Source organism: Blennius ocellaris, assembly GCF_963422515.1.
Source record: "Blennius ocellaris genome assembly, chromosome: 18".
Classification (NCBI taxonomy): Eukaryota; Metazoa; Chordata; class Actinopteri; order Blenniiformes; family Blenniidae; genus Blennius; species Blennius ocellaris.
Genome location: NC_137667.1, coordinates 16230665 through 16296011, shown reverse-complemented (window position 1 = coordinate 16296011; position 65347 = coordinate 16230665). Strand labels below are relative to the sequence as shown.

Below are 65347 nucleotides of genomic sequence, written 5' to 3'. Positions count from 1 at the left end.
TGCTTGCCGATGTAATCATTGTTTTTATTTTATTCTTTCCTCTCTTGTGATCATGCCTATAAATCATCCTGCAATAAAACATCTGTATCAATAGTGATCCTTCACTCACGCAGCATTTTAAAATAAACACATTAGCCACATGCTGTCGCTTGATGTCCTGTTTCTACGAATGCATTGGAACCAGACAGTCACACCCACCCCTGTTGCTTCACAGTGACTGAATGTAACCTGCGCCACTCTGGTTTTACTTGGCTCACCTTTCTGCAGATGTATTTAGACGTTGTGACCTATATGATACACAGTTTGACTCATTTTGAGCCCCTGTCATTTGAGCCCCAGTTTAGGTTTGCTGAAGGTTATGGAGCGTGACTGTTTTATGTAATTGCTCAGTAACTAAGATAACTTGGGGTCGCCCACTTGTCGGCTTTTACTCGGTCAGCAAAATATTCACCTTATCAAAGCTTTAATTGGAAAATCCCTGATTGCTTATGACGATATGGTTGCTAAACCATAAATAACACTTTTGTTCAGTGTCATTATTTGTAAAAGAAACCATAAAACCACATAATCAGTGGGCACACCTATTGATAGACGGATACCCTGATAGTGTAAAGGTCAATAGTGTGTGGTGTTGGCTTGTGATTATAAAAAAAAATCAGATTTTGAACAGAAACAGTAAAATGTCATGACGTGAGGGGAAAAAAATGCAGAAGTGCTATTAGTGCAGAACATGTCGGTACACATTAGATAACATGCTTAGAATAATAAGATTATCGGTGCATAAAATATGCCCAAAGAAGTTGCATGTTGTGGTGGATCAAAGTATAACTACAAAGTTAATTGTTAATTTGTAACGTAAGATATATTATGAAACTGTCTTTTTTTTTTTTTTCATAAAACATCTTAAATCCAGATGAAGTGACTGAAGCTACTACATTAGTGGTGTAAATGCCCCTTGTCTCCATATTAAGTGGGAAACTAAAACATAGGAAAAAGTCTGATGTTTCAATAACACAAGATAAATACATGTTGACGTTGGAAGTGAGCTAGACACTCAGTGATCATGTTTTCCCTTGCAAATGTCTGGTAGGACAGTGCATGCAACTATGGCAGAGCAGATCTTATTGCACATTGAAAAAATGTAAACAAATGTTTTTGCAGATGCCCACATGTGTAGCCCACACAACACATTTTCTTGGTATTGGTAAATCTCTTTATTTAAATTTTTTTACGAATTAATGTATTATTATTATTATTATTATTATTATTATTATTATTATTATTATTATTATTATTATTATTATGATTATGATTATGATTATGATTATGATTATTATCATCATTATTATGTTTATTAATAATAATAATAATATTAATAACAATAATAATAATAATGTATATTTACAGTCTGAAAAGTAACAGGAAAAAGCTTATCCAGCCTATTCTGTCTAATCTATCAACATTAATAAACTATTCTTTATATGCACATTCAATCTTTTGCACTATGTGTTCTTGGTAGCAATGCTTCTTCTCTCTCGGCTTTCTTCATCTCTCACACTCGATTCAAAGCTTATCTGGAGGGAAAGAAAAAACACTGGGGTGTAACTGAAGTGACTCATTTTATGGAAGCTTTAAATTTTTGTTATTGAGTTTTGGGCCGGTGTCACATGGGTCATGAAGAAAAAAAGGTCAAAGTGATTTTCGTTCTGCCGTGGTTCCTCCCTTCAGTCAGTTATAGCTGTTAAGTTCTTTGTTCACTGTCACTGTTGGTTTGATTATGCGTTTAGATGTATGGGTGTGTTTGTGTGTATCTAGTCTCACTGTCCTTGGATGATCCAGAAACCTGTCTCGCATGTGTCCCGCCTTGAGCCACAGTCAACCAGGATCACTCTCAAGCCCTGTCACCCTGCATTGTGTATAGAAGTATAGCAAATGGCTGGGTGGAAGTGTTTCAATCGAAAAATCAATCAGAGAATACAAATTACCATACCTTCATAGTGATAATAATGGTGGATGGCCGTATATTTTATACAAATTGAGTCACAAACAAAGAAACTAACAAAGAAATCCCAAATAAATGTTCAGCTGTTCGAATGAAGTAAATCAAGTAAAGTACCCTCATCACTCTCATGAACTCGTGAAAAGCATTTCCACAGATTTTATCTCCATGCATATTTGCTCATCTGAAATTTGAAGCAGTTCCTACAGTGTCGTGTTTCACATTTAACAGGGCTGCAAAGTGACCGAACGAGCTCGAGAGGAAACGCAGACGTCATGCCAGTGATCTCCCACCTGCCAAAGTCTCTTCACATTAGTAGGTCAAATGCTCCAGCTACCGCTGCCAAAACTTTTAGTACAAAACATGCTGTGACGAGTTAACAACCCAGTGTTGACACATCCACTAGGTCCTCTTACGTTTTATTTGAGCATCATGGGGTGTGGAGCCGATCCCAGCTGACTATGCATATAATTATTGTACAGTTAAACCGGTAGCCATTCCATCAAGGCTTACACCCTAAGAGACAGACAATCACACACATGCACACTCTCCCTCACACCGGCCAGTGGATTCACTGCGAATGATTAAAGCTGCTACATCCACGGACGGCTGCGAACAGCATCCTAATCAACCGCTGTTATCTGGACCTTATGTAATCCAATTAAACCCCAATCTGATTGAAACTGCATCATGAAAACATTTCTATCTGATTGAACTACATAATCGAATCAGAGGAGGCGGTGAAACACGGCTCCTGATCTAATCGAAGGTCATGTGAGCAGCACATTGTATTGCTTTCCACTGACATGTCGGTTTCACCATGTGAGGCTTCACACACAAGGTTTTGTGGCGAATCCCGACTAGTAAATGCAGGTTAATTTAAGATGGTTTCCAATAGTCACCTATTTAGTTAAGTTCGTGAGATTCTCACAGCATGGCGCGAACAAATCCATCTTCAAAAGTGATTGAGAATGTATTGAATGACGTTCTCTGAGATTACTCTTTTCTACACATGCACATATTTCATAGTTTGGCTTCAAGATTTTTATTTAGTATTCTCATGAACCTGATTCTGAAGGTCACTGTTCCCCACTTGTCTTGTAATGACCTAACTAATAACCTTCGGTGTGGTTAAACTATGGAGTCGTCTCAATTTCATATAACTTTTTAAAAGATATTGCATTAAAACGTTGACCATGTTGATAACTATCGTTCTTGCAGATGGTCAATGATTTGATAACTAGCTGAACTATCGAGTTCATCTATTTTTATGTAAAAAGTAACGTTATATTTAGCAGCCAATGTTTCACATGCAACTTTTCTTCCTGAATCAACAGTTCAAACCCAAGACAAAATCCCTTATCGATGTAAATCTACGATGTTAGTGGGCAAAAACATATCATAAATATCAAACCGTCTGGCTCTGACCATATTGGTAAAATAGCCAGTGACCTGATTATGTATCATTCCTTTATTCCTGCTAAAGTAAATTGATCAAGCGTTTCGCCCGCTGAGTTAAGAAGTTCAAACGTTTTCATTTGACTGCACCGAAGATGAAAGCTCTCCTCGACTGAATTTTATTAAAAGCCCCCAAAAAAATCATTTTCAAGAGGGATGAACAGATGCAGCAGCTTCACACACTCAGTAAAACAGTGGAAAAATGGATTAGACCGCAAAGAAAACGTTCATTAGATACTGGCGCACTGAAATGAGAGCCATTATAACTTGACTGAATGTTTGTCATCACAGAAAAAAAACCCATTTATTATAATATCAATTAAAACATTTTTAAATGATCTCTCTCTCTCTCTCTCTTCTCTCTCTCTCTCTCTCTCTCTCTCTCAGAGTCATGCATGTCATGCTGACTGCAAACTTCCAGTCCTTGCTAGAGAGATAGACAAAAATGCAGATAGTTGACTTTTTAATATAGATAATAATCTGGAAAAACAAGCTTTTAAAAGGTTGTTGTTTTTTTTTAATCGAGCGCTATCGTTCTCCTTTTGATCATGTTCTATGTACTCAAGCTTTTGGTGACTCAAGCACAGAAGGTCTCCCACAACAGGAACGACAACTGACCCAGTGCCGAGGTCACATGCTTCCTGTGGACTGTGGAGGTCTGCAGTGAGGGGCTCTTGGTTAAATCTGGATCTGCCGTCTCTGCATCGCTTTCTGTGTCCTTGGCCTTCACCTGCACACTCTTTTTGGGGTACGTGTCCCCGTGTGTCTCTCACATGCTGGTGGGATCACTGTCTGTCCACAATCAATTCAACTCAACTTTATCTATATAGCACCACATTAAACACAGTCACTTCTCGGTGCTTTTAACAGAGAGATACACAACAAATCACACGATCAAGCGTGAGCGACTGTGGAAAGGAAAACCTCTGTCTCACAGGAAGAAACCTTTGCAGAAACCAGACTCAGAGGTGGAGGATTTTCTGCCGGCCGGTTGGGGTGAGAGGATAGAGAGGAAGGGATAGGACAGACGGACAGATTGTTGTAAGAAACAGACCCTGGTTCAGGTATTGTGTATTGCCACACGATTTCTCCATGAAAACAAAGTCCCTCCCCCAGCCCGCTTGGACCTGTAGTCAATAATCGTCACTTCTTCACATAATAACCCACACATGATACAAACATTTCTGTTTATTTATATCTGATCATCACAACGCTTCTCTACAGAAAACCTGCGACGCCCTGTCTGTTGGCCTGGTATGTATGTGTCGGCTCAGGAGAGCCGGAACACAGAGAATGTCAGTGGGAGTATCACAAAAAACAAAGCGTATAGTACAATGGCGTATATAACGCCAGGGTGTTTCCAGACACTCAGGTTGTCAACGGTGAAAATGCAATGAATAAAACACCTTGTGCTGGGCCCGCCGAGTGATGTGGAAAGTGCCGGGGAATGTTTCTTCAGAGCCGTCAGTAAAGCTGTGAGCGATCCAGGTGAACGCCACAAAGCAATTAGATGCTGTATGAATCTAATGAGACACTGAGGACTTTTATTAGGACAGAATGTAAATCTGAGGCCTGCAACAGGAGCAAATAATACAAGTGTCACTCGCCAGCCCGTTAAGGGAATGCAGAGAGTACAACTTCAGAGCTTTGCAGAAGAGTACTCGTTGCAAATTCCCTCTTATTGATTATTGATGTCATGTTGCCATTCAGTCAGGTCCTTGTTTCGGTACCTGAAAATATTTACAATGAAGGAATTAAAGACACTTCCTGCACCCACAACTACTGCAGGACTGTTAGGTTTATCACCTTGATCACCTCCCTGCACTAAATAATTCATATTTGTTAAATTATTTTTGGATTTTCTCATACTGTTATTTGAATTGTCTATTATATATTTTTTTCCAGGCATAGAATTAAATCTGGTTGTGTTTGGGTCCATCTGCTCTGACCATTAAATGCATTTGCGTATCTTAACCACTCCACAGGGTAGCCTCTCAAATATTTCAAGATAAAACTATTAAATAATATCTGCTTGATTGCAATGAAGCAGTAAAACTGTTATTCTCTTTTGTCACTGAGAAAGTTCATGTGATGTCTTTTGTTGAAAACATCTCAGAGTTATTTAGATGGAACTTATTAATAAATTGGCTCACCGGTTTTTATTGGATGTTATCCAAACGCTGATGATTATTTATACTTCTTGATCACTCTTTGTCCTTTTAATTTGTCTTGTTTTAAAAGAGCGGCTCCGGTAAACAAACTACAGTGACCCCTCTGTGTTGTCATCAGGATTGACAGGACTTCAAGATAATATCGCAATGGTTTTCCCCTCCAGTGAAAGAAGTAAATACTCAAAAGATCCTAATGTCTTGTCCATTCACACTTGTGAGGAACTAGGAATCAGAGGTAGTTCAATATCTTTCCAGCAGGTGGCAGTACAAGGCTGTAGCTGATGATGTGAGACCTCTTCAGCCCAGGACGCTTCACCTGTCTATTTCTATTAAATTCAATTCAAAGCAGGGTTACAGGGGCCTGGGGCCGATCAATCACTGGACAAACACAGAGAGACAGACAAGCGCCTGTCTGCAGGGTTCTTTTTTCAACCTTTTATTTATAGGTTTTTGATACACAGATAAAATAACAATTAAAGGATATGGAAAAATACCAACAAAAAAAAGACAGTATTCAATAAAAATCTGTTAAAACAAGGAAAGACAAGAGCAACAAGTATTTTAATATTTAAAACTGGACCAGCAGAGTGTGTGAAAAAATCTACATAACAAACGTTGGTTAATCAGCAGTTTTACATAATTGTTGACAGTTTTCACATCTTGTCAAAGGCCTCGCAGCTCAGGGAGACATTGAACTAGATTGTTTCCATGTTCTCCGACTTGATCATTTCTGCAAGCTGCTTCTTAAAAAAAAAAATTCACAGTTTCACTCCTCCAGTGTGGTAAATTATTCATTTTTGTATTGTATTACTTATGATTCGGTGAGATATCACAGACAAAATGAAAATATCAGACCACAATTGATTGAGTTTGAGACAAAAACATGAGGTGAATCAAGGTGTCCTCATCTGATTTGCATTTTAAAGAAGTTGGTTGAATAGAGAGGTAAACAGAGAGTAATGTGATACACGAGTATTGTCGACTGTGGTGGTTTTTAAATTGAATATGTTGGTAGCTTGAATTGACTTGTAGGTTTCTCAGTCCTAATTCTTGTCTTGATTATCTTCTGAGGCTTAAATTCTGTATGCAGGCTGAACTAAAGCTCCAGGACTTGTAGAAAAGTCTCTTGAAGTCCGTGGATTAGTTTTTCAATTTGTACAATTCTATGGAGGCAGGCTCTGAATAGAAGCGTGGAATGTTTTTTCAAGTGAAATCTCCTGAAAAATGTGTTTCAAATGGTTTGGATTTTTCCTCCAGGGTGAGGAATGGGGGGGGGGGGGGGGGGGTGCCATTAATATAAAGGTCACCAAAGGTTACAATGTCCTTTCACCTCCATAGGGAGACAGAGAGGCAGATCAGTATATTATTGAAGTAGGGACGGCGAGTGACATTTTTAACTTTGCCTTACAATGTACAGCTTTAGTGGCGGTTTCCTCCAACTGCAGTATAAATGTGTTAATAAAACCTGTGTCGGTGCTCCTTCCTGTAACTTCTCCCACCAACATTGTCAAACTGTTGGCCGGACAACATTTTAAACATCTTTACTGTCCCCACCAGGGCGTCTTCCTCACAGTCCTCCTCCGTTGTAAACCTCAGTGAGCCCCCCCCCCCTCCCAAACTGAGCTCATTGGAGCAACATTAGTTGAACATCAATTAGCTATTAGAGTGAGTGTTGTTAAAAAAAAAAAAAAGATCTGTTTGCTATCATGATCTCTTGTACTTTTCCAGGATCAATAGGCTTTTTTTTTTTTCTTTCCCCCAATCGAGCTGTAATAAATATTTGACACACTTGTTCATACTACTCATTGTGTAATGACGCTGACGCACAGCAGGGGGGTGAAGTCCATGCGATGCAAGATAATCTGGGACATTAGTCAGTAGATCAGGGAGCTTATAATGGTTCACTTTTTAAATTGTGTTCTCTGCACTGTTATAAAATGCTTTGATGTGCTCTTTGCCGAGGAATGCAGTAAACATTCATCGACAGCAATGAGATGAGATCATGGAAACTTTTCCTGCATATTTCACATTTCATTAAACCACGGAGCTTTCCATGTACATGCCCACTCAAATAACCCCCCCCCCCCCCAAAAAAAAAGAAACCCAGCTTAAGTTGTAATAAAGTTAAACTTTTATTGCAAACCAAACATGGTCACATAAATCTTAAACAATTTTACAATTTACAGAACATTTAACATGACTTGTTACATATCCATACTTAGGCATACCTTTAGTTTGCTTTGTTTTTGTTCAATATACATTAAAACTAGTACACATGACTTCAAATATACAAACAAACTTAAATACCGTCAAACTGCAGTACAGCAATATTAAAATGGAATGTTCAGTTGTCAATGCGGAGGGCACGTCTGCGGACCGCCGTGACGTTACGATGAGGAGAATGGAAGACTGCTCGAGGGGGGGATGCAGCTGACAAGCAGGAACTATGGAAACACTTCTCAACACACCTCTCACACTCTCTCTCTCGCAGCAGTGCTCTCTACTTTCATCTCTCTATCAGCAATTTTGTTTTATGTGCAAATGAAGGTGTAAAACATCATCCGAGTACGTCTCGCATGTTAAAATGTCAAGTGTACTGATTTAGTGCTACATAGTTTCTCTCTGGTGTCGTAAAAACAAACGGACAACAACAAAAAAACAACACACAAGAAAAAAAAAAGTCAGTGACACGGACGAACCCAAATGATGCGAGGTCTAATGGAGAGAAAGGAAAATAAAGGCACCGTTGAGAGAAATAAAACGTCCCCCCCTCTGTAACATTCGGCATCGTATGACTCCCTTTTCAGAGGCCCAGATGAACGGAAAGAAACTAAAGCGCCACAACGAATGCCGTCTCCGTGCCGCTCGTTCAGACCCGACGTCCCGACAGGCGGCAGAAGGAATCCCACCAGGGAAAAAGGTTTCGCTACAGGAATGAAATCAGAAATCCCTCTCGGGGCCGGAGCAGGACTTTCCAGTCTTCCTCTTTCAGAGAATTATGTGTGTGCTTGTCAGTTGTTATTTGAAGGATGGGGGGGTGGGGGGGGCTTTTAAGCTGCCTGAGCTATGTGCAAAAGTTCTCCACTATCAAGTAACGGATGGACTATTGAAGGCTGGGAGGGAATCTAGGTAGAGTAAGGTGATCAGAGTAAGACGAAGCATTGCAACCCCAACTGGTCGGTTGATCGTGGCGGACATCCTCTTGTAGCAGGTTGCTTTTAAACGCATTCAAGAGTTGGAGAGGATACGGCAAAGTACACGTGTTTAATCGTTGTCGTAGGTGCAGAACCGGTGCAGGGTTTGGTTGGAGAGGCTCCGTCGTTCGGAGAGGACGCGCGGTGGGGGTTTGGGGGGTCACGATGCAAGTCCGTGTGGGACATGGCACATTTCATGTCAAGTCTCTTGGGGGGCGTCCCGTGTTAAATCCTATAGGTAGGAATCCATGGACGGGGCATAAGAGAAGCCCACGAAGGCCTCGGCCGCCTCTTTGATGCTGGCCGTGACGAGGGCGCTGTCCGGGGAACAGCCGATGGAGCTGGGTACCGGCTCGTCTGTGAACTCTGGATCAAAGTGCCGCAGGTCGTTGGGTCCCGTCTGCAGCGAGAAAGGTACGGTTAGGTCACATTTACTGACATTTGGAAACAAGTGGAAATGTTTTGGATGTGTGGTGATTTGAGTTCCCCGCTCTTAAATCCAACTAGATCAATGGGAAACCTTGACTGTGAATAAAAGTATTCCAAAAGTAATTTACCACGTTGGGGTTGAATGGAGGGGTGATCTTCTTGGCGTTGAGGTCATCCCAGTTGATCGGGGAGAAGAATATGTGGTTCTTTATTTCAATCTGAAAAGACAAACATCACCATTAATTCAATTATACATTTTAAAATTCACAGCGAACGAACGGGCGACAACACAAACGGACACTTACAAAGTCGTCGGCGCAGCCCAGTCTCTTGGTCCGGTCTTTCTGCAGCAGACCCTCCAGCAGATGTCTGGCTGCGTTGGAAATGTTGGGTTTCAGCTGCAGCGGCTTGTTCAGGATGTTGTCGTACATCTCTGCCGTGTTGCGACTGTAGAACGGAGGCTGGCGAGGGATGGAGAGGGGGGGAAAAAATCAATTAGCATCTTGGCAACCATGCATACACACTGCTGAGGTGGAAGTCGATCTGTAATACTTCTAGTGAACCACTGAGCTTAACAGAAAAGTATGCGACTGAGAAATACAAAGCTTTTCTTGGGAAGGAGGTACAATTGTGATCTAATTTAAAATATTTTTTTGCTACTCACCAGGCCATACAGCATTTCATAAAGAACAGCTCCTAAACACCACCAGTCCACTGTCCTGTCATACGGTTGCTTGTGTAGCACCTCAGGAGCCAAATACTGCAGAAAGAAGAGTGAACGTGGTCAGTCACAATCGCTGAATATTGCAAAAAAGAGAAACACGAGGTCGGCGGGTCATGTGTCGCCGCAGGTTTCCTCCTTACCTCTGGCGTACCGCAGAAGGTGGACGTGGTCCCGTTCGGTTCGATGTTTTCCTTACACAGGCCAAAATCTGTGAGAATGATGTGTCCCTGCGAGTCCAGCAGGATGTTCTCTGGCTTCAGGTCTCTGTAGACAATGTTGAGCGAGTGGAGGTATCCCAGTGCGCTGGCAATCTCCGCAGCGTAGAACCTGGCTCTGGGTTCGAGGAAGCAACGCTCTCTCTGCAAGTGGTAGAACAACTGGAAAACAAAAGAGAGGAAATGTTGCTTTAATGAGTGAAGACGCAGCTATGTTTGATGTGACACATTTAAATTAGGTTCTGAACTGCCTGCCCTGTATATCCTGAGTCTAATAGTAGTAAGCGGATAGATGTGTAAAAGAAGAAAAAAAAACAGGCAGAAAAAAGACAAACAGAGAGACAGAAAGGAAAGCAGAAGGGTGGACGCAAAGAGGCAGGAAGGCAAGAGTCTGAAAAGTTTGAAAGGGAAAAGACGGATGAAACAAGGGCCAAAGGTGGAGTGAGGCAGCAGCAGGATGGAGTAGAAAAAGGAAGGGAAGAAAAGAGAAAGAGAGACAGAGAGTGAATGCCGCCTGCTTCCTGGCGGAGTCCATATTTAATCAGCTTTGTCTTTGCTCGTCCAACAATCACCGGAAATTAGCTCGATTAGACACACAGCGAGTCTGAATGCTGCGCTAATTTTGGCCCACAGTTTCTCCTGCTCTGTCAACCCACCCTATGATTTCCTGACAGGTATTTCCTTTGGTGAAAAAAAAAAAAGAGAGAGAGCTTCTATTCTGCTTCTCATGACAGGATATCCCCTCTGTCTGTCTCCGTCTCTGCTTCATCTCTGTTTCTGACTCTGACACAATATAGTTCCTTTAAAAACTTTGCTGGTTTTATGGTGCATCAATTTCTTGCCTTTTCATTCCTCAAACTTTTCCCCATTAACATAATTCATCTAAAGCTCCTTCTTAAAATAGCCCAACATCTTCTTTTCTACTCCATGTGCAGGCGGAGGAGCCTGTGGCCTCTCTCATCTCTCTCATCCAGTTCAGCCAGCAGCTCACCTCTCCTCCATTGATGTAGTCCAGGATGAAGTACAGTTTGTCTGCCGTTTGGAAGGAGTAGTGCAGGCCCACCAGGAACGGGTGCTTGACATTCTTTAGGAGCACATTCCTCTCCGACATGATGTGTTTCTCCTGTTTCAAAAAGAGGAGAGCAGAGGTTACAGACACTGACATACCTGGCGCGGTATGTGAACTTCTATCTGTCGCTTTCGCCTGACGGGCATGTCTCGAGGAACGCTTACCTCCTTCTTTTTCAGAATTGCCTTCTTCTGTAAGACTTTGACCGCGTAGAACTGGTCATCTGTGCGATGGCGTGCAAGCAGGACCTTCCCGAAGCTGCCTTTGCCGATCACCTTGAGGAAGTGAAAGTCACTGGGCTTGGCTGAAGGGTTGGACGACGGGCCGAGGTTTATCTGCTGGGATGGACTGGGCTGTCGGGACGGAAACAAAAAAAAAAACATTCGAGGTCAGAGACATACGTGTGGCAGACGTGCAAACAAAATGGATGTTCAGGCTGCATGTGTGCAAAGCAGAAGGTATAAACAAAGGAAGAGGCAAAACAATACGCTGTTTAGATCAGGTAATACTCACAGGAGGGGAAGGGTTCGTGTTCATGAGCTCGGCATCCTGAGGGGGATTCAAGTTCAGGATAGACTGAACTTCAGGACTGCAAGGCAGAAAAAAAGAAACTGCGTTCAGACCGGCCATGAAGCATGAATGCATCCTCAGTTTCTGTGGCATGAATCAGCTGATGTGCGAGTCACAAAAAAGTTCATTCCAGAGATGCTAACAAAGTCTGACGTTCTCTCAATGTTTCATCCCCCCGGTGACTGCAGAACAATAACATTAGTCAGACGGTACTCACTGTTTGCAGGCGTAGGAGTTTGTGGCGAGCCGCTGAATGAAGTCGTTCAGACCCATCTTCCTTTGTTTCATAAAAGCTGGAAAACAAAACGTGAAAGAAAAGAGGGGGAAAAAAAATTAGACATTCTGAAATAAAGAAAACACTCATCTGTTGAAAACACACGTATGCTCCATACCGGTTATTAATGCCACTATCCCTCGAGACTTTGAGTAAGTGAGGACAGGCGTCCCCGTTTCCGTTTTGATTGTCATGTCGAGTTCAGCTGTTGCTCCGCTCTCGAAAGCCAAAATACAACTACTTAGTTTTTTGGCTGCTGTTTTATAAGAGGCGAGGGGGAGGAAGGAGGTGCCCGGTGTACGCTCACACCCCCCTGGTGGGCGGGATCCTCTGCAAACATTAAGTTACGGCAAATAGAGCGTGAGAGGGAGATTGATCCCGATCGCAGCCAATAAGAGGCCGTTGCGCCCTCCGTGCGTCACAGCCTCACCTCAAGCGTGCCTCCGTCAGGACTGGAGGAAAAACTAGGAACACTTTTTTTTTTTTTTTTTAAACCTAAATCAAACAACAGGACAGCCTGTAATATATGCACATGTTTGTGCAATGCGAGTGGAAAGATCGCACTGCAGGTTCTGCGCCATGCAAACTGAAACTAAAGAAGCCTCGTGTCCACTGAGCTGCATTTTTATTCAATGGAAAGTTTCTATGGACACATGGACACACTTTTGGTATCGGGAGTTCGGAGTGTGCAGAGGGACTCCATGTGAAGCCGAAACTGCAACATCGAGCTCAGTGATAATTGGTGCCCCAGTGCGCACAGTCTCCGTCTCCGACCCCTCGAAGATCGTAACTGGGCCCTGAACAAATAATTTGATAGCCTCTTCACTCAGACTATCAGCTTCTCATTTTGGCTGCCCCTCAATTAAAACGGCAGGGAGTGACGCAGGGAACCCTGAATACACAAAAGAGAAGAGGGCGAGCCTGAGCCGAGGGAGGCCAGATGCCAAGAAACGCCGCTGGTAGTGGAAAAGTACAGAGAGAAACTCCTGAATGCACCAAGTTCAAGCGACTACAAGAGACCGGCTGATCAGGCCGATAATAAACTGCAAAAAAAATAAAAAATAAATCTTGAACATGGACTGATGTGGAGGGGAAATTACACTTTTTCTTTTACGCAACGTTAGGAGCGCAGGACGAGTTGTTACGCACACGGTCACAGTCGGGCACGGTTACATAAGGCACCTGGTTCAAGTTTACATACAAGCCATCGGTGCAAATGAGAGCTTGTGAGAAGATATCATCTTTTTGGGAGGGCCAAGATCTTCTGGAAAGGACAGACATCGCCGTGCGTAAAAATGAGAATAAAAGACCCGTAAATCCAAAATGATACTTTGTCATTTACTGACAAAAGTCTGTGAAATATAGTCTGTGAAAAACGATTGCAGAGCACAAAACAGTCGATAAATTGCCGCATGAGTCCTGTGTTTTTATAATGTGGGGGAAATCTGTAATATTACTATTTCCATTGCTTCAAGTTCATTGAAGAGCAGCAGAATCCAAAACAAGCCTTGTGAGGTCGGGAGGATTTTAACTGCCACCAAAGCTACCGGAGATCAACAGGTTACAAAAGACAGTTCCCAAGGTTTCTCTGGCAGTTTAGTCACTATTAACCTCCAACCACTGAGCCATGTTCATTTATCACCATTATAAATCCAGGTCACGGGCTTAAAGTGTGAATGGAGTATGTCTGCCAGTTCACACAGAAACTGGGCCAGGACCTATAACGTCCTCCTTTCACGTAGGAAATACACATTTTGGGAAAAATCCACGAGCAACCTGCAGATTAGTATGAACAGGTTGTGTTTTTTTTTTTTTTTTTTTCAGTCTAAGTTAATTGATCGTGTCCGTGAGAATAAGCAGCCTTACTTACATGTCAGAGTGCTCGTTTTGTCTTTCATAGGGAGGCTTTAAATCGCAGGTCACAACACGGAGAAACGTCTTAAGGCTCCTTGGTAGTGAAGGTAACCAAACTATACTACATTCCTCCTACTGAGGAGCTTCTTCCAGATTTTTTTGTTCTTCCTTCGCAGGGCGGAGACGCCCCGCCTCTCGTTTCCTTCCACAGCGTGACGTTCCAGTCTCCGCTGCGCGAGGCTTCCTGTGGGCGGGGCTCACATGCTGCGTTCAAGTGCACTTCGTCAAGCTCATCCTTCACAGTCCAGCCACTGTTGTTGTTGTTGTGAACTAAAAACTTCTATTGAGCTTCCACGTGGAATGAATGCTGCTTTCTTTAGGAGTCGACACGGACGGACATCTGCCTCCATCGCACACATCCACTGCCTCTTTTCACTGTCACACCAGGGGTGTCAAACATCAGGCCTCACGGCCAAAACCAGGCCGACAAAAGCATCCATTCTGGCTCGACAAACTACCAAGCAAAGTTTCAAAGAAAACACAGATTCCTTTTTCAAATTTCTTCTTAAGAGTACACAACACTGAGGCCCGAGCTGACATATCAGTGACGCTGCCATAAAGCTAACAAACTACCTTTAGTCTCAAAAAACAATCAGCAATACGTCATCAGTAAACGGTTTTTGTCAGGGCTCGTCACATCATGTGATCTGATCACTTGAAACGCATGTTAAGGTGTAAACAGGCCCAAAGCCATGCTGTCAGAGTGACTGTGTAAATCAAGCATAGTGCAACAGCTTTAGGACATTTTTTTGACATTTCACTGTATTTATTTATGTATTTATATGCTCAGAAAATCTGTTTAATGTTGCTCAGTGTATTACAATTGTCACTGATTCCATAAGAATTTCTATGCACCCAGGTATTTTCTCTGAATCTGTATTTTTTTATTTTTTTTGTTCTCGTTGTGAGATAATAATGAGAGAAAGTAGAAAAAGTGGAAGATTTAAAATTAGAATAAAGATTAGATGTGGGTGGAATTTACTGCGAGGAAAATTAGATAAATCAGGTGGATCACGTCGGACGATATTATAGATTACTTCAGATCAATCTCTTATACAACGAACTACACAACTCAACAAGCGAGAGTTGTGAGTCGCATGACAGTCCTGTTATGTAACAAAGTTTTGTCGTTCATATCTGCTGTTTTTGTTGCGATTGTTTATTTTTGGATACAAATTCTGCTTGAAAACATTCAAGCCTGAACTGAGTCAACCTGCTTTTCATTGTTTGTTCATTCTGAGAGCAATGGACTGTTTTTAGAATGTCTTGGTCATGCATTGGCAGTCATATGACTGTAAAACAGCTGCACCGTTCATCCACGGTTTGATCAGGGTGTTTGATTTGAATTTGCCAATGGGAAACAGTGACTCTGCCTCTTCACATTCCTCATCCAATGTGTCTTAGCGACCTAGGGAACTGAATCTGCAACCTCCTGAGCATAAATTCAAAGGTGAGCGAGGGACACGAGTGTAAGAAATGAATTCTTTCGTCACTCAGCTACAAGAAATGCAAATATATTTCAACAGGAAGCAGGACGACGGTTTGCGTGATTGACTCTGCAGCATCTTAAATATAGCCTCAACTTTACACTCTCGGTTCTCCCCTAACTCAGGTCAGATCTATTATTAATCTGTCCTATGGAAGCCACCTGATGCACACACACACTGCGCCAGAGGGCAAAACTAAGGACACACACACGTGCACACACACAAGCTGGAGGGCAAAAGAGTCATGCAGAAAAACATATAGGCCACACGCACGCACGCACGCACACACACACGCACGCACGCATGCACACACACACACACCTACTTACAGAGAGTGTGAGAAAGGACACATCAGTTACCTCCTCAACTCCCTCATGGTTCCCTCCAACACTCCCCTTCCTCAATGCACCACCTGGAACGCAGTGCTGTGTTCACTTCTCCTTAAGATGACACGGGTTGCTGTGTTTTCATGACACCGCTCAGCAGGCATTTAAGCTCTAACGTCTTTAGCTGACATCACAGCATATAGCCACCCACGAGGGACACCAACTTATGTCTCATTTCAGAATGTGAAAGCATCACATGCTGGATAGTGAACGCTCGCACCGACACAGAATAGTGAGAACTCAAGGCACGCGTAAGCCGGCAGAGGAACGGCGGTGACCTTGAAAATCAGTAAGTGAAATGTCAGGTAAGCTGCGGTAAAGATGGTGAAGAAGACTCCACCTTACCTCCACTCAGGTCCGAGCTCCGCTCTTGAGCCTGCATCTGCTGGCCATAGCCGGGAGTTGAATGAAACGAGAGCTCGGTGGTGAGAGGAGATCAGATGAGAGGGAAAAAATAGAGAAGGGGGGGAAGTGATGCTAACAAAAGGTTCTCTCAGTGTTTTTCCTATCTGGCCCAGTTTACACGCTGGAGGCCGAGGCCCTGCAAAAGAGGAGGCTCCACAATGCTCCGGCTTTGTGTTTCGTTCCCTCGCCAAATGTGTGTGTTGGGCACTCGTATGTTATGTAACCCGCTGGTGGCGCTGTCATTGACGCCAAAGAAAGCACTGACTCACACTCACGCTCTCTGTGGGCCATTTTGTGGAAGGGCAGGAAAAGGGGGTGACTTGGTTATAAAGTTGCAGTACGAGCACCACAAACACAACTTGTCATCACACCTCTGCCATCAGATGGATTTTATCTTGTAAAATCTGCTCTCCTGTTCTCAAGCTCGTTCCATCTTGTGTCATATGTCCAGTCTTTTGCTTGAGGAAGATGAGGTTTGTGGCTACGGATGATCTGGTGGTGAATGTGAATGGGCTCCGCTGGTGAACTGAACGACACTGTTACATAAAGGCCTTTGCTATTCACAGACGACAACAAGGCTTCATTTTGTCAAAGCCTATGGTGGGTTGTTGGCCAATTGGGCAGCTCAACCTGAGCCTACTTACCACTTAATCTTCTTCTTTCAATAGTCACGTGACTGCTGGTGTGGTTTGTCGCTGCAGTGTTGAATTAAACTGTCGGATTTTGACATTTGCAAAGTTTGATGTTTATCAGAGCCTTAAATTGAGAGAAGTTATGCAATATGTCTTATTGGCAAATTCTGAATCAGATCAGTTGTAAAATGTTTGTTGGGTTTACTTTATGAACAACTCACATGGAAAAGCATTTTAGTCGTTTGTCTTATTTCAAGTGTCGACTTACCTGCAGTATATCATTGTGACACAGCGCTGTGTGGTTCAGTCAACACTCGTCAACAATAAGGTCGGCTGAAGTGACATCAGTTCGTTGAAACTCATGTAATGGTGCAAACATGTTATTTTGGCCTATTTGAGATCATTTTAAGCATCACTTTGTCATCACTCCTGCAAGGGGTTGCAATTTTCAGTCGCCATGCATAACTTGTGTTACTTCATAATGAAAAGATAATTATTAACAATGCAGGTTAAAAAAAAACAACTAACTTTAACAGTCTCTCGTATAGCATTGCAGTAAATGATTGTTTTGTCATAACAGCCAGGATTTTTCCAACATTGTCAAAGCAATTGACGATCCTGTTCGACGTATGAGCATGAACCTGTTTGCACAGATGGATGTGTGCGTGTTGGTTCATGTCCATGTGTAGGTGTGTGTGTGTGTGTGTGTGTGTGTGTGTTTGTCCTATTGAGCCGTGGAAGGCAGGATAACACAGGACGGTGATGAGTCACATACAGTTTGGGTAAAAAGTGAATAGCTATTGAAAGGACCTCTCATAATTAGGTTGTACTTTTGCTAACAAAAGAGTGAAGTCTGAGAAAAAAACACACAGAAACCCAGGACAAGTAATCATATGTCCTAAAATCCTGTTGGCGTCTCATCATCAACAACCCCATAATTCAGGCTGGAAACACCGATTCACTGCAGTGCTGCTGATTGACGAGCAAACTAATTCTTTTAATAAGGATTTCTTCAGCAAATACTCATTACATAACACAACACTGTACTTTTTTTTTTTTCATTTTAAAAGGACAGAATTATTTTTAATCTGTGAAATTAGCCGGTCAAAACTCTTCTCCCCATAATTATTAATCACCGAGTCCTTCAAACGCTCGTCGCCGCTTTCTGCTGCCTCTCGTGTCACAAACAACCCCGCATCTCCGCATATGACTCACACGCGACACTCTTCAACTTAGAAGTGCTCCCGAAGCCACTAATTGCTGAACGTGTACCGACGGGGTGTAGCAGCGTGACGGCGGAGGCCGCAGGAAGGGGCTGTCATCAGCCGGGCTAATTGCTCGGATTTCTCTCCACACACAGAAAACTCCCATTAACAGGCAGACTACTGCCAGTGGAAAACATCCAGGCACTGGGTACCTGCAGATCTGAGGAAAAAGTGTTCACACTTCAGCGGCACACAAAACTCCGGCGGTGTGCTGAGCCACAAAAAAAAAAGGCACTTAAACAGTTTTCCGAATTTGATGCGTCATTATACTTTACACAACTTTTAATGGCTCACTCAGCCTGGATCTCAATAGACGACATAAAGCATGCTTAGAAGTTATGATATTGCTGTCGTAAATATTAAATAGAAATAAGACGGGCTCATTAGTCACATCTTTAGGATTCGGTTTTGCGTAGAGGAAACAAAATAGAAGCATATATTCTGTCCACCTGACTCTTTTTCTCGGCCTGGAAGTTCATCGCCCAGCAAACACAGACAGAGTCACAGACACACAGTACTCACACCTGCAGACAATGTTAGAGTCACTACTGGACTTCAAATGCATATTTTTGGGAGTGTAGGAGGATCCAGAAATAAATGGTGAAAGCGAGAAGCATGCCGAACCGAAGAGCGTGAACTTCAACTCTCTGAAAGGTAAAACTGTTAGATTTCAAAGTGATGTTAAGACTTACGGGGGCAAGTGTGCCTTATCTTTTGCTCATTTAAGAACATTCTGTACACTTTACTGTTTCAACCAACGTGTCGTTGCTGCTGACTCATCAGAAAACAACAACAGCAGAACAAAGTACCATGACTTAGAAGCGTGAAACGTTGATTCATTCTCACCTGCTAATTATCACTCACAGCTGAAAACAATCTGAAGTCGTTCAAGAGATAATAATGCGGCACACACACACGCACGCACGCACGCACGCACGCACGCACACACACACACACACACACACACACACACACACACACACACACACACACACACACACACACACACACACACACACACACACAGTTAAGGGCAGATGTCTCGGCACGACAGAATTGTAACAATAACAAACAGGACAAATCAGCTTCTGGTCAAAACGTGACACACACACGTCCAGATGGTCTACCTCGGTATTAATTACAATCTTTGGCACAAATATGAGGCACGATGGATAAATGAACTCCAATTGTCACGCACTGTCATGTTGGCAATGACCCAAGCTGGATTTTCTCCAAGTCACACACACCAGTTGAAGGTAACAGGTACACCATCATTCAGGCATCTGCTATAGCGAAGCTGCAAACAGACAAACAAACAAAAAAAATGTTGTGTTTTGTGTCTCATGATCGGTCCCAAGAGTCATGTGTTTAACTACTGTTTTCCAGTCTCCACAAAATAAATAGCAATTGTGGTGTTTTTGGACAACTGTCATTACCCGTGGGGGTTTGGCGGTTTAGAGGTTGGTTCAGAGGACCAACCAGTGAGCTGAGGTCGTGTTATGAATTCATGGTTTCAACCGACATCCAACAACAAACAAGAGTAAAACACATTTATTTGTATTATTTTTTTAAAAAAGGATCTTTTTATATGAACTAAACTGCAGACAATAATGAGAAATGAATTGAGGCTGCCAGAGAGGGATGGCGGAGATGCAGCATAAAAGCAGATGGAAAAGAAGAAGGCGGGAGGAAGTGGAAGAATACAAAACAACAGGCTTCAGCTGCTGGTTACTTACAGTTGTCGCCAGGGCAACAGTAGCTGTCTGGGTCTGACTCATTGTGGTAGTACAGGTCCATCGCCTGAGGGGGAAATATGGCAACACTTTGAGTAAAAACAATAACAGTTTGGTAGAATATAGAATACAAATGTGTGAAAATAGCTTTTAATTAATGCCTGAGGTGTTTTATTGTATAGATGACAGTAATCATCGTCAGTAGACTTATTACACAATATGATTATTATTATGATGCACATTATCTACAGTGATGTTGTATGTTGATGCCGTACAGCTGCCATGCAGACAGGCAGCTCATTTAATTAAAATTCATATTACAAAGACCAGATATCAGATCAAAGCTGTTATGCAACATTTTATTGTTTTATGAAACCCCACAAAACCCATTTAGACCATTTCCTTGATATACATATGAAACAAGATTGTTTTTCACATAATGACTCAGGAAGACCATTACACGGTGGTGTAGTGGTTAGCGCTCTTCCCTCACAGAGAGAAATCCATGGTTTGAGTCCAGGAGGAGACTTTTCAGTGCAGGGTTACACAACTTCACAATCCCTCTCTATGACCAAAGAACTATTACCTGCTCTAATAGAAAAAGGAAAAACAACTGTTCAGACATTTCTTTCAAATAATGTCTTTTCTGGTAACTGGGACAGTGTGAATGAGGTGTGACTCGTTGAACTGCAAACGTCCCTAAAAACGGCTGATTCTGACACCAACTGGTTTGTGACCCAATTCCATTGAGTTCCTCTTGGCATGTTTTATTGCAGCGGGGTTTCCAGGGTGAGATGACACTGAATCACTTGGTATCCTGCACTGAAAGTGGTGATAAACTTCTGCCCAGACAACGTTTTTTTGGGGCCAATTACAATCTGGGCTAAGACTTTTGTTGGATCTCATCGAGTAGATTACTGTGTGCTCTTTTTATTTTTCCTCTTTTCACTCTGAAGCAAGTTGTACTTGTCGGTGTATTTCTGAGGCAGGCGAGGGAGTATTGTATTTATGTTGCACGTTTTTCTCACGGTACTTTGCTCTCACAGTCCGAAAATGTGAATAAAAGGTTAATTATTGACTCTATATAACTCTTAAGTGTGAATGCGTATGACTCTGTCTCTTTGTGTTTGACCTTTAATTGTATGAAGATGTGGTGGATAATGAATGTTTGAGGGTTGATTACCAAACAAACCCTTTTATATTTATGTGTTGAAGGCAAAACGTTTCCAACAATAAATACACAAATGCGCTAATATAGTGGCGCCATTTATTGTCCTTGTCACATGCCGTGAAGCCATAATTGGCATTTGCCACATGAGCAGCAGCATTTACATTTCAAAACGTTGCTGTGGAACTGCATTGACAAGCCAGACTTTAGTTTTCTGTGATGTTGCTCGTCAGTCATCAACTTTTCAAAGAGGATCATTCAAAAACAAAAAAAACAGTCTTGACCTAGTTTGCGATCACGTCCTGCAGCTCCGGAGAACTTGTTGCTTTTCTCCATCTTATTCTCACGGGTGTTTTCTCCTGAGATGGAGACAAGCTGAGGCATGTATGCGTGTGTGCACCCAAACTCGTTGCAATCCCATCAGTGTGTTTACTCGCTCAGCGGTGAAGCTTTCAGCAGTCGGTTCTCTTATAGCCATTTCATCTTCATCGAAATTTAAAATTTTAATAGTCCCTTTTGTTTCTCTTCTCACACACGCAAACAAACATATATACTGTGTATATATATATATATATATATATATATATATATATATATACGGGATGGTTGGATGTTTATTCATACCCCCTTTCTACTGTCAACATCTCCCCACCATCAAGAACCACTTTACCATTCATGCCCTCTTCATGTTTTCTCTTTGCATTTACTTCACAAGTAACTGTCTTCTCGCTTTCCCTTCCCATGCCCTTCCTCTGTCTTTCCTCTCGTTGTTTATTGATTCACTCGGTGTCTGATGGAGTTGTATCCATAGCGATGGTGAAATCTTGAGTTTCTGTTCATTAATATTTCATGGTGAATTTATTTCTTCAAAAGAAGAGTGAAAGTTTGCCTCTTTGAAACAGCGGTGGAGAGAAAGAGGGTGGATTGGTGTTTTTTTTTCCCAGCAAGGGTCAAGGAGAGGTAGATGTCTGTATAAGTTGTCTGTGAGTCATGGGATGGAGCAAACAAATAAGTTTGATCTGTGTTTGCAATTACATTTTTGCATATTTCTTTTAAGTACTTTTTAGGATCACATTTCCATTACTACTACATTCATTGTGTTTTATGCAACAAGTGTTTAAAAATCAGCGTAATAAATACAAATAATTATTTGGGGATTTTTGTAAAGCTTTGATCTGTGGGAACATGGACAAGAATGCACACATCTACTTGAAAGCTGCTTGGCAAACTCAGCTCTGCACAATTTAGAAGGGAAAATAAACAAACTTCTTCTTGCTGGTAGTATTCCACAAAACAGAAACTTTCTTTTCCAGCTTGTTAGACTCATAGGTTTTCATCAAGGATGGGTGAATTATGCCACTTTCAATGGGATGAAAGAGACGAATCTTTTCAAGCCCTCAGTGAAAAGTCAGTCCTGTCATGTCCTGTATCAGCATTTTAAACTGCAGTGAAGAGAGTCAACTCACCTATACATAAACTGTAAAGCCCTGAAACTTAATGTGCGGTTAAACAACCACCACTGGGGGAGTGGAGTCAGGGAAGTGCACAGGGAAATTATAAAATAATATAAGTGTTTATTCCCAGTCATGCTCATCCAGTAAGAACACAAAGTAATTTAAGTAATTTAATGGCAGTGGATTGAACTTGCCTGTGTGCGTTGACGTGGCTGCCAGGTATCCTCCAAGGTGTAAGTGATGTAGGGTCCGCTGCAGATGGAGCACTCCAGCATGACCGGGCTGGCCAGGAGAGGTGAGGCATGGACCCCCCAGGACTGACAGCAACCGTGGTGGACGTCAGACTCCGCCTCCTTCTCCTTGCCTGTATTGTCCCCATTATGGCGAGCCAGCATCTTCCACTTTCTGACCTGTCAGGTGAGGATGAATCAAAGTATTATTATTATTATTATTATTATTATTATTATTATTATTATTATTATTATTATTGATGACCAAAGTAATTTCTTTGTGAGTGTGGTATTATTATATATTGATTGGATATTTGATGAAGCAATGCTATATAAACTTAGTTGCAATTAAAGGGACACAAACACTGTAAAAACAAGTCAACAGTCACACAATGATCATGAGAGTATGAGGGCACCTTTATGATAATAAATAGACAACAGTCAAAAGATTCAGTTACATCAGCACTTCAGTCATAAAATATTTCAACGTCACATTTGTTCCACATAGAAGGCAAGACTCGTCTCGGTAAATCTTTTCTCATGTGACAGCTGCACACACAGAAACTCTTCAGGGAACATTTTCTTCCACAGCCCGAGAGAAAACGTTCTCTATACCAATTTAGCATGTGGCTGACAACATTGACAGAATGCATACTGGTTAGAGAAAGCACACACACACACACACACACACACACACACACACACACACACACACACACACACACACACACACACACACACACACACACACACACACACACACACACACACACACACACACACACACACACACACACACACACACACACACACACGCACACAGGAACACAAAATGACAAGTGAGGGGAAAAATGTAAGCTACATGGCACACTGGAAGGTAAGGTCAAGGGGCATTATTTCTGGGAGAGGCCAAATTGCACGGATGGACGTGTCAGTGACCCAGAATGACTGTTATGTGAGGTAAATGGTGTCCTTGGTACACAGAGCAGCCAGGTTCAGAGGCTGCAGCCATTTGAAATGAGTCTTATCAAGGCCTCTATCAGCAGCTGCTGCTCTGCCCGGTGTGTGTGTGTGTGTGTGTGTGTGTGTGTGTGTGTGTGTGTGTGTGTGTGTGTGTGTGTGTGTGTGTGTGTGTGTGTGTGTGTGTGTGTGTGTGTGTGTGTGTGTGTGTGTGTGTGCGCACACTCACACTAACTGTGGGGGCGACATGGCTCAATTTGTAGAGCGGCCGTCTCCCAGTCGGAAGGTTGCATATTTGCTTCCCATTTCCACATACCAAAGTGTCCTTGAGCAAGACACTGAATCCCAAACTGCTCCCAGAGGAGTGACAGCACCTTGCGGGGCTGCAGCCTCCATTGGATGGACAAAGTGCTTTTGCATAACAGCTTGTCCCGTCGGTGTGTGAATGTGATTAATGAAGTCCTTTGGGGGGGTTATCTAATTGGACTCCATTCAACATACATATGAGTCATTGTTCTTAAAGGCTTAAATGCTTCTTAAATGCTTCTGACACATATTTCTGTAAGATGATAAATATGCAGCTAAGCCCTTCAGCCACATAACTTTGTCTCATATGAAGGTATTTGAAACTTGTCAACTGATCTCATTCAGAAGTCATAAGTCAAGTCTCGTATTTATGTAACATCGTGACCTTCTTCTTTTATGGGAACAGATCTATGTATATATTGAAATAACTAAATTATTCTTATGAATATATAATTTCTCTTCATCTCCAACATAAATACATTTCCAATAGGAAGTTTGTGTTAGAAAGAGGTTATAATATCCAGGAGTATTTGTGGTTGTACTTCATGTTTCTTTTTCATCGGTTTCACCATCAGCATGTGTTCAGATCCATAAACTGCTTAGTATGTAACTTTTACATTTCATGGTCATTACTCAGCTCTGCTCCAGAGACGCCATCGTGCAGTTCTTCAGAGGGGATGGAAATATGTGTGCAGGAAGGCCATGGCATACACAGATATGCCATTTAAATGTATATATTTTTGCCATTTTCCAAGCTGCCCTTCCTTTTGAACTCTTTCCCTGCCCTTTGACCTCATTTTGTTTCAACCCATTAAGACAACATCCCACATGTTGCATAAGGCGCCTCCTGCAAAACCTGCTCTCTCAGCTCACAGACTCCGGAAGGAATTTATTCCAGAGAGATTCTGGCATGGAGACCAGGATGTATGTATCAGCCACATAAATCAAGAAATGAAAACATGACAAGAATCTTATAGGCATAGCACTTCCCTTGAGCCTCTTCCTTACTAACCTACTTAACTGGATATGCGCAGGTTGTCTTTGTCAAAGAAAAACACGTTAGTCACTCACATTGTTATGAACAAAACCTTTGAAACCTGCTCATAAAATGCAGTGTTGCATGATTAACACCAGCACCCGACACTCTGTCCATTCCACAGTAACATTGAGCCAATTGGCTATGGTACACAGTGGCGTACTGTGTGGTCTATAACCCACCGCTGGTCTTCCTCCCTGGTCCCCCCTTCACGCTTCGCCCTGCGTATCCATTCCTGTCCTCCACCAGCTCCCCTCAGCACATTACCTCTAACAGGCCCAGAGCGCATGCAAGCAGAGATACAGAGACAAAGCTAAATATGTTTGAAAGACAAAAAGATAAACGGAGAATGGGACCGTAAGGAAGTCTTACATAAGCTATTTCATTCTCTGTCAGAGATAAGACTTCCTCATTAATGCCAAGGTCGCTGCTCTGTCTTTTCTCCACCCCCCCCCCCCCCCCCCCCCCCCCCCCCACCCCCCCGTCTTTGTTACGAGATCACAAACAGAGGTCTTATAATGAGTGGGGATGGAGGGAATTCTGATCCAAATGGTAAAGCAGGAGAGAACCATGACTCAGGCTGTACACGAGGAATATCATCAGCAAGTTTACAGTTCATCTCGGAGGATTTGGAGCCTTGATGAGGTTAGGAGACTCAATGTGAAAAACAAGTAAAAGTATCTTGGAAATATTACAGGATGTCTCCTTCTTATGAGATGGTGTGACTTATTTTCTGTATTTTTACCGACATTTTAAGGAAACTTTGTTGTCGTCTTGGCTTGGTTGGTTTTGAGACGTTTTTGCCATAAAGAATTAACTGACGCCATCACCCTACTGTATTGTCATTTCCAGTGTTCTTTTTCTTCTGTTTTGAATGTTGCTGTTGATAAAGGTACAAGCAAGTTTATCCAAAGCCACGGCTGCTGTCTGTGTTATGGTTTACATTCATTGTCAAGATGTTAATTCTTTTATCTTAATTTGTTGAGTATTTCACTGACAATGACTTCAAAGCCTTGACTTCTTACCTACCGGTAATTCCGTGTCTACACAACAACATTTGAAGTGAAAATGCATAGGTTTATTGTGCATTTTCTAAAAGTTGCATTTCCCTCTGTTTCCAACGAGACGGAGCATTTTCCACAAAGTTCCACCTTGGTAGTAGTTCCCAAACAGTTGTTTTCTGCGGCCCCGAGCAACGTTGTCATGTAAACAGTCCCTAAGCTTTATGTAACATGGCCCTCCATGCACTTCAATATTTAAGCTTTCTTTTTTTTTAAATATGTGTTTCTCCAAAGCTGAATTAACAACATCCAAATCACTGCAGATATTAAACAAGGGCTTTATTGTTGTTTCTTGTTTTGACATCAAACAATCCTTCTTGTCTTCCTGAGAAAAAAAACCCCATTTGTTCATCAGTTTGATTAGAAAAAAGGCGAAAAAGAGATTCACCGGTGTAAACAGCAAAATATGGTATTTCATCTAATTTCAAGATGCTGTAAAGTCTCGTTTCCTTTTACGTCTAATGAAGAAGACTTCTCTGAATGGACTCGTAAACAAGACATAGCTCGCAGCCTGTGAGTCTGTACGTATTCACAAGCCGGTGCTTTGACCTCAAAGCGAACGTCAGCATGCTCTGCAGTGAGTCAGGCTGAAAACAGCTTCGCTTTACAGCAGCTGTTAAGACACTCAGATCCACTAATGTTATCCTCACAGGGGTGTTTAAAAAAAAAATGCAATTATGAGATACTGACGGGATCAAAACTCTGTTGCCAAGCATGTCAATGGTTATTAGACGGATGTGAATGGGAGGTGGGAAAACCTTTTTCGAAATAGATTATTATAACACAGTATATGCTTGTGGGACATAGATTCTATAGGGAAAAGAGAGCGAGTCAATCTTAAGCCCTTTTGTGCCAAAAGACTCAGACCCTCATTTCACAGAGCTGCTGGGCCGGCGCTGAGTGTGTTAATGGAAGAAACAAAAACTTGCATTGCGTAGTCAGGGTGAGTCTCAGCAGTTCTGGCAGTCGCTCTGGAACATCAAGATGGAAGACGGGATTAGCCGGCTTCTCAGGGTAGATTAGAACAACAGTAATTCCCAAATTCCCTCACAATGAGACCGGCAAGGGAGCATGTTTCTCTCTGGGTCAAGGTCAGTGGAGAGATTAAATGTAGGGAAGAAGAGAGAGGGAGGAAGAGGCGCTGATGCAGATGAGGATCTCTCAGATGTAGGGCATTTAATCCACATGAGTGTATGAAGTGACACAGCACTTATCTCAGTTATGCAACTGTGCACAACCCTCAGCTTGACAAACATTTACCACAAGCCCCCCCCCCCCTCCTCATGCTGCAATCTTTCATCGCACCGTATTCAGAGTTTGATAGCATTAGAAAAAAAAGACATAACATTTTAAAACGTCTTAACATGCAGATACGCACTGCTTGTCTCTCCGTGTTCCCTTGAACTGCTTTTCTATCTGCAGTATATCAAACCTGACACGGATTATTGAGGTTTCCTCATGAAACTAACAAACTGCTTTTTACTTTCCCCTTCTTCAGCTTTCCTCCAGCTCATTATAGATTTGTGTGAAACACTGCATAGCTCATCCAACCGCTCTCTGCTCAGCAATCGCTTGCAACAAACCCAGGAAACTGCAGCCAAGGTATGAAGTGCTTCCACTTATTTATTTCCTTCTTGGCTCAGACAAACCCTCCCTGTATAATGCTGCAGCAGCAATGGAAAGACACGCATTGTGCCATGTTGGGTTATAGATACTGTGAGCGGAGAGGAGAGGTCGTGCAAGGGAAGATTATTGAAGTTTATTGAAGTGCAACCGCATTCTCCTCCTGCCAAAGCACTTGGCTATTGAACAAAACAGAAGTAAACGATTAGCAGTTTTCAAGCGTTAACTTTATGCTAAACAGTGGCATCCTCGAACGCCTTGCAGGCCCCGGGAGAGTTCGCGCATTTAAGCGGTGTTAAAATAGCTCAGAGTATAAAGATATTAGCCAAAACAATAGGGGGTGGGATAATGGCTCGAAAGATGTGGATACAAAGCAAAATGTTTTCAACTGTCAACAGCTGATTCCGTCAAGTTCTGCCAGGAGAGAAACCTGGAGCTGGAAAGCAGCCAAATCGGATTCGACTCTTCATCATGCTAAAGCTTCGCTGGCACATTTGTTTAACTGAAAAGGGTCTTACACTTTAGCATCGATACAGTCGGAATGTAAATTATGCTGAGGTCGTTAACGGGACAGACAGAAAGTTGTGAGTCAATTGACTGGATCCTTTGAGGAACACAGACAGAGGTTTGGAATGAGAGGCATTTTACCCAGTATTGGTACAGTAGGTCGAACAAGTCAACAACTCGGAAAGGATTTTGACTCCCAAGCCTCTCGTTGTTACTCTGTTCGTCAAATATAATTGGGCCGGGAGGCTTGTTCCTCTTAATTCCTTCTTATTTCCAAGGCAAGATAAAAAATACTGAGAGGAAAAAGCAATTTGTGGCAAATGCAAACAACGCTGGCGTTCATTGGATTTTCTTTGTAAACTCATTGGTGGATGAAGAGAAAACCAAGTACTTGTCAGGAAGGATGACCTGGAAATAGCAGTTACATCATGCTAAATTGATACAATCAGTCTCTCAGTCTGGTGTTGTTTAGAAGATAATTAAATGTAATTCTTGATATCGGTTAAATCAGCAGAAACTCAAGATTTTTCCATCCGGCCCTCACGGATTGAAGCAGCTCTAGGCCGGAGGTCACGTCCTCGCCTTGGTAACGTCAGCAGAGTGCCAGTGAAAGGGCACCAGTACAGCTGGCCTATCTTTGAATATGACACACAAGTCATTAACCATTAGCTCCCTCGAGAAGTGAACCGTCGCAGGTCAGCCACTTCTTGGAACGCGGCAGACCACGTCTTCGATAAGGGAACACCAAAGTCAAAGTCTGGAGTTCAAAGTCCAACAGAGACCCATTCTCACAACATATGAAAAAAAAAAAGAGGAATCAATGCACCATGTAAATGACACACCACTTTATTCTGAGAAGAAGATTTCAGGAGTTGGTGTGAGAAAATAAAAAGACGTCATTTCTAATGTCAGTTTCCCAATATGTCACTCAAGATATATTTGAATTTGGGATTTTTTTTGGTCAGGATTTCCCCTTCCACTCCAGCCCATTATTATCGCCCCCTCCAAGACTCATTCACTGACTCAGACACAACACATTAGTATTCTTGAAACAGAGCTCTTAGCCTGCAGGGCCGTGTCACTACTGAGGGTGTACAGAAAAAGATGGATTTGTCAGACTTTGCTTTCTTTCTTCATTCTCTGTGGAGAACCACTTTACAGGGGCAGTTACCATATGTAATCCTTATTCCTTCAACTAATATTCCACAATGAAATTCAGGAATAAATAATTCTATATATTTTGCTCCCTTGCATCAACATACTAACATACTGTATATCTTCAATGAGTGACCTTTAAAGGGTTAAAATGACTGATGACACAGCTATGTAATTTTTAATGAGGACAAAGGTGAAGTATGATCAAACAAGCTCGAACAAATCATTGCCAGGCCGTGTTTATATCTCTGACAAATGAGCAAAAGTTTTTTTTTGTACATCTGAACAATTTAGCATAGATTCTGTTTTCTTCCATTAAACTGAGATCGCAGTGATCATCGCCCACATTTCATAGGAATGCATTGGCTTCTCGCATCTCTTTGAGTTTTGTCACCTTTCGTCTTCTCCGCTTCACCTCCTTCCTTCCTTCCTTCCTCTGCTCTGTCTCCTCAGTCTTTTTTCTGCATGAATGGGTTTCAGACAGCAAACGCAAATGGAACCAAAGCAGGTCAGGTGAAGCCGGTGTTGAATACGGTGACTGATTAACCCTCTCACCTTATCCATTAGCAGAGCAGGCTATAAAGAAATGACCGCAAACTAATGCTTAGATAATACCTCTGGACTTATGTAACAAGTGGTGTTAATTATTAAAAGCAAGCTAATTGACAACATATTCATTCGATTCAGCCATACAGCTTCTCTACTGCTTTATACGCTTGTATAAAGCATTAGAGAAGGGTTGAGGTTTGTGGTAAACGTACAGGTTACCAGTCTATCACAAAGTAAATACAGAACCAGAATCAAACTCACAGTCATAATTTTGAATCACCAAGTTTGACCCCCAAATGCATTTGTATGGACTTTGAGAGGAAACTCCTCACAGAAAGGCTCCACGCCAGGAATATTCTTGCAGTGAGAGTGCAACCAGGGCTGTCAGACACATTTAGTTCAAGAGCCACATAAAGTACAAATATGGTACTTTTTTCCAGTTACTCAAATTTCTGACAGGTTCTTCTTTTATATTGTGCTATTTTGTGTTATCGTTGATAATAGCTTGATGACAGTATCTTCATGGTATTCTGAAGCTCTGAATTAAAAAATAATCAATAGTCAGAAAAGACATTTATGATTTGTTTTTTTAAAATGTAGGTCTTTAGTTTACAAATAGATAAAATCTGTTTTTTTGTTGGGTTTTTTTCTTGTCTGAGAATCGGACCACAAAGTGAAAATCTGAATCACTGTATCATATATAAAGAGTGATCCATCCCCTTCATCAAATGTTTCCATAATAGTGAAGGATCGCACGGTGATTTATTCTCTATTATCAAAATGTCTTGTCTTTTCATGTATTTAATACACGAGAGTTGTATTTTATCAGGAAATGAGTAGCGAAGCAGTCCAGCTGAGGAGGCAGTGAAGGTTTTGAAAGCCCACATCTTTGGAAAAGTACTGACATTTTCTACTTTTATGAGATAACGTGTTAGTCAGCAAGTTCATTTCCTTTGCCTTTTGATTAAGTCTTCATCAAGAACAGTACGGGCCTGATTAAAAAGATTATTGAAACGGCTGTGTTCGCATTGCGTGTGTGTGTGTGTGTGTGTGTGTGTGGTGTGTGTGTGTGTGTGTGTGTGTGTGTGTGTGTGTGTGTGTGTGTGTGTGTACAGTACAGGATGTCCTCTTCACAGGGATTTATATGCTTTTGATTTCTGTCCATGGCCTGACCTCATCTTCTACCTTCTAATAAAACTGTCATCTCAGCTCTTCTCATCTCTTTCTATCACTGCAGTATTTCTGCGTTTATGTCCGCATGCTGCCTCCATGAATTCCTCATTTGCCCTCTACAATAGCCCACAGGCTATAATGTTTACCCCTTTAAAAGGATCTAAAATAAAATGTAGATTTTAAACACTTCCCCCTTCTCATTCCTCTGATTCAGATCGGTCCTCTCCCCCTCCGTTCTTCCCTGCGCCCTATAACTCACAGCAAAGTGCAGAGTCATAAATCTGGTACACTGATGATAAAATCCGCACCATAAAGCTTGGTCTACATTTATATTTAGCTCTCATAGACTCATCGAATGTAGCAGTGGAGTGATGGCTATGCAGAGCGCTGGGTCAAGGCTAAGCTAAGTCACCCACATTTTTAATGGTACTGATGCCTTGCAATTAAAAAAAAAAAAAGTTGCTGTGATGGATTTTTAATGAGGAGAAGAAGGAGGTGGGCAATCTGTCAGGGAGGACTTTCTTGAAATGTGAACACCATTTAAATGTAAGATGACTTACTAACATTTTTTGTTTTATTAGTTTTTTGGGGGACCTCAAAGTTTAGAAATAGTGCCTCATTCAACAAAAAACACTGGAAGAGTATTCTTCAGCCAAGTACATAATAGTGTGTAATCCTATGTATAATTACAGAAGTAGCAGTGACAAAAGTTAGGCTCACACCAGTTTACAGTGAAATGCTGTAATTCAACATTATAAAACGCAAAAGGTGGTATAGAATAGGAGCAATATGCGTCAAGCCACGACGAACGTCTCATGAGAATTCCCTTCTGTCGATGTGAACCCAACAGTAATCTGACACAGTTGTCATCTGGTGTCTTAAGTCGCCGTCTTTGAAATGTGACAGCAGCCTCTCAGCGCCGTCGCCCCACTTTCTTAAGCCCCAAGTCTGAGACAGTTGACTTGACAGTGCCTGATGCAGCTCACTTTGATGGGCTGATGAATTTCATGGGCAGGCTTTGCTCATTTGCATTAGAGTCAGGTCGTGGGTGGCCCTCTGCAGAGCGGAGCAGTGAGTCTGGCATGTGACCGCAGTGTTTCTAGGAGTGCGCCGCTTGTTGAACGGGCGTCACACTCGGCAAGTATTTGGCGAATCAACGCTAAGGGGGCCTGAGTTGCGAGTTATTTGGACGGAATGTACAGAAAGATGCCGCGTAGTTCCTCGGAACGAGCACAGTTCAGTTTTTTACAGTGTCAAACATTTAACAAACAGCGGATGTCTTTGCTGACATTATTCGATCTCATCTGCTTCCACTGACACAAGTGAGTTAGATGGATCTGTTGTATTTAAATGAGGGACGGAAGGACCTGCAAGGAAGTCAAAATTCAGACTAAGGGAGTGAAGCGACGGACAATAATGTGCTCCTGTTTTCCATCTTTACCCACCTCAGCGTGGTTTCTCAGCGAACACACTGAAATGCAAACGGAGACAGAGTGTGGCTTTGTCTCGCTGAGATGGTGATGAGTCATTCCCTCCTGACGCCCATGGGAGAAGCACAAAGACTCACGAGCGGGGAACAAACTGATTGGTACAGTGATTGATAAGCGGTGGGTACGGCCATTGTGAATTGGAGTTGCATAACCAAGGTCGACCTGCAGTAGCGTTAGCAAATTTGGAAAAGTGTGTGTGTGTGTGTGTGTGTGTGGGGGGGGGGGGGGTCTTTTTTTATTGTTTATACTTTAGCATTATAATGTTTGTACTTCCACCTAAATCCAAGTCTTGTGCACTAATTTGAACACATGCTCATGGTGTGCAACAAGTTTCTGCAACAACAGGTGTGTTGAAGCATGATGGGAAAAACAAAGGGCACCAGAACAATGTCTGGATTCCTTTGAGTTTTTTTTTATTTACTCCTCTGACTTCTTTCAAACGACACTACTGGGCCTGTGAAGGAGTCAAGCGATGCCTGGCAGTGTGTTTGTGGATGCACTTCCACCTGCAGGCCACAGGGGGAGTTTTATGGCGGCAGGACAGAAGTTGAGTGGGTTATATGTCAAATGATGAAATCAGTTATAGTCATGTCACGAATGTTTACAATCACCTCAGTCAAGTTTGCTTATATGTTTACAGTCTCCGCCATTATTTCTGTTGTTTCTCCAATAATTCCTCAGGATGCTAAAAAAAAATAGTCAAACTAAAGAAATGGACAAAAGAACAAAAAAAGACAATTGATAGAAAACCGACAGCTCCCAGATATTATTAAAACAAACAACATCTTATCTAATTCAAGGTTGGAGCAGGTCACTGGAGCCAATCACCTCAAATCACCTCAAATGCTCGTACTTAAACAGTGCAATATGAGAAAAAAGCCACAGAAGCCCAGGGAGAACATGTAGTCTCCACACACAAAGGCCTTTAAGCCCATCACAAATATGTAAGAACTTAATTTTCAGTTGCCATTTCTCAAAGTTATAATCCGTAGCTTGTTGGACTTTGATCAACATCATGTTCCTGTAACATGAAAACTTTCTTCATGTGCGATGACTGAGTGACACATGGTCACAAGCACCAGGCTGTGTCTTACCTTACACCCCTTGCTTTTCTCATGATTGGCGGTCTGTGCGGTGGCCGGACACGGCGAGCACGGCTCCTGGTGGTAGTACTGGGCGCAGTGCAGCCCTGTGTAGTGGCAGCAGCCATACGGGGAGGGGAAGTGTGTGTACCACAGCTCGTCAGCCAGTGGACACTTGGAACAAGGGTAGACGAGGCCCTTCCCCTGGGCTTTCTCCACGCTCACCTTGGGGTTCCTCATCCATCTTCTAACCTGCAGCAGAAAGAAGACACGCACTTGTTTGATTTGCTCCTCGCCTTCTTCCTGGTCTATTCACGTGCTTTCACTCACACAGGTGCTCCACAGGCACAGTATACACACACACACACACACACACACACACACACACACACACACACACACACACACACACACACACACACACACACACACACACACACACACACACACACACACACACACACACACACACACACTGCCAGCCTTGCCAGCTGCGACTTTTGATCAAAGAGGGTAGGTTCATCACGTCATCCCCGACTACATGTCAGCTGAAGTGGGACACACACACACACACACACACACACACACACACACACGCGCACACACGCACGCACGCACGCACACAAATGCTCTTCAAAGAGGCACAGATTGCATCGCTGCTTTGCCACATGGGAACACTCGCAGGAGGCACATATAGGCAACGTGTGCTCACATGCTGCATAGGGATGACGCAAAGTAGAATTTTGATGGCTCCTTTAAGTGTGATGAAGACCAAAATCAAAGTCTTGTTGCCAATGCTCGTCTGCATTTGTTCCACTCGCTTGACTTCCTTTCATTTATGTAAAACCTGACGCAAACTCAGGAAGGCGACCCACAGAGGTGAAGATCAATTGACATAAGTGCAGCTATGATGATTTATTGCAAGTTAAAATATTTTGATTCGCCGTCGATGGCGGATGTACGCATTAGGCCGCCATATGGCATCGTCGGTGAACGTGGGCTTGGTCTCTGACCGTGTTGCATCACCAACACTGGCACGGGTTGGTGCATGCAAGCACAAAATGTACAACACTCCTGCAGTGACTAAGACTTTCCAGACCAGAAAGCTTTGTAACACCCAGGGTGTGATGGTGTGTGTCCGTGTGTGTGTATAAAATATAGTCTCCTGGGAGGCGGAAGCCAATTGGAGAAACGGCAACATTTTCATGAGGATCCCTGTGAAATCATCCTGCTGCGGGAGTTGAACATTGAGCAAACACACACACCACAGGGCGAGAGCCTGTGTGACTGAGCAGCCTAAGGTCCAGGCAGCTGTGGCACACACACACACACACACACACACACACACACACACACACACACACACACACACACACACACACACACACACACACACACACACACACACACACACACACACACACACACACACACACACACACACACACACACACACTGAATGCTTAAGTCGGAGGGTAGCCAGACAGCGTGTCAAGGCATGTCGGCTCTAAAGGAAAACAGACTTGGAAAAACACTCCAGCAGGTCGACACAAAAACAAGCAAGTCGCAGCAGGACTGGCACAGAAAGTCGGATGACACGCACCTGAGAAAATGATTGTGCAAGATGAGCCTCTTCACACCAAACTAAACAGAGTGAACCCGTGATTGACGTTACATCTTATTAGATGATTTCGCCTTTATTTGCTTTGTTTGTCATCAGATTCAAAGCGGTGTGAAAAATGCCCCGGCATGATCTCGTGGATCAAACAGACTGATAGCAGGCCTCTTGTTAGCGCGTCATGTTGACAAGTGAACTGATGATAGGTGTCATCAAAACCCATCGGATTCACCTCAGGGACCAAAAACACAGGCAGCTCACAGCAACATCACAATGTCTCATCTGATCTTTAGTGTTTTAAAAAAAAAAGTTTGATGTTATTTGTCATTTTCGGTTGAAATGTCCAGTATTTATCCAAAGTGTTATTGACGTTATATTGCCTCCTATCATTTCCCTTCCTCATTTGTACATTTGTATGATACAGAGCTCCGTCTGGACTCACCCTGTCCTCATTATGTGATTAGGCCTACTTAGACACAAATAGGGAGACAAATAAACCATGAACAGCAGCAGGCATTCATTTTGATTTGGGGCTGCTGCACGTGCTGATGCATATCTTGACACTAGTGTGTGTGGTGGTGTGCATGTGCTGTTGGTTTATCTTTTTGTTTTGGTTTTGCTTTGCCTTGTTTCGAATCCTTTCTCAATGATCCATCCACTGTAGATGGATGGATAGAAGAATACAAAATATCGACATCAATTAATGAATGCATAGATAGATAGATAGATAGATGGATAGATGGATAGATAGATAGATAGATAGATAGATAGATAGATAGATAGATAGATAGATAGCCAGACAGGTTTTTCCATGTCCAGGTTTTCTCATAGCAGCAGACGCTCCCTGTGGGAGTACATGTGTGTTTTTGCGTGGGTGTTAACACAACACAATCTGTCCACATTCGCGGAGCGACTCATCAGCGATCCACACCATACTGCGCACCATATGAGACCAAAGCAGACACGAGAACATACATTTTAGGTGACCCACTCGGTGAGGCGAAAATAAAATGGAACAATGGCACGGCGAGACTGAAGATCGACGCAAAACAAGCCAAAACAAAAAAATAAAAAAATAAAAAATAGGGAGCAACTGGTCCGTTGTGGCCAGTCTGTTTAAAATCCTGGGATATGGTTTCACCTCAAGGCTCCAAATTTGTCAACATGGAGTAAAGAACCCTCACTTTATTATTTTCATGATGTTATTATGTTGTTTGAGAGATGTGAAGAAAATAATTATGCTGTATTCCCAGAGCCATACAGTGATTCTTGAATGAACGCATGAATCCGCTTCTCATCCCCAAGCTGGAAGTTATGTTAGTTATTCCTTTCCTGTTATGGCCTGGAGCCACATTATTCTGTCTTCTCCTTTGATCTCATGTAAATCAGCTGCAAATTATTCACATTTAAGCGGGCAGAAGTTGAGCGGTTTGTCAAACTTGGCATGTTTTAGTCAGATTGCAGCTCATATTGAAGCTCACCACTCTGACAACCGTCAGTAGGTTTTCTTTCTATTAATTTACATACAGAAACCTTGAGCACAGTTATTGTCAGCATGTCGTCAACATATAGCAGTTGCATGTTCTTGGTGTCGCTTGGAAAGGATTGTTTACCTCAATTCAGGGTCACAAGGGTTTAACAATGAATGAATAATCTGCCAATGAATTTCTCAGTCGCTCATCAATGGGGTTTCAGAAAATGGGGAATGAAAATGTCTGGCAATTGTCCACCAACGTTATACAACCAATGTTTACACATCTCTGCACTTCGAGAGCATGAAATTCAAGAAAATCCCACCCCTCCAAAAGAAAACAAAATCTCTCTATAAGTGACCCTCTGCACTTATTAACGCAGAGTCTTCCAAATCTATTTGTAGGAGCAGTTGTGAGACGCTAACCCGAAACCTTGCTGCGGGTCATTGAGGTTTCCATCACTTTAAAGAATATCCCTGAGGAGCAGAGGTTTTTTTTGGTGTTTTTAGCTGTATTTGTTGTACCTACTGACAAGCAATTAATGGATTGATAAATGATAAATAGACTTGATTCAGACATTATCAGTTTACAGTGTAAATATTTCACTAAATTTTTGATCTCATGAATGCAAAGTTGCTATACATCTGTGATAATCGCTCAATAAATGTTGTTATGCTAACACTATTGCTTGTGTGTTTAATTTTTTTCCACTTCCTGGGACCTTATTTTTATGGTACGTCACAAAAATGGCACAGTTTCTGCTGCGGATTATGGCATGATAACAAATCAATCATGAGACAAAGAAAGTCAAATTCAAGTTGTGATAATAAAAGTCAAAGCTATTAGTCACCACTTATGAGTCCCTATGAGGTGTTATTGAAAAGTAGCACATAACCCACAAGACACAATTTTGTTGTCCATTAGGTCTCTGGACTGTACTTTTGGAAAAGTAGTTCCACAAAACCTTTAAAGCAAATCATGACCATTATATGTGCACTGAGGCTTGTGACAACGCCGCACCATAAAGCAGGATATGCAAAGAGGATCCTAACCAGGGGACCGAATCAGTGGTGTCATTATTGTTGTATAAACAGACTCTTATGAGTTCTTTAATGTCGGAGTGTCTGGGATTCTACTAATGTGTGGGAAAAATGTCTCCTCCTCACACAAAACAGATACGCAATGAGTGAAATCTTGTGCTTCATCAGAGCAGCTGAGCTTTCAGAGTGACATCATCTCTGGCACACACACACACACACACACACACACACACACACACACACACACACACACACACACACACACACTCACGTGTGTGTGTGTTGTTGGGGGGGTGGGCACACAGTCAAAGTGCAGCATCCCAAAATGTGGGCGTCATCCCAACTCACCTTTCGCTTGACGAACTGGAAGGCAGAGCACTTCTTAAAGGAGAAGGCAGTCTTCTCTCCCCCTCCTCCAACTCCTCCACCTCCACCACCTCCTCCTCCACCTCCTCCTCCACCACCTCCTCCTCCGTTCATCAGCTTCATGGCCGACACCGGCACTCCGGTAGCCTCCGTAGATCCCAGGGTGACGGACAGGCTGGCATGGAGTGAGGGAGACAGAGGAGAGGCAGAGTTGATATCTGAGGCGTGAGGCGAGAGCTGTGGGGGCTTGTGTGGCGATGAGTGCGGGACAGAGAACGGGAGCGATGCCTGCGTGTTGTGGGGAAGAGGCGGCAACAAGAGGATGCAGGAGGAGGAGGAGGAGGTGGTGAAGGCAGATGGACCAAAACGTGAGGCAAGATGCTGTGATAACAATGTCATTGATGGAAGACGAACGAGTTAAGGTAGATGTAAAAATAGGATGTGGGCAAACGAGACAGACATGAGATGCATTGAAAAAGATGAACTGAGAGAAAAGAGGAGGAGGAGGATGGCACGAGCTCCTGTTGCTGTGAGGAGGACGCAGGTTTGTTTACAGCTCGGCACCCTCAGCCCATGCCATGTGTCTGAAGTTTATACATGCGTGTCTATGTGCCTTGAACATGCCAAGTGCATCACTGGAAGTAAGTGCAACTTTGCGTCAGATAAGACATGCAGGCTGCAGACACATACCTCTGCCTTCACGCTGTCGTGTCGGCTGGTTCCCACTGATCTTGCTGCAGTACGTTTGTATCTGAGGACTCCTCCAAAGCTTGATCGCACTCCTCAGTTACAGGTGTCCCTTCTCTTTCAAATAAGCCTGCATTCCCCCCAAACACAGGATGGAGAGAGGAGGAGGAGGAGGAGGAGGAGGAGGAGGAGGAGGAGGGAGAGTCTGTGATGATGCTGTGATTCAGTCGGAGCGTGTCACTGCGTGATCAGTGCCAGTGAGTGAGTGTTGGAGGTGCACTGTGGGCGAGGAGGACTCAGTGAGTGTGGGTATGAGAGCATGGGGAAGAGTGTGCGATGTGTCCAGCTGCAGCCCCCCTGCCTCACACTGGCACTACTTTATCAATGAAGGGCTCTGCAGTGAGCAGATGCTGCCTTCCCTCCCCTTCTCTCTCTCTCTCTTCCCATCTCTCTCTCTCTCTCTCTCACTCTCTCTCTTCTTCATCTCAACTCTTCCCTCCCCCTTCTCCTCTGCTCACTCAGTTTTCTGCTGCAGTCGATGATGACTCCTCCCCCCTTTTCTCTCTCTCTCCCTCCTTTCATCCACCTCACCTCACCTCTCTCCATGTTTTTCCTTCTCCTCTTGTCGCTGAAATGGTCCCAGTGAGGACCGAGACACATGAAATATGTCTCTATTGAGAGGAGTGTCGAGGGCACGAACACACACCTCATCACGGCTGTAAGTCCGACGCTTCATGTACCCGGAGTATGGGAGCAATTTAATTTCCTGTTGTGACATCCATGTACGATAACGCTGAATACTTCATGAGTCCATGTACTTTATGTGCACAGCGAGAACCAACGGCATCTCCAGTCAACACACCAACAGGCTTTGTTTTCCAAAAATGAATCACAGTGAGGAAACAACTTTTCAATTTTTTTCCTAATGTGCATTTTAATATAGCAATCAGATATCATCTTCTCTGCTGCTTTATTCAACTCATTGTTGACCCTCGGACAGGTCGCCAGTCCACCATTAAGTATGTCCGTCTGCTTTTCATGTATCATTTGAATTCTGACTTTACTTCACTCATGAGGAAAATGAATTTATACTTTGACCTTCATCCACTGTGTCGAACAAACCCGAATGCTCCGGGCACTTCCAGCACCTAATGTCAAAGTGTGGCTCGAATTATAAGTATGAACAGAGTCAAGGGCCCTTTTTTTCTCTCTCTCACAGCAACAGGCTGCTCACATCTAATGAGTCTGTCTGTGTCCGTGTTATTGCCATCGATATTTTAGGAGCAAATACCTGCAGGCAAATTATCTTCCCATGCACAATATTTAATTTCAGTCATCTTAACCCTTAACGAGGCAGATCACATGAAGGTTATAAAGTCCCTCTCAGCAGTGGCACTGAAAGACAAACAAATCATTATCCCACATTATCATATGGATCTAAATGGACTCAAATCTTTTTTCTTTTTTTTTTCTTTCCATTATTTAAACTTCACCTTCTATGTGCTATTTTAGTACTAAAATACACATCCGAAACACGACTTGCAGGTCACACTGGGTGGATTGGTATCATCAAGATGAGCACATATTATTATATTTTCCCAGGATGTCATCACTGTCACTGTTGGCTTGAAGAAATGTGGAAGTTTCCAGATGTCGTCATTCAACTCGCGAAAGGTTAAAAGGGCTATTCAACCGTACTCTTGTCGTCAACATGCTGAGATAACCTATGCCCTTGTTCTCTCTTGGGGTATTTCCCAAAACATCAAACTATCACTATCATATCTTTGCAGAAAATAAATGCACAATTTGTCTGAAAGGGGGAAACAACAGTTTGCTGGAGTCTTTTTATCAAAAGTATTGCAATTATCAGGGCTGTTACTGTATTGATCAAAGAGAACCAATTACAAAGGGAAGCGCCTGGCGTTTCACTGGAGATAGATGACTCAACTCTATGTAAATTAATGGTATATGGGAATAACACTGTGTCGCGTATACAGAAATGAAACGGGTAATTATGCAGCAGGAGAGTCCCTTTGCCTCAGCTTCCTGTCGAGAAAGGATGTAGTTCTCATGGCAGTGGGAGGAAGAATGACTGTGCAGTATTTATTGCAATCGGGATCAGTCAGAAGCCCAAACGACACTGACTCAGAGGTAATGACAGAAAGCAATGATTGGTTGAATCAGCTGGGAACCCAGCTGCACCACAACTGGGAGATTCTTCCCCAACAGAAGCAAAACAATGTATTTTCTTTTCTGAAAGAAAAAAAACAAAAACTCATTTAATACATTTCAAAATATTTTAGCACACGTTGTTAATTGTAAGCCAATATGTTTTCATCATCTTGACAAAAATGTTGTAATGCAGGATTTAGTGTATACAAAAACATATGTTTTCTTACAGTGAACATATTGAAATTATATTCAAGCAATAAGTTATGGTGAAATATTTTCTTCAATGTATTTAGTGGAATTTAATGTACCACCATATCTTACCCTTAAAATATTGGTAAGGTGCCAAATGTTAAGTGTGTTGTGTATCTACCAGTCAACTTTATGCTTCAATGCACCATTTGAACTCTGGGGGTAGATTTCTCTCCATTTTCGTGAGCCAAACTAAAATAATCAGTGTTCCAAACATATATTTTCTTCAATCTGGTCAAGCTGTTTTTATCGGTAGCTCAATGGTTTCAACGGCATTATGAAACCATACAATAGATTTTTTTTTATTGTTGTTGTTCGTTTGCTTGTTACCTAACCGGGAATGTTTATAGTTCACAGATGGAAGCAGTAGCAGGTGCACTCCTTCAGGTGGAATGTTAGAGTCGGGACGAACTGCCACTGTGGACATCAGTGCTGGAGGCCTTTAATTGTCGAAAAGTTACACAACGTTGTTTTGGCTATTAGGTGCAGGCTTAACATGCACCTCACTGCATCGCCCCTATAAAAATAAAGAAATGTTTCTTCAGCTTTTAAGCATCACTGCTTTGCTTCACTGAACTCAGTCAAGGGAGTATAGACAAAAACCCAGTTTGCTAAAATATCTCCTAATAGAGCCATAGGGGCTCCAGGGTGCCATTACACAGTCTGACAGCAGATACAGTCTTACATAACTGCAACAGATTCGCACACAAATATATAGCTCTATAGCACATAAATAATTCTGTGATCTCCCAAAAGATTATCCGCCGCTCCTGTGAATTAAAATGCTGTTGATGAATTATTAACGACAAGGTTTCTTAAATGATTCAGAGAATTGCCAAAATGTTAGCAAAGTCAATAAATTATGAATTTCCCTCAAAGTTATGCGAACGCAGTAAAGTATCACGTATAAGCAACATCTTTTAAAAAGAAAACGTGACAACCACATGATACCGGAAGAGGGGGGGGGGGGGGGGGGCTGCTTTTTAATGCTTTGTATTTACCCAGAATAATTAGACTGTGCATCTGAGACTGGGAACTTTCAACAGTAAGCCAAGTGAGGCTGTTTTAAGCCCTTGTGATGGTCAGAGATGATATACACTCTCTGTTTCAGACGGCTAATGAGGTCCTCTGGGCATGTTTTGATCATATACTCAACAAGATCTAATGATTAAAAAAAATAAAATAAAAATAGAAGACGCAAAAGAAATGATTAAAAAATGCTGCTAATCCTCTGCAGTTCTGAGAGAGAGGGAGAGAGAGAAAACAAACTTGATGTTATTTTCTGGGAAAACCAGCGTGTTTGAAATCTAACTCTACCAGGAAAAACTAGTCGGGTGAGAAAAACCTTTATTTACCATATTCTGGTGCCTAATTTTAAACCTTTGAAGTGCTTAAGTGTTCATGAGAATTAATTGCTAGTCTGATGAGAGCAGCATTAGGATCAGTGGAGGCTCATGAATGGAAAACAATGAAACAAAAAACATCCTTATAAATTTCAGATGCAAAAGAAGAAAAAAACAAAGTCTCCCGGTTTACAGTCACTCCGGTTTTGTTTGTGAGTCGTCTCCTCTGTATGAAACACGATTTATTGCCACTGTCCTCCTCAGCTGCACTGGTCAGCAGGGTCAAGGGTCGCCGTCACAGCCAGACCAACCGCTAACTTTCCATCCACATCACTGTCCTCCTTCTGAAGCACATTCACACCCACTGCCCCTCGCTCTCTGTCTTCCACTGTGAAGACGATGCTCTTCGACTCCGAGTCACTTTCATAAATTAACTACATCCTCGCTCTGCTTCCACATCCTGCAGTGACGAGCACCTGTAGGGAAAAGTGCTTTTTTTTCTTCGTAGCAAGTCCTCTCTCGGTCTAAAAATAGTAACTCCGCTTTGCACATGTTCCTATAAAGCCCCTGATTTCTTCAAATGTGACGCAGTGCGGGTAAGAGGTGTATTTCAAAATGTATGTTGTTGTTTTTGTTTAGTTTTTTCCCCCGAAGATGAGTGTGTGCATTGCATTTGGATGTGTTTGGGTGTGACACCGTTTGAAAGCATCGCGTGTGAACAGTTACAGCGTGAATAATTTCACCAAAGATGCTGAAACAACAAAGCGATGATGACAACCAACCAGAGCCTGACAGATCGAGAATGAGTGCGATCTATCAACAAATGTTGACTTTTGTGACTGAGTAAACAACATTTATTCATTTTGACACCCGCATTTGGCTAATCAAAAAAAAAGTCATAGACAATATTTTAACAGTGTGTGTGTGCATGTGTCTTTCTGTTTATGTTGTACTTGCTTATTAAGGTGTAGTTTACTTTAAGCCTCTTTCAGGGCCTAAAGTCAAGCTTACAGAATTTATCTTCGCTTAATGAGCTCCCCACACTCAACCACGTGCCTGCTGTCGATGCTCCTGTGTGTGTGTGTGTGTGTGTGTGTGTGTGTGTGTGTGTGTGTGTGTGTGTGTGTGTGTGTGTGTGTGTGTGTGTGTGTGTGTGTGTGTGTGTGTGTGTGTGTGTGTGTGTGTGTGTGTGTGTGTGTGTGTGTGTGTGTGTGTGTGTGTGCGTGTGATGCGGGGGAGTTAGAAGTGATGCTTCTAATGATGGGAGGGGTTGTGAGAATACAGCGGAGTGTGTAAACACACCTTCACGTGCCAATGATCATGGCGGCTTCAGTGTGTGTGTCTGTGTGTGCGTGTGTGTGTGTGCTGTTTGTCTACCACTGGTACAGCAATGTGTGGGGAAAAAAGTGCAGCCATGAAACCCCCAGTGGGACTGACGCCGCTGCAGTGCTGAGCTGAGGAGACAGAGGGAACCAATGGAAGGAACCAATTACAATGGCTGAGGATTCCGCTCTCGTCACGAAGCTCAGTCGGCTGAAACATGAGCACAAAACCCGCCGGGAGCGTGTCCTTAACTCGGGACTTATTTTGCATAGCGTTTGATTTGGCGTGACCGTAAATACCTACCAGGAGCGAGGATTCTCGTCACGTGACTCGCGCCTGTGGTGCGGTTCCACGTTTCTGAACAAGAATGGGAAAGTTCTAATCCGGGGTCACATTTAAATCCTTCAAATGTCCCATCCTGCTCAGTGGCCTGACTAATGCGCATGTACAACCAATTTATCCAGCGCTGGAAATTGATTATGTACTTATGATTAGTAACTTATATTTGAGGGAATCTGAAAAAAGGAGGAAAGTGTTGAATTGTTCACAAAAACATAACCGTACTTTTTAACAGCATTGCTTGCCACAGATAATAAGTGCCATCCTGACAGGTGAAAGATCTGATACTGTATGCCTGTCCTGTGCAGATCTTGAGATTACCGTGCAGATTTTCAATAAGCAATAATGTTACGTGTGAGGAATGGAATACAATAAATGCTTCTGTGTATCAGTCCCCCTTCTGAGATGAAGATCTGTTGCATATCCGAGGTACTTGTGACACATACCTGTGTAAGAGAAGTCTGCAGCGTGTGAAGGTGAGTCACAAGACTGAGCTGAAGGAGAAATGTTCAGTGTGTCGCTGGTGAGTGAGCATCTGGAGCACGCTATTACGAAACGAGTACCACGGTTACGACTTCTGCAGCGGCAGCGAGCTCGTACTGGATGACCTTTGTTCCATGTAGAAACACCGAAGAGCTGCGGCCCCTTCCTTTCTGCTCGCAGTGCCCGTTTACGTGACAAAGTTTGGAAATTGAAATGCACAGTTTCGTTTCAGAAAAGTTAGAGTTTGGAAACGATTATTTGCACAGAAACGGCACAAACGCTGAAAACGATGTTGTCTTCCTGCCGGGCCACAGGGAGGTGCTGTTACTTATTGTAAGCTGTTTGTTTGCAGTTTATCTCAACTTAATTTTGTCATTATTTAAATTTGTTTCACTGGAAACCTTCCAGATTATAGACAATCAAATATTGTTTCCAAATAGTTTGATTAAACTTACAGCAATTACCCAAACATGCATTAGAAATGAAGAGGCATGTGGTTTGGCCTCCACACAGCTCAGGCCCTCTGCACCACATTCAACCATATGAAACTTACGTCACCCTTCCCTGTCTCTTGACTGCGCCTTGTGTTTACTTCGCTCTCGGTGATCCTGGACGAATCACATGAGTCTATTTTTTCTCAGAGACAGACGAAAGGCAGAGATTGGCTGCCAATCGCTGGTGCGACATACCTGAGCCGGGCAGGTGTGGTTGGAAACCTGAAAGAACATTGAGTCCCCGTCTTGCCGCGGACAACCGAGAATGTCGAGCAACGAGTTTTCATGTGACTCCACCGATTAAGTGCTGATTTGTAATCACTTCTTTTTTCTTTTTTTTTTTGGCATGTTATGAGGAAACATAAAGAATGGAACCCGGAGCATCTGGATCTATTTATCCATCTATTAATGCATCGTCCCTTTTCTGTTTAAAAAAAAAAAAATCTCAATAGATATTTAAAATATTCGTCTCTACGTCTGGTTGCCTGTTCAGCAAACGCCTTGTGACCTTTTCAGAAATGCAGCCTTCAGTTGAATGATTGGCAGGAAAAAGCCAGGAGACACGCAGACATGCTACCTGCTGATACACACTGGCATCTGATTCGCATCCCTCAAGAGGACACAGTTGAAAGGCCAAGTTATCATATCGCTCTCTCTCTCTCTCTCTCTCTCTCTCTCTCTCTCTCTCCAAAAAAAAAAAAAAAACATGCAGGAAGAAACTTGTTGACTTCACATGGAAACTCGATTCTGAGTCTGCATCGCCTCAGCTAACACACAGGGGTTATTAAACCTTGAATTTCAGTGCATGTGGTTAAAAGATTTGGGGTAATTTTCTTGACCGAAGCATGGAAACGTTATAAGAAGAGTGTGTATCAGCAGTGGAGTCGGCCTTATTAATGCCTGAACACACCGGCTCCTCTGCTCTCCTCTGAGGGCAGCAGACTGATTCCTAATGAGTCGAGTGGAGAGTCCAGGACGAACAGGCACAGACTCACAAACTCTGTATATATTACTGGAGTCATCTTTCTAAAGGCGGATCAGAAACATACCATGACAATATATATAGAGTGGATTTTTTTTTTCTCCAAATAGAATAGAGTAGATGATAACATTTCACTTGGTTGCCTGATCTGCATAAAGTCCAGCTCAGCTGCACCACTCCATCTGCCGCGGCATAAATTAGTTTGTTTGCAATACATGAGACATGACATTCAGCCTGCTGTGCTCCCCCTGTGTCAACACAACCAAATAATTTCACTATTTTCACACCAGCACACTGACATTTAAAAAAAAAAAAAAAAAAATCACAACCTGATTGTGGTACGTTAGCATGAACTGTGCAGTTTCTCACTCAGCTAGAAAAGTGTCTTTAGAGCGAGAGTTCAAATTAAGTCTGTAAAGTAGCACAGAGGGTGTGCACCCTGTGGTGTCCTCGTTTTAAATATGCAATTAGCTAACTGGTCTAAGTCATTCTTTTATTTTTAATATTGCCAAATTATAATAAGCAGTAATCACTTGTCAAGTGTCTTGATAAACATGGATTATAATGTGAAAATAAACGTAAATATGAGCATATATAAAAATTCTCTCTCAATATACAAGTTGGAATGTGTTGTAAATAATCACAGTGACCAAACACATACATATTTTACAATCTCCAGGTCAAGAAAGTCAACAAAAAAAAGGATCATCTTCTAAATTAATTTCTTAAAACATTTTGTATTGAAGACAATTGTTGTACAATTAATGTATCATGTGCAAAAATGTACTTAACTTAAGACTTACTATTGGGGTTACATATATTAAAAATAGTCATACAGTCACTTCTTCACAGAAAGTAGCTCAATTTCCATTCTCATTTTTTTCCCATCATATATTGAAATGGAAAGCATAAATTTCACAAATGTCATTGAGGACAAACCCAATAGCAGCACCGGCCTCACTGTCTAGCATGGAGGTGTATATTGATGTATTCTTTGTCATTAAGTTCCTTTTCACATGATGTTGTGTTTATTTGGTGGTCATTTTAAGAGCGACTGTATATAACTGTGAATACCAATCAACCATTAAAAAACAAAACAGAAACATAAACCACAGTGTCATTGAGTGTTCAATATCTACCCTGCTGTCATTTTTTTCCGACCATATAAGTGCATGCTCGGCCTTTCCAGCGCCCTGTGTCCCCACACTGTCACTCCCATTGTACCAGCCATGAAATTCCAGTGTTTCCAGGAACAATGGGAAGCGTTGACTTCAGAGGGGGGCTCGAGCCCGATGCCTCTCAGATAAGGAAGTCTGCAGGAGCCACGGGGAGCGCTCAGACGCACCGCAGCACTATTTACAGACACGCTATTGTTTCTGCCTTTTGTCTCTCAGGCAGCTCATGGCATGCCAATCATTTCCCTTTGTCTGATCTGTGCTCTGGGTATTGGTTATATTTACTCTGTGTGATATGGGATCGACACTAATGCAGCGATAGGACTTATAAACTCACCGTCGTATATCAGATCATTATTTAAGAAGTCAAATGAGTATTTCTTAAATCAACACATTTGCCACTTTACAATGACTGAATAAACTTGATATATTTACACACTTGTACAGACACATGTGAAACCAATTGGTTTGGTTAATTGAATTTTTTTTCTTTTTTTTTTAAGGTGAGGTGGGGTATTATAACAGTTAATGCACTTTATTTTTGTTTGTCATGGCTTCAGCAGAGATTATAAGGTTATATTTATGGGCAGTGGTGGTCCAGCACCTTGAGAGGCAGACTTGGGATCAAAAATTCCCGGGTTTCATCCCCATAGCAAACAATTCACCAATTCCACCCTGACCATGACCCTTGACCCCATCAGCTCCCCGGAGCACCGTAATGTGGCTGCCCACTGCATCACCAATGGGTAATTGTAGGGGGGGGGGGGGGGGGGTTGAAGTAGCAGATAAATGAAGTATGATAACGTAAATAAAGAAATTCAACTTTTCCCAAAATGAGTTTTCTTTCCCTTTCAAATCTTAAGAAGAAATCTCAACAAAGATAATACTAATAATCATTATATGAAAACACATTTTTAGAACTAAAGAGACACAAACTCTCAAGGAACACGTGCCAAAAGAAAGAGTTCTGCTTTTAATTGTCTATGAATACCAACCCCCATATACAATATTAAACATTTGGAAATGCATACTGTAAGAGTTACTTACAGTTACTTCACACTTTGAAAGAAACCTTGTTGTCCCTGCTATGTACTGTACCGTACATTAATATTACACTACCTTTATACATGTTTTGATGCATTAGTATATCTTTTAATCCAATAGATTAAATCAGTAAAATAAATGTGATGCAGTGCAAAGAGAAAAGTTCCTTATCCTCATTTCATCTGGACGTGGCTCCACTGAAAACAATGGTCGACACACTCATTCTCTACGATGTACACATTTACCGACACACATGATGTATACCCACATTCACACTCCTCTTTTCTTGTCTGACATTCAGGGTTGCCTTTATTGTCCACTTCCTCTCTTTCCTGCAGAAGTGGTCAACTGCTTCCTATCTGGCGCCAGACCAGCGATCAACCAGCGGCCCCCCGTCACCACGGTAACACCATGAGACCAAGAGTCCACCGACGATGAAAGGACATTCCCGCGTTTGAAGTGTCAAAGTTAAGCAAGCTGCCGAAGCCGTTGAGGGATTTCGTAACGCCACAGACACCAAACAATGCGGGGTTTGTGTCACAGGTTGTTAATGGAAGACATCAAAACGACTCCATTAGTCATTCTCTTTATTTCGATTTCGTGAGGCTCACAGGTTATCACCACATCCGATTAACTCGTCACCCTAATTCCTTTGAAAACATTTCAGGAGAAATCGGAACGAATTTATTCGACTCAAAAAGATAAATCACAAGTCCGGACGTCAACGCGCGGCTTTTGTGGTTTCATCATGGACGCCCTCGACATGTATGTACGAGAGGAGGAAGCCAGTTCAAAGTGAAATCCTGATAGATTCTGGGGGAAGATATGGAGAGCCAGATAAATGAAACGCAGGCACATGAGCTGGAGGGGCGAGGGGATGTGAGGGAAAAGAAAAAGATGAATATAAAGGGGAGAGAGAGATGAAGGCACGGCGAGAGGGGAGATAGAGAGATCTGACAGAGGGGACAGCTTTCTTTCATAAAGTGCATTGGATATGAGCCTCCGTCTGCCTCTCCAGGGGATGTGGCCTGGATTTTCTTTTCCATCATATGTGTACACACACGCACACGCGCGCACACACACACACACACACACACACACACACACACACACACACACACACACACACACACACACACACACACACACACACACAGCACAATGTCAGTAGTCACTAATGTTATGTTAACTAAGAGCACAGAACCAAAACATGTGCTCCTGAGCATTCTCATTCAAAACACACAAAACAGCTCAAGTGGAGGGAACGCAGAGCAAATTCAACAAATGAATCTGGCTCACCTCAACTCCTCTCCTCCTCTGCACATGCTCCAACCGACGGCTTTGATGAAAACTTAAAGGCGCACACCAGCATCTCCTGCAAATGTCAAGCGTTTGCTGTCAGCTCCGCAGCAGCGAGGACCTTCCCACTCACGGTACCCTCAAAATACTTTAAAGTAACACTGTGACGTGTTGAGTTTTTGCAGCCGCAATCAAGTATTGCATTGCACGTTCTTTTTTTCTTTATCATTGATACGTTTGTGCCTTAAAGTCCTCCATAAGTTTTAAGTAGTTTCGAAGGGGAGAACATTTCACGATAAACCTTAAAGAATGAACACCTGCAGCCACAGAGGAGAACAGTTTAGAGTGGATTTACTGTGCGATGTGTGTGTGTGTGTGTGTGTGTGTGTGTGTGTGTGTGTGTGTGTGTGTGTGTGTGTGTGTGTGTGTGTGTGTGTGTGTGTGTGTGTGTGTGTGTGTGTGTGTGTGTGTGTGTGTGTGTGTGTGTGTGTGTGTGTGTGTGCATGAAGGGATCAGTCACCTGTTTCATCGGTTTATCCATGTGTAAACTTGTCTCTTCGTCGCTTAAGTTAACTAAACAAGGTCACTCGATAAAAGGCCGGTATGATCAGCTCAGGTTGTAAGCTGCTGAATCAGCTTTCAGATGAAGGGGTTTGAAGCAGGGAGTGGAGCTGGGACTGTCTGGACACGCTGTTGTTCCTCCACCTGCACAAACACAACATCCAGGAATGGAGAATGTCCCACAGAGGGGATCTAGCCTGATCATGAATAGACATCTATTGAAAAATAACAAACAACCTGCACACAGTTTTTACTTAAACTGCTCCAAAGCAAGAAACATTTTTCCAAAATTGATGATGAATGTGTTTGGTGTGTGTTTCTCGACTGTCAGGACAGTTTTGCACGTGTGTCTTATATAAGACTCTATCAGCAATTGTCGATTCACCGTGATGCAGTCAGACGCTGGGAATCACACGTCAACCTTCCTTTCTTGACAGTTTTATTGCTCCAGAACTTGTCAGATAACCTGTCCTGTGGCCTGTTCTAGCGGCGGCTACTAGTTGCTATGGCGGCATGTCCTGACAAACAGAAAGTCGCAGCGAGGAGGAAAACGTTTGCACTTTGAGGGAAACACTTTCCTGTAAGACGCCATGAGCTTATTTGGATTATATTGTTTGTAGGCCAAAGTTAAATGCATTGTGCAGCTCATTTACCCTGATGGAGGACTATCTTATCGGTTTGGTGCGTTCTTGTCTGCAGAGGTGGCCCTAAATGTCCAAGTAAAGGTCTTTGTTTTCCATGGTATTTCCTACACATTCCATTCAGGCCAAAAGATCTTGCTGAGAAGGACAATATTCTCTGCTGGTGCCTCAGGAGATTTTAGTCTGATTTATCATCTCGAATGAGGTACATAAGTTCAAAGCTTCTCCCTATTCCTTCTGTTGTATCTATTCTTCCCCCTAAAATGTGCATTATATGGAATCAGCATAGCTCGATCTCCGTCTTCCTGAACTGGTAGTGTAATATGTAAAATAGGATGATGATAAAAACAAACAGAAAGTTATTCTATGGAGGGAAAGGGTGGAGAAAGACAGCGAGTTGAGCTGCAGCCTCCAGTGAGTATCAATTTATGTCCTTCTACTTCCTGATTCTCTTTTATCTTTCAGGCTGGCTGCTACGCTTCCTCGGTTCGACATGCATTTGTTATCCGCGCACAGAGAATTTGGGAGGATTCTGTTACTACACCCACTCACAACTCCATTACATGCTGATTATTCTATTTCAAAATCACCCTCCCTCACACCTTCCTGGCTACAACACAACGGACTGGGTTATTTTCTTGCATATTGCTCGAGACTGAGCCACTTCTTCTCTGAAAAAAGTTATTCAGGTATGATTTCCCCTCTGTGGACTTCAATTTCTGTCCACATGTGTACACAATCATGTTTATGTCCCAACAACTGCATATAAACAAGACTCTTTACCCAGATGTTTGTTCAGGCGTACATACGAGGCTGATTATTTTAATAATACGTTCTTGACCGACATAAACTAACCCTGACCTAAATTCATGTACGCAATCACTGCCGCGAAAGCCACACACACACATACACGCACACACACGCACACACACACACACCCAAAGTGCCACAGTTAATTTCCATACACCTTCTTTCACAATTAACGTTGGCAAGATGTTGAGAAATACAGATCCAGACTCAAGGAAATGAAATATCAAAACATCCCGTAACAAAGTGTCATCCTCACATTCATACATTCTCAGTGTGAGTTTATTGAGACGATGATACTTCCTGTGTGAAACAAGCGATTAAAAAGTCCCACTGGGTTGGAAAAGATCGAACGCACCAAACACTGTCAATAAGTAAAGATGTGCTGTGGGATATAACTATTTTCATCTCTGGTGAACTGGATGCAATTAGATACTTTTTGACATGGAAAGATTATTTTTGGCTTCAGAATATCATGGCCATAGCGTCTGTGGAAAATAAATCACCTATTTACTTTTGTGATCAGATTGTCCCCAACACATACACAAGAAATTCCAAAAAGACTATTAAAATCCTTTGAAATGACCAACACTGAATTATTAACCAGATATTTGTATTCCCTATTATTGATTAAGAACATATAATTGTTGTATGTATTGATTTAACATAAGAATCCATAAGTGTCATACCAACACACCTGGTTCCTGTTGGCAGACCATCAAAGAGGGTTTTTTTGTTTGTTTTTTTAGCTACTTCTTAAGCTAATTAGTTGGCATGAGTGAAGGGAAAAATATGACGATTACACATAGCAATCTTTGCCATTTGCTAAATCTCTCTCTCTCTCTCTCTCTCTCTCTCTCTCCCTCTCTCTCTCCCTCTCTCTCTCTCTCTCTCGTTCTCTGAGCCAACAGGCGCACAGGGCAGGTCTGTAGACTGGTGGCCTGATAAAACTACCGTACTCAGTGACTGAATAATCTTGATGTGTCAAAGTGTTCACACACACACACACACACACACACACACACACACACACACACACACACACACACACACACACACACACACACACACACACACACACACACACACACACACACACACACACAGCGATGTACAGAGGGCAGACGAGGCGACGCAGGATGTGTGTTGCATGCAGAGCAAACAATCTGTTTGAAAGAGAGAAAAAAAAAAAAAGAAAGTGGCATCGCCATTATTCCTCACTGATTACTTGACTCCCATTTGGATCATCTGTGTCATGTTTCTTATTCTCTTGCCTCCCAAGCATTTCTACTCAGATGTATTCATTTATTTATTGTCAGGGCTTAAATCTTCTGTGCAACTTTTGTGCCGTGATGCAGTAATTATCTTTCCTTTACATCCACTTTGTTGTTTATTTTTCCCATATCTTCTATTCTGTGTGAAGAGCCTTCACTATGTTCTTCTCTTCTGGTCCTCGTGCTCCCTTTCCTCTTCGAACTGACAGATTCAGATTCACAGTTTTTGTTTTGTTTTTTGAAACGCAGCACAGATGCCTGTGTGTGAGCTTAAATCTGCACAGAATACGTAGACGTATTGACAGAGCTCACAGTGTGAAGGAACGTGGGGCTCAACACTGCTGGATGAAAGACAGCGAGATTCAGAAAAGAGGGATTTGACGTGGCGCTTTACTGAAGTCAATTGTTTTTTTGTTTTTTTTGTTGTTCTGGCCTCCTTTGTGTTTGGAGAGGAACTTGTGAGGGGACAGAAGATGTATGATAAGAGGAGTGAATCGCCTTCCACTTCAACACACACAATATGGGGTTACATAACGGTGGAATTCAATTATTTTTGTCAGCTTTCTCTCTCTGTCGGTGGATATTAACATCAAAGTTCTACATTTGTGTGAGTGCATGAAAAAAAAAAAAACACACAAAAAAACCGCCCATGCCAGAAGCTATCGCTGCTGTTACGCTGACATTACATCACTGCCTCAGTTGCATCATGGGGGCCAGATAGGTTGGAATGGAGGCATGAGGGTCATTTATGTTGTTGAAGATTGTCGTTACTGCTTTTGTACAGATAATACAACATTCTGAGAAGTGATTTATAGTTCTCTATCTCTATTGTTATCCAATTTCTAATAAAGCACCTGTGTATAATAAACACGATAACATAACATGCATTTACAGATCAGTTTTGCAGTTTCTGCACTCCCATTGCACTTTATATTATCAGTCACATTCCTTTGTATCTAATGCACTAAGACTTTAATTAACGTGAACGAAATGAATTTGCTCGAGCCAGTAGTTTTGAATTAATGCACATCAGAAGGTAATTTATTCTTCAGATTTAAAAGTCAGTCTTTTCTCGGTTTAAAATTCTTCTCGCCCGTTCCATTGATCAACTGGCATTTATAAAACACTGAGGTGTACAAGTATTGCCACACATTATTAAAGATCATGATATAACTTCCAAAAACATTCAACAATCATCCATCATTTCCATTCATCTTATCATTAAAAATGTTTAAAAAAAAAAAAAAAAATATATATATATTTATTTTATTTTTTAATAAATGCAACTATTATACAAACATTATGCACACTGTGCATGTTAAAATGTATACAGACTATTGCACCAGTGCCATCTCAAAATTTGTTTGCACTTTTTATAAAATGTGTATATTGGATGCCACAGACACCATTTTCATTTTTTGCGGGTCTTTCTCAGTGATAATTGTCTTCAACATTTTACATTACTGTTGTCAAGGTGTTATTTTATAGCCCAAAATTACATTTAAAATTGTCAACATTTGTCAACACCTTTGTTATATTATTGGATGCTACAGTGAGTCCAGGGACCTGAGACTCTGCAGATGTATAAAAAAAAGGAGTTCAATTGAAAGAAGTGAATGAAGGAAAACCCATAAAACTACATGTAAAATGAATTCCAGACATAAACTGCCAGGAGTGCATCAGAGAGTAAATATTGTATGAGACCATGTGCCAAACATGTGATATATTGTCTGGAGAAAACAGCCATAACTGACATTAAGGAATCCCAAAGGGGAGAGAAAAGGGGTCGTGTGAGGGACACGGCAGAGCATCTGATCACTGGAGCATATGGACGGGCACGCAGGACTGTGTCTCAACAGGGACAGTCCAGCATGAGAGGCGATGCCCCAGAGACAGTCCAGCACATATACCAGAGGTGTCGCCAAGTGGCTGAGATGGTGCTCATGAAACTCTCTGCTGAAGGTTAGACGTGCCTGGATCCCTGAGAGACGCAGCACTGGATGTGACTGAGAACTGCACATCCGTTGGGACTTTGAATCCCCGACAAGCAGCTGCCGGCAAAACCGATCAAACGCCGTGGCGGCTGACGAAGAGCAGGAGAGGTCGGCGGTGACGTGTGTGACAATCACAGCTGGAAGAAATAGCATGAGAAGATCAGAGCGAGCCGGGGCCGCGAAGGAACAACTGGGCCAGATGTGGCAAAGGAAGTTTCCACTGGTCCCAGTGGGGGACATCGGAGGGGGGGGGGGGGGGGGGGGGGGCGTGACACAAACCACAGCACTTAAAGTGTCCCTGAAATGTTTATCATATTTCATCTTTAGAAAGAAGAATAAATATGCTTTCGAAAGGTATATAACATTCCCAGATAAAAGTCCGAATTCCGACCCTTTTAATTGACTTTACATGATGCAGCAGACGACGGTATATTTGCGGGCCATAAATGTGAGCCGCCTGAGCTAGACCGGATATGACGTACGAGGGGTTATATGTCCCAGCCAAAACAACATCAGCTGATTGAAGAATGGAGGGGTTTGGCGATACAGAAGCACCTAGGAGCGATGTTAGCGAAGATTTAAGTGACGTATCGTTGGTTTTGGACGAAGATGAAGGAGAGGAATCATCGGAGGAAGAATTAGAAGAAAATCAAGGCGTTCAACCATACATGTTTGAGCCGTGAGTACATATTGTGCGTGACCGGGTATTTACCCGTGTGCACATATTGTGCGTGACCGGGTATTTACCCGTGTGCACATATTGTGCGTGACCGGGTATTTACCCGTGTGCACATATTGTGCGTGACCGGGTATTTACCCTTGTGCACATATTGTGCGTGACCGGGTATTTACCCGTGTGCACATATTGTGCGTGACCGGGTATTTACCCGTGTGCACATATTGTGTGTGACCGGGTATTTACCCTTGTGTCAGAGTGGGTGTTTTGCAAAGTTTATTGGTCTATTTGTCTTAAGTTTTAGCAGGTTTTAAAAAGACTTACTGAAGGTTGGGTTTAAAAATCCGTTAAAAAGCCGTTTAAAAATGGTGGGGACAGAACCAGGTTTCAGGATACGTTTCCTCTTCACAGCAAAACCAAGTGACTCTCGGATTGCGGGTGCTGTTTCGTAACAGTCATCTGTGAAATGTTGACTGCAGAGATAGGAGGCCTCTGTTGGTGTCCAGTTGGAGCGAGTGCGCTGCACTTGTTTTGTCCATAATCTCCTCAAAGTTTGATCTTTTGGGAATTTATGGACACTTACAGACGGACTGGGCATTTGGGAACACCCAGCCGCAACACAACGCTTAGGCATGGCTCTAAAAAACTGCTAAATAACGCGATAATGCAGAGCACATGTAAACAAGACGCTACGATCAGCTGTTGTGGGCGGAAGTAAATAACCCCTCATACGTCACAGCGCAAAACTACGGCAAGTTGGGAAAACTAGGTCAGATTCACAGGGCGGGAGATTTAAAGGCATATTTAGACGTTCGGCGCTCAAGAGCAAGATAGTGGTGTGATTGTCATTGGTGTGTCATATATCATTCGAAAGGGGGAAAATAATGCTAAATACTGGTGTATTTTAATAGAATTATTTCAGGGACACTTTAAACGTACGCGAGGATATATTTGAGCAATATCACGTGAGATGGAGCCTCGTTGTCCCGGGGATGAGCTCAGCTGGGATCCAGTCGTTGGCGTGACGTCGGAGGTCAGATCACAAGGATGAATACAATAAAATGACCTTAATGCTTGTATGTATTTATTGTTTGTTTGGTTTTTTTTCTCAATCACTTATTTGCTCTCCACAACACAAACAGTACTGCCACTTACTAATCATTGCACTGATTTCTTCAATAATGCAGAACTCACGCAAGCTGCAGTTCAGCTTGTCCATGTCCATGCTGATGGTTTGTCTCAGCTTTTATTGTTGTTGTTGTTGCTGTTATTTGTCCAAATTAGTCCTTATTCTGCTGCTAACATCCATGTGAAAGAGAATCTCACAGCTCAGCTCATGTGTGACAGTACCACTACAACAGTTTTTACTTTTTGTTAACAGCAACTAGTGCATAATTAGTAAAATCACTCATCTTTTGGACTTTAAAAAAATATATATTATTATTCGAACACTACAAAGACATTATTGCAGTTATAATAAGTGATGTCAATATGACTGTGAGAGGAAAACAGTGATAAAACAAAGGGCCAATAAAGGGACAGCCAATTTTCATTTTCCTTCAAGTTTGTTTGTTTGTTTTTTCACGTGTTTCACTGGACAGTTCACTCGCCCATAAAGTTTAGACAATTCCAGGAAATTCTTTTTTTTTCTTCTACCTAATTCATTCAACCTTTATCTGTCCTGGCAAAAGGAGAAGATTTAAAATAAAAAAAAATGAAGTGCAGTTTGACCCTGGATTGAGTGGTGATCTCTCAATTCACAACAGCTTTGTCTTTTATCTGTTCTGAGTCGACAGAAACTTTCTGCTTGAGAATAGTTTTGTAACTCCGACGTCCTATCTGCATATTTATTCCTCTGATGGCTGCTTTATGGAAAGATGTTAAAACACACACACACACACACACACACACACACACACACACACACACACACACACACACACACACACACACACACACACACACACACACACACACACACACACACGCAAATGCAAAACGCGTGGTCAGATAATGTGGGAGTTCTTCCTGTATTGCTGCTCTCCATTGCTCTCTGAGCGCCGGTTGATACATATCAGCTATTACATAAAGGTGCTGACTCCCTCGCTGTGCAGGGAGCGATGCTGTGCTCACTGAAATGTCAAGTGCTGTCAGATGAACAGTTTCATCAGATACTGCAGAGCCGCAGTCACAATCTGAGTGGCTCAAATAAGTGCCAGTGTATCCTCCATCCTGCGCCGGGCAGCGGAGGACGAGCTCCTGCCGCATTCAGACACGCAGGTAGAAATGTCAGCTTCGCACAACTTCGTAACTTTTCGGGATATTTTAATAAATACGACAATGACGGGCGAGATTTTACAGACGAACCAGAAGGCTCGTATCCAAGTTTAGCACTGGTTCCAAAAGGGAACCAAAGTTTTGACCACATATAATGACGTAAGGATTATTTCCACTTTTAAATGGTCTCAACAGACTCTGAAAAACGACTGGAATCGTTGCAGTTGTGCCCGTGTCGTACACGCCAACATTACTGTATATAGAGAATCTCCAAACAATTGCACCCAAGCACCAATAGCGGCCAAGAATTGAGACTTAAATCAAGGTGGTCTAAATCCAAATTAGATTTATTATATTCCAAATATGATAATTGGGGGGTTTTGTCAGCGTGGTTTATTTTGGATTCAATCTCTGTTTATTTGTCGACTCTGTATCCAGTATAGCTGAATTTAATTTTTTTTTTGCAGTCTAAAAAGTTACAAGTTTAGAGATCTACTGTTTTGTTGATGTGCCTTCATGTGATTATGTAAGAACTGGCAGTTGGTCACATCTCTCTTGAGACGCTGCAGCTTAAGTGGGAAAGGTCATGAGAATTCCCATCATGCCTCTGGTGATCTTTCCAGCACAATGTATTGGGAGACTGAGCAAAAAAAAATACAAAATTCTCTGGACAGATTTGATTAAGTTTGTTTGTTTTTTTACCCTGCAGCTACTCTGTTGCTAATCTAGAGACATTAAGCAGCACAGTTATACTGGCAATTTCTCAAAATCTAAAAAAACCCCAACCTAAAACCATAACAAACTCCAGTCTAAACTGCATAAAGCATGATGTAAACTCTGACATAAATATCGACACGAATGTTTACCTCTGAAGATGTATATTATTGAAAGCCCCCTTTGCCAATGTTTCACAATGGCCACGCTCAAAGAATAGCCTGCGGAGGAATCACTTCCCTCCTGGTGCCTGTGTGTCTGTGGCCGAGCAGGGATGGACTCCACTGGGGGAAGAGAGAAGACAGTGGGACGGTGCAGACAATAGCTTGGCCCCGCCTTCACCTATTTCCATGGCTCGATGTTTAGTTCTGATCCCCAAACTTGACCCGCCCACCCATTCACTGTCATTATTTTGGTCTCGTGCGAGGCCGGAGCCGGAGTCGGGATGAGAGCGGGAGTCATGCGGCGGGCAGGGCCTCCTGGCGATTGGAACCGCTTCCTGGATGCCGCGTCTGTCTCCGCGACTTGCGGACAATGAGACGACGAGTTGCCAAGTCTTTTCTTGCGGGGGGGGGGGGACATACTCGGGCTGACTTTTAGAGAAAATGTACACATTCCCTCTGCGAAAATGCTCTGCCAGCACCGCCTTGGTCACATGACTTTATATTGTTGGCGAATTAATGAAATGAGACTTCCGCGCACGGTCAATATGAGGCGTTTGCTCTCCGCAGACCGCAGTGGCTGTGCAGAGCAGGAAACCCAGCCTTTGATGGGAGGAAGCCGGCCCTCACCATGGAGACAGCAGTCTGAGCCGATGTCCCGCAGGTCAAAGGCAAAGCGCAGCGCACACACACACACACACACACACGCAATCTGACGCCATCTATGGAAGAGGCAGCGGCTCGGAAAGCTCAAGTCATGAAAGTAGCTGATGCACAAATCCCCTTTCCGTGTTTATACAGTCCATAACCTTTAACCACCGGAGAACACACTTTCACTAAGCGCACGCTCTCAGGCACGCGCTTGAACACCAATCTTGAGATAGATGCAGGACGGAGTCTCTGTGGGGACATGGAGGTCCACTCCTTATGCTCTCCCGGCACGTCTTCTGATCTTTCCTCTGTTAATCCACTCTCAGGTTCATTAGATTTCACACGGACCCTTTGCGGGTTCTCTTGTGTGCACGGCACAGCAGGATTGCTTTTAGAGGGTTTTCGGCCCGTTCCGGCATTATTAAGGCAATCTATCTGTGCCGCACAATATTTGACCCAACATTTCTAAAGCCAGAACTGTGCATTGGGAGACTCATTCAGTTTTACATTTTTCTATAGGAGAGGCATTTTTTATTAATTGAAATTACTCATAGGAGACACATCTTTCTCCTCAAATAAAATGTACATGTTCCAATTAACATTATTTATATTATATATTCAAGAATGATTTGTATTACACGACTTGTGGTTTTTCCAGGAACCTTCTGTACTGTTGAGATATAAAAGAAACCCAGGCAGCCACACTTCTCTGATTACGGGATTTTGATTGCAGCACTTAAAAGTGAGTAGCAGTCACATCCACAACTTTGAGACAAGCACAGAATATACAAGATGATGAAGATGTAAAAGTCAATGAATCCTCTGCCCCATTTTGTTTTTATAAAATGTTTAAAAAGATGCATCTATTATGCAAATTCACACTTAAACATCTTTAAATCAAGGCCAAACAATTTGATGGGAATCTGAAAAAAACAACAACTGATGGATGAATAAAAATGCTTGTTGACCAGGGCTTTCAATGACATTTAACTTCAGCAGCCAGTATAGGAAAAAATAAAAAACTACTACTCTAAATCTCTGTCTTTGTTTAAGTTCAACAAACTGTCAATGTGTGGTTCACATGTAATGAATTATCCCTTTCCAACACATGACAAACCTCAATTTAGAATAGAAGAACTGCAACTTCAACAACTGATTCACTACATAATACAAGCTATAATACGCCCCTGGTGGTAAAATGAATACATTGCAGTTAAAGCCATCATTTTTCACAGCTGTAAAATGTCATTGTTTCCTTGTGTTTGACAACTCTGGTCACGACACTGTGATTTCAGTAACTTTTAAACTACAATCAACATCAGGACATGAACCTCACATCAGGAACTTCAAATCAAATACATCACAGGAATAGAAAAGTGGATGTTTTCACAAGAAATCATGATTAAAAATGGAATAAATACAGTGTGTGAAATGGAATGAAAACTCTCAAATATGAAATGAGGTAAAGTGGCCCGCCATAATTATGACCACTGCTGGCCTGTATACTATGTAAATGTCTGGTGAATTAAAAAAAATTAACAACCACATATTTTAATGGGAATTTATTCCTTATTTTTAACCTACCGTATCAAATTAGTATCAACTGTTGCTCGTCACAAAGATACGTTATCGTAAGTGACGTGTGATGTTGTCAAAACTGAGATTTTTGTGTTTATTCTAAAGTCATTCCAGAAAATATTGAGTTTCCCAATTACAACAAATGAGGTTATTATCAAATCTTCAATTGAACAGGAATAACATAGAGGACAGGGGAGATCTGGAGTCTTATAAAAAAAAACAACAATGTTGTGTTCATGATGACATTTGATTTTCACTCTTTTGTCACTCGTTTATGTGTTTTGGCTGCAGAAACATAATTATATGGGAAAAAATGTACATTTAAATTGTATCGCATCTCATGCCTGAATATTAACACAGCTTCTCTTTCTGCAAGGTTTGTGTTTCCCTCCAATGTGACGCATTTCCTTTCATTCACGTGCGTCCACATCTGGCTGTTTGCATTATAGTAACCCCGTCCCGTGTTCATTCACCTGCGTGCAGCACGTAGTACACACACACACACACACACACACACACACACACACACACACTTCCTCCATCAGGCTCCACACTGACCCAACTCAAACCCTTTTCATGCACGTTCCTCACACTCCCTCATCAAAACACAACACTGACCACCTCCTCCTCCTCCTCCTCCTCCTCCTCCTCCTCCTCCTGCTCCTCCTCTCCCCTGCTTGTCATTTCATCCACCCCCTCCACCTTCAGTCAGGACCAAACTCAAAGCACATAAACATCTGCACCCGGCCCTCGGTTCTGACGTCATGGCGTTTTTAAAAAAAATGTTTTTTATGGGTGTTTTAAGTTTGTGTGTTTTGTGAAATCAGGCTGTAAAGACTAGTGAATAATCCACCAGTTGTCTGCATGAGGGGGAATCCACATCTCAAGGTTTAACAGGCTGAAAGGATTGTCACCACGACCAACAAGTCATGTTAAATGATTTAGTTTGGTATTGTGCATTTGCACTTCTTCACCCTTTGTCAAGTAAATTATGTTGAAGCACAACACATTTTTCTGACTGATAATAACATGTCAGTGCCTGACCTTTCTTCAACCCTCTCAGGTAATAGTCCCAAGCATGTAAAAAATTGTTTATTGTTGCGAAGTGGAGCCGGTCGGAGAGGCATGTGAGGCGACTGTCACGCTACCCAAAGGTGACAAGGTCAACAGGTTGACAAACTTTGTGGAAAACAAAGTTTGGTGCTGTGTCACTGTTGTGCCGGAGGGAACATTGCATAAATAGGTGAAGAAGATGAACATGTAACGATAAGTTATCGTCAGGTCGAAATGAAAGGGAGGAAATATTGCATAAGTGTTTGATGTAATGCAACTTGAGTATCTGGAGGTGATTTTGTGCAATATTGATGGTTGCAGATTCTTTTAATTCACTTTACATATTTCCATTTAAGTTTTGTTTCCTTATTTCCTCACTCACACATAGAAATCTTCCACCGTTACGCAGCTCCGGCAGTCAAATGAGGACCAGAACAATCACACCCGGATTAATCCTGACCTCCCACACGGAGAGATGTGTACAGAGTGAGTACGCCACAGAATTGACCGATTTCACAATCCAAGATGCAAAATGTAACAGAGGTCAAAAAACAAAGTCACTCCGGGTTTTCTGTACTTAACGTCCCTGAAGACTGGACAATACAGTAAAATAAATGCACAAATATACAAGCTTATTTTTGAAGCTTTGAAGTTTTTTCCACAACATTAAAAATGAATAATGGAAGAAACAAAGGAGAGAGAAAAAATAACTCAGTTGATAAAACATTTTTCACCAATGAACAAGGATTGTGGTTTGAGACTCATGTTAATGCTGAAAACATGATACAAACATTCACATCTGTCGTGATACTTTAAATGTAAATCTGCGCATATTTGCGACAATATATTATGCATCTGAGCCTTCCGCCTTTCAGATAAGAGACTCAAATGTGAGGAAATAACCAGAATATTTCTATTGTTTTGGTATGCAGGCAGTGCCTTAAGTGGGACTTTTTTCTAGCGTACAGCACGTACCGGAACTGTCCGTAATCTTGTATCTATAAGCCGGTACTTTTTTCAAATGATTTGATCCTACTGGCTTAAACAATGCATCTGATTTATGGATTTATACGGGTAAACGAGCTTCATGCCGACAATACATGGGTGATGCGTGATGCGTTCAGGGGCAACACGTAACACTGATACAAATGTTCACATCTGTCATGATACTTTAAATTCACATCTGTGCACATTTGCAATCCCAGGTTCCTCTGTGTCAATTTTCAAACGGACTCACTGGAGCATTTTTCACAATAGCACACTTAAATTACACCCAAAACATGTAATGATGTACAGGCTGATTAAAAAACAAAAACAATAAAAATCCCCACAGGGACAATAAAAGTACATCTGTACTTATTCAGGATTGTGTGTAGTGGCATCCATTCGTGTCTCTCACATTCTTTGCTTTGTTTTTTTTTTCATGGAATTTTAAAACACCTGCCAATATCAAAATAAATGTGCAATTACTTACAACATGTAATTATGTTTTTTTGTTTTTTTCAATCTCATCACTACTATAATAAGGCAGCCGGTGGATCCACACTCTCCACCAGGTGCCTTTGTTTCACACTGAGCACCTGCCGTACAAAATGTCTGAGCATGACACTGAATGTTGTGTTTTTGTCTCATATTTGTACGGCAGGCTGACAGAATGTCACAAAGGGGAGTACCGGCACTTGTTTTTTTTTTCCACTTTATGCCGCGTATACACGACTCCGTAATATCCATCAATAATAGATTTGCAAACCTGGGCTCAAACCGGGGATCCTCCTGCTGTGAAGTGAAATGCAGAACCATTAAACAACCATGCAGCCTCTATCCAACACTCACTGTTTCAAATTGGCTTTTGGGCCTTTGGGTTGAAATGAAAAGAGGAAACAAGTATATTCCAGCTCCTCTGGACCCAGATCTTGGAAAAAGAGATGGTGATGTCATTTGCCTCCAACGATAGATTTCATTTTCACTGAGTATTTAGTTTGCAACCTCTCCAAGCGTATGATAACAAGTAAAAAACACAGCCCTTCAAGGTTGTCTGCCGTCATTCGGATCGTGGTACCCTGAAGTATTTTAGAGGTGAGACCTGAAGCGAGTCCGCTCGTCTTTTGAGAAAAAGCATCTGTTACATTTCAAGGTTGTTTGAGTCACACTTGTCCGCGACTCAGTGAAACCTGTAGTGAGCGCAGAATGTTCACATGTCTGATTTCTGTTCACTTCTGTTGGCAGACAATGATGCTGACTCAGCTTTTCAGAACATATTCAACAGTCATTACTCGTGCCGGCGTCTCTTTGTGTGACTCTTTGATTGTCGGGTTTGACTTCGTCTTTCAGATCAGGTCTTCTCTCCGTCTCGGCCTCTTCCTCCCCTCCTATCCCCGGCCCATCTTCTTGTGTCCTGAGTCCCACGTTCCCAGTGGGCCAATCGAGCGGCCGGCCTCAAGGTGTTGTGAGACCCCACTGAGCACCCTTCTTTCTTTTTTGTGTCCCTGTTAGATCATCCCTCTTTCTTTCCCTCTTTTTTAATCCCACAGTTGGTTTCGGCGGAAGAAGTGACGGCGCCCCAGGAAAAGTGCTTTGCTTCCTTTTCGAGTGGAACAGGGAGTTACGTAACGCTCTCTCTCTCTCTCTCACACACACACACACACACACACACACACACACACACACACACACACACACACACACACACACACACACACACACACACACACACACACTCACACACACCCTTCATTACCTGATGCCAAATCATCTAATTAGCTGAGAGGAAATGAGAGAAACGAGAGGAAACTGGAGGAAAGAGACATGAGCGTTAACAAAAGCTCTACATTTGTTAACAATAATAAATCCTCCAGACTTGCACCAATATTGTGCAAAACAATGCATAAAAAACATTGTGTACAATCATGTAGAAATACCACTTAGCTTAATGATGCATAAAGACATAAAATTGAATCTTCTCAAGGAATGAATTAACTCTGAATTCCAGTTCCAGTTCTATATTATTATGTTGGGTTTTTTTTTTTTTATTAAGTTATTAGGGAATGTATATTCCCACAAAGGTAGAAAATATATATGTACGAATATTTATGAAACACTTTTTCACAAACAAACCAAAAGAAAGTACTGGCTGATTAGTTCACACGCCACACTGA

General features: G+C 42.3%; 1 protein-coding gene across 4 annotated transcripts; it reads right to left on the bottom strand.

Moving 5' to 3' along the window:
* Positions 1–7746: 7746 nt before the first annotated feature.
* On the bottom strand, positions 7747–38338 carry sgk1 (serum/glucocorticoid regulated kinase 1; the record flags this gene model as incomplete). Of its 4 annotated transcripts, XM_080514410.1 has the most annotated exons (13): positions 7747–9222; positions 9380–9469; positions 9557–9712; positions 9916–10011; positions 10116–10352; positions 11182–11313; positions 11424–11612; positions 11773–11848; positions 12047–12122; positions 19929–19992; positions 22742–22957; positions 33732–33971; positions 38198–38338. In XM_080514410.1, 13 exons carry the CDS (start codon positions 38336–38338, stop codon positions 9055–9057), a joined length of 1881 nt encoding a protein of 626 aa, XP_080370536.1. In that variant the 3' UTR covers positions 7747–9054. The 4 variants fall into 4 exon arrangements, with proteins under 4 accessions (XP_080370536.1, XP_080370537.1, XP_080370539.1 ...); XM_080514411.1 differs by lacking the exon at positions 33732–33971; XM_080514413.1 differs by lacking the exons at positions 19929–19992; positions 22742–22957; positions 33732–33971; positions 38198–38338 and adding an exon at positions 13974–14119.
* Between the last annotated feature and the right edge of the window lie 27009 nt (positions 38339–65347).